Source organism: Phoxinus phoxinus, assembly GCF_949152265.1.
Source record: "Phoxinus phoxinus genome assembly, chromosome: 18".
NCBI classification, from domain to species: domain Eukaryota; kingdom Metazoa; phylum Chordata; class Actinopteri; order Cypriniformes; family Leuciscidae; genus Phoxinus; species Phoxinus phoxinus.
In genome coordinates, this window is record NC_136893.1 from 20,904,245 (window position 1) to 20,976,333 (window position 72,089).

At 40.1% G+C, this 72,089-nt stretch overlaps 1 protein-coding gene and 2 long non-coding RNA genes across 4 annotated transcripts; 2 read left to right on the forward strand and 1 right to left on the reverse strand.

Moving 5' to 3' along the window:
- Nucleotides 1-12,351: 12,351 nt before the first annotated feature.
- Nucleotides 12,352-58,631, reverse strand: LOC306986448 (papilin-like). 2 transcript variants are annotated; one of them, XM_079589676.1, is made up of 16 exons: nt 58,428-58,631; nt 55,888-56,037; nt 49,415-49,564; nt 47,843-48,013; nt 46,819-46,968; nt 46,396-46,545; nt 45,635-45,805; nt 44,619-44,768; nt 44,197-44,346; nt 43,618-43,770; nt 41,792-41,941; nt 18,334-18,504; nt 16,710-16,880; nt 15,821-15,970; nt 13,173-13,310; nt 12,352-12,504 (listed from the first exon to the last, which is right to left on the reverse strand). In XM_079589676.1, the coding sequence occupies exons 1-16, from the start codon at nt 58,507-58,509 to the stop codon at nt 12,500-12,502; spliced, it is 2,262 nt and encodes a 753-aa protein (XP_079445802.1). In that variant the 5' UTR covers nt 58,510-58,631; the 3' UTR covers nt 12,352-12,499. The 2 variants fall into 2 exon arrangements, with proteins under 2 accessions (XP_079445802.1, XP_079445803.1); XM_079589677.1 differs by lacking the exons at nt 49,415-49,564; nt 58,428-58,631 and having other exon boundaries at nt 55,888-55,981.
- Nucleotides 23,653-25,246, forward strand: LOC306986457. The gene is made up of 3 exons (XR_013794981.1): nt 23,653-23,905; nt 24,249-24,379; nt 25,217-25,246. It is a non-coding gene; the product is annotated as an uncharacterized lncRNA (long non-coding RNA).
- Nucleotides 33,090-34,010, forward strand: LOC306986458. Its single transcript, XR_013794982.1, has 2 exons — nt 33,090-33,438; nt 33,713-34,010. It is a non-coding gene; the product is annotated as an uncharacterized lncRNA (long non-coding RNA).
- Nucleotides 58,632-72,089: the final 13,458 nt, after the last annotated feature.

A 72,089-nucleotide genomic window follows, 5' to 3' on the forward strand; every position in this document is an offset into this window, starting at 1 on the left:
AGCAGCCTATGCTTGAATCTGGAAATAAAGCAAAATAACTGAGAAAAATTAGAAATAGTCCTCAGATGCCATGTCTTTAACTGATCTGACATTGATTCAAACTTAAACTGATAAATTAAAAGAAGATATTACTCAACTACTATTTAATAACTGACACATTTGAGCCAGTACCGTTTTGGGAATAGTTACAGCTAGTTGATTTCTTTGTACCGTTTTAGTTAATCAGGGAGTTACGTTGTTGTATGGGAAACGCTGCCTAGACTGTTAAATGGCAGGGCGGCTGTCCATCACCAAATCAGTTACTGTGCTGTTAATTCTGCCCATGTTACTTTTCCACTTATAGGATTAGATGATGGCATTGATGAGGGAAATATTAACACACCCATAATTTGGATATACTGAGCACCTTGGCTTATGAGCTAAAAAATTGGCGAATTAACAGCACCACTGTGAAGTTCCATCCATGGAGTAACTCACAGTTTGGTGTAAGATTACCATCTTAGCTCCCACCCGCCGAATCTTCATCATGAGGATGGCTAAAATACAGGGTTCTTCCCCATGACTCCATCCTACAGCATTTCGCTGTCTCATCTAAAATTTAGGCGTTCAAACTAGTTTATAATGACTAATATGTGTCCATCTAGTCTTACCTAACAATTAACCAAAAAAAGCGATGTCATACCTCATATGCAGTGATGAATGTAACTGGCTACATGTAGCCTAGAGTAAAATTTTGAGGCAATTTTACCATTACTTTATTTGAGCTTTTTTTATTTTATGCTAAATACTTATAATTTTATACTTTACTTCTAGTCCACTAGACAAATAGGCTACTAAATTTTTTTCTTCTTCACTGCATTGAGTGCATTCACTATGGCCAAGAGAGTTTGCTTTTGAACAAATTATTTGTTCTGACGTCTGTTCTGCTTTAAAATAACTAGATGTGAATAAATCGCAAGGTCCTGACTACTGCTCCGTTGTTTTTAAAATTAGGGGCTGATCTTATTTCTCACTCACTGATTGGTTGGTTGGTTGGTTGCTTTTTATTTGTACCCGTAGGTAAATTAAGTTCCAGAGAACAAGTTTAGGCTATTTCTCAGACATATAGACGATAACACCATGCATACAAACCGAACAAGACACTAAAATCACACTAAAACAATTTACTCCATCTTAATACTATTAATAAAATGAATCACTGCTGGAACAAAGCTGTTTAACTACTGGACCAAAAGCTTGAACAAAGATGTATTTGTTTAACCTTTCTTTATTAACTAACAAAATTCCACTGATCTGGAAGTCAGCATTTGTAGTTTGTCTGTCAAAAGGGGGCGATCCTTCTATAATGGACAATTATAGACCTATATCTAAACTTTGTATTCTCTCAAAACTTTTGTAAAAATTTGTTAGTGAGCAATTGACACGATATTTAAATAGTCATAATATTTTTTTATATTAACCAATCCGGATTCTGTAATACAGCCATTTTAAAAGTCTTGCTCGACATAGTGGAGTCCTTAGATGACAAGAAACACTGTGCTTGTGTTTTTATTGATTTATCAAAGGCCTTCGACACTGTGGATCATGATTTGTTATTAAAAAGGCTTCGATCAGTAGGACTATCAGAAAATGTAATCTTATGGTTCACTGCTTATTTAAAGGAAGTTATGGAAAGTATTCAGTCAGATCCACTGGAGGTGGTTAAGGGAGTACTTCAAGGATCTGTGTTAGGGCCGCTATTATTCAGCATATATATCAATTGTCTGGATTTTGAAATTGATAATAGAAGGTTTCGTTTTTATGCAGATGATGCTATTATTTATTGTTCAGCTTCCTCTAAGCAGCAATCTGTGGCTTTTTTACAATCTGCTTTTGATATCATCCAAAATAGGTTTTGTGCTTTGAAGCTGGTTTTAAAGGGAAAAAAACTAAATGCATGTTATTTTCAAACTCTAAAATTTCTTCTGAATTTAAAAAAAGGCACTGGTATTTGTTGATATATAAAGCTATATTGGGTTATCTACCCTCTTATCTGTGTTGTTGTTTTTTTAAATGGAAACAAAAAATTACTCATTACATTCTGAATCAAATTACAATCTGTATGTGCATTTTGCCAGAACCGAGCTTGGTAAGACCTCTTTTAAATATGCTGCAACCTCAGATTGGAATCTTCTCCACAATGAGATGAAGTTGGTGTCTTGTAGTCAATTTTAAAAATGTATTAAGTAATCTTCAGAGTAAATGAATGGTGTGTAAATGTATATATTTTTTTGTATATCGTAACTGATGTATAACTGTACATGCAAACTCAGCTGCCTATGTTGGCCAGGACACTCCTGTAAAAGAGATTTTAATCTCAGTGAGTCTTCTCTCCTTAAATAAATAAAGGTTGTTTTATAGTCTTTTATAGTCTACAGAACCCAGAGTGATACGCCCGGGATGGCTTCCCATGTCTGAAGTCTTTCGGACGGTAGTTCGGTAGGCAAGGTACTGACGACCGCGTTGTTGCGAAGAGGAAAAATGCTCTTTATTGACAGTGGGTGCGCTATCACAGTGGAAGTTTTCTTGGGTGCGAACAATGTGTGTGGGACGGGCCCAGCATTTACAGTTTGAACAGGGGGTTGGAAGGTAAACGCATGACTTCTTCGAGGTGGTCTGGCCTCGGCGGGACTTAGCCCTCTCTTCTTCTCTCCTGACCGATCAGGATGGCTTCTATGGCTCAGGGTCAGATGTTATCTTGGGACGGGGGCCCTGGTGCGTGGGGAAAAGGGTTGCGCTTTCGGAGCTCATGCAGGCTTTGACTTGGACTGAGGCTGAACGGGCGACGGGGCAAGCCTAAACACGTGTGTTGTGTGTGTGTTTGTGTGTATTTGTACACTTCTTTGTGAGGGGCACTTAAAGTGAAAGACTGTGACAACCAGCTATTTAATGTATGCACACTAGTTAAAAAGGCTTATAAATATGCCAAATGTTTCTATTTAATTCTTGTGTTTTGCACAGGTTTCTGTAAGGGTTATGTTTAGGAGTGGGTCTTGGTGTGTTGAAGGCTTGGTCTCGTTGAAGCGGGGGCCTGTTTGATCAAGTTGAAACCCTTGTCAGGCTGCTTTTAGTCATCCCATTCTCAGCTGAGGCTGAAAGGAGTTTAAGTGCTCTTAGGAGACTGAAAAAAAATGTCTCCGAAGAACGATGGCACAAGTGAGACTGTGTGCCTCTAATTTATTGCTGTGTGCCATGTCCAGCTGGACAAACTAGACAATATTTATGTGAAAAAAATATGCCAACAGTTAATTTATGTTAATGACAGGCGTAGATGTGTTTGGCTTCTTCAAATAGCAAGGAACAAGACAGTAGACACATTGCTATTGATTATTGCATTTAACTATGCACTATGATGCGTTGCACTATTGTGACGTCAGAAACACCAGCGATTTCAAACCTGGTTTTTAAAACTTTTGAGTCTTGTTTCACTGCAGTTTTAAGGAGAAAATACTCCGCATTGGTATTGACTTATGAATCTGCACATGGTTTGTCTTAAAGCACTTCAAAAACACCACATAGACATATAAACAACATTAAAAACTTGATTTTCACCACAGGTGGACTTTAATATATTATTCTATTCATTTCCTGAATCCTCAGCTTCCGGGGATCTCCCCACTAATTAAAAAATCAAACTTACACCCTTGGAAACAATGTGTGACATTTACTTCTGGGAAGGATGTCTCAATCCAGTATTTTTGCCGTAAAGACAGCACTGCCTTTCTTGGTGGTAAAAACTTTGACCCACATTAGGAGCTTATTAACTATGACTAAAACATCCTGATAACCCTTGCATTTTAGAAAGAGTCATACAATTACATTGCAATTCACAAAACTGTCCAAAGGGTGCAGGGTTTTCCAAACTTAATGGAATCGGTTGGCATATTAAGTTTTGACATCATGCATGTGTTAACTTCTGCATTTCTCTAAAAATCCTTATTATTTAAACATGAACACATTTAAAAACGCCTAAGTGTCCGACACACACTGTATATCTAGTGACTAGATAAGGAAGCAAGGTTTGGAGTGTATTATCCATTTGATCATTTAGATCAAATCCAAATCCACAGATTTTGCACTTTGGCTTTATCTGAGAGCTGTGAGTGAGGTGATTCAACGTGCAAATGACATGCCTGAGCAGTGAAGATAGTTAACGGACTTAAATTCAGTTTAGGTGGAGCATTGGGGCACGCCAACTGAAATTTTAGAGATCCTCCAAAAGAATTGGCAGTAGTCATGTGTACTCAGACTGGAGAGGCTAATAATTGAATTTTCACGTAGAATAACAGTGTTGCTAGACACTCTAAATAGGGTGAGCCTCAACCTCTGATAATTGCAGTATTATTCTAATTAAGTGTACATGGGAAACCATGGCATAATTATATAAGTTATACAAGTTGAAGGAAGTTAAGTTGGTCAGCTTATTGGTAAGGGAGGGTCATGACTTCTGGTTGGTTAGATAGCCTATAGTCTTACCTTAATTGTGTACAGATCTATGGAGACTAAATAGCATACTTTTAGAAATAAGCAACCATGGAGCGGCACCTAAAGGTATTAGTCAATTCACTCACAGGAAAAAGGAATAGTCTCTGAAGTACCTATATGTCATCATCCATTAAGTTACTCAGCAAAGTTTTGATTGTAGATTCAAAAGTTTTTTCCTGTAGAAGTAGTACTCATAATCGTTGTATGACACACGAAGGCCGGATAAAACATGCCAAAACGAACACCGTGTTTATACAGCAGGCCCTTCACATTGTTGAACGAGGCTCTCTTTTTAGCCACGGAAGCACAGAAGTCTTTATAGAATTTGATTCTATGCCCCTTGCGCGGAATCTCTTTCGCGGCCCTCGCCCCTGCACTTGAGCACAGCTTCCTTCTCAATATAACGGTGAAATCGCATTATAACCGAACGGGGATTTTGGCCTTAGTTTAGGTCTCAGGCTCCGATGGACTCTGTCAAGCTCTGGTGGGGCAGAAAGGACATCGCCTAGAACTTTGGCAAAATTAACATGATAGAAGCAATTGACGATTGGAGGGACTTCAGTGACGAATTCAGCAGCGTGGTTCACCAGTTATATTTTTCCTTAGTTTATCAAGTTCACTAATCAACTTGTCAGTCGTTAGCGGGGTTGTAAGTAATCCGCCATGTTGCTGCTGTCTGGGCCAAGATGAGACACCTTATAATTAGGGGTGTGACGAGATTTCTCGACGAGTGAAAAGCTGTCTCGCGATATCACCATGATTAGCATAGAATATGTCACCGCTACATTCACATTACATTACGGTGTATACAGCGGAATCGGCCGCCTCCACTGTCGTTTTGCTATTGTAAACGTCTACTCTGCTCATCCAGCATGAGTTGCAGTCGCACACAGACTGTGACAGTGCAGCAGGAATCAGTTCACTGATCGCGTTACGATGGCGGAGGATTTGTTGCGCAACAGAGAGTCGATCTGAGATGTCTTAGGGCGGTTCACACAGAACGTGTTTTTCCATTCCAGTGCGGTACTTTTCCATTGTTTTTCTATGTAAACGCGCTAGACGGATGTGTAAACTTGCGCTCGCGTCTTGCATCTTTTGCAGCGTCTCGCGCATGACACAGCATTCTAAAAACGCGGCGCTCAAGTTAAAATCAGTTCCCCCATTCTACTGCCAGCGTATCGCATTTTACAAAGCAAAAACGCATTCTGTGTGAATGGCCCCTTATCTTGTAAAACGCGCGCTCAGCACCGCCACTACGGAGTGAAAATGAAAGTAAAACACGATGCGCGCAAATTAGACTGCATACAATAGCCCGTCTCCCAATATCAAACCTAGGCTATCTCTGGACGTTGTAGTTGTGGCTGGTCTCTGTTTTGGTCTCTGTTTGCACTTTGAATACAGAGAGAGCAGTGGTGTAGTCTAGTTTTTTGTAGTGAGTAAGCAATGTGTTTTAAGTATACTTGGAATAGTTCCACTTTAGCACAAACAATTATATTTAATACAACTTTTAATACAAAGTTGAACAACTCAAATGCATTTAGCACCAAAATTAGTTAATCCATTTTGACAGACATTAAGTATACCAAATTATAGTGTGCCACAAATACATTTAGTTATAATAAAGTACATACGGATAAATTGCGCTTAAGTCAAAAACATTTTTTCATTAAGATATGTTTTACAGCCTGTAGTGCAAAACTCAGAGAAGGCCTCAGGTCACAGAGTGCACTATGTCTCAGAGTGCACTATGCCTCAGTAAAGTTGGGGGGCAAGTTGTAAAATAAAAAAAGTATTGACTGAGGTTGTTCTGCAGGCATCTCGGCTTTGTTGTCTTCACCGGCATCTGAAACTCCGTGACTTGAGTGATTTCTTATACTTTTACGGCATAAATTGGTGAGCACAGCCAGGAGATGGTAAGAGGTCGGAACCACAACAGGCAGATTGGCACAGGCTACACAAAACAACTGGTGCCAAAAATAAAGAAAGCAATTGGCCAGTCTTCTGTCGGTTAAGCCTGGGTAGTGGTAACTATTAAAAGCCCTCACCAATTTGGAACCTAAATTTAAAATTGAGAAATGGGGTTCCAGATCTCAAAATTGCACATGGGTATGAATGAATGGGTATGAATGAATGGGTATGAATGAATGATTGAGTGAAAGAGAGTATCGAGTAGGCTAATAACGTGTGTCAAGTAATTAAGAGTGTTGAGAAATCACTTAAGAGGTGTGTGGTACAAGTAATTAAGAGTGTTGAGAAATCACTTAAGAGGTGTGTGGTACAAGTAATTAAGAGTGTTGAGAAATCACTTTAGAGGCGTGTGGTACAAGTAATTAAGAGTGTTGAGAAATCACTTAAGAGGTGTGTGGTACAAGTAATTAAGAGTGTTGAGAAATCACTTAAGAGGCGTGTGGTACAAGTAATTAAGAGTGTTGAGAAATCACTGACTACATTTACAAGCTGTTCAAATTCGGGTTATGGTCGGGTTAAGGTCACTATTCGGGTTTCTGAAACATTCGGGATAACCCGTTTACATGCGTGAGCAGAGAGCGTTACTCCTGTATACATGGAATGTGTAATCAGTCGCCAATATCCCGATGTAAACGGCGACGCACGGTTAGCGTCTGGACGTACGGACAACATTAAGACGCAATATGCGTCATTTCCGATTCTTCTTCCTGTATCCAAAGACAACAACAACAGCAGCAGCAGGCGGATAATGAATAGTTTGGGGCAGATAGCGATAGTCTTTGTTTGCGCTTTGGCGCTGGTACTGATCCACCAGCAGCACTTGACACTACTGTGCCTCATGGTCTTTATTAATAGAAGGAGAGAAATTGAGCAAGAGATGGGAAATGTAGCTGGAGCTATGCCACACATATAAAGAAATTGGTCTCCTCCTCGCTCCAAAAGTGTGGTGCTGTGCTGCGTGTCGCCATGTTAACCTCGACTTGTTTACTTCCACTATACTGCACGCGGGTTTTTTTATGCGCCGTCTCTACTCAAAAGACCAAGATTCCTTGCGAATAGAACATGCGCTGAACACACATTTTGATGGGGATATGCCGAAACGCTAGCCTGGGAAAACCCAGACCACTCTCAGTTGTAACTGAGTAAGGGCCTGGCAAAGCTCCATAGACAATTCATTTCCACAGGGGCGTCACCAACGGACGTCGGATAGATCTAAAACCAATCAGAGCGATGAATGACATGACGTATGCAGAGCGACAAAGAAACATCTCGAGACTCTCAGCAATTCTCTGTTTGTGTTAACAAAAATGACCATTTTAAATCGCTTGAAACAAACGCGATAGCTGATTCGAACGAGTGATGTTGTGATGTTCCACGGCGGCATCCATCTTTGTAATGTACAAAATCTGCGTCACCGTCTCAGCTCTGTCGTCATCGTGTAAAGCCCGCCCCAACGTTTCTGATTGGTGCCGCGATTTCGACGGATTGGAAATGGGTTTCAATGGGCTCTTTGCTAGACCCACTTGCAGAGCAAATCTAAATTTGCCGGAAGTGGTCTGGGTTTTCCCAGGCTACCGAAACGCGTTTACAAGACCAAATATTCGGGTTAGTAAAGGGGTACCCCAGGTATAATATCCCGGTTTTTAAAAACCGGGATATGAGCATATCCCCGGTTTTGCCGGTGTTTACATGGCTGTGCGCGACCGGGTTATTGCTAATATTCCGGTTTTGAACGGGTTATTGGCTGCATGTAAACGTAGTCACTTAAGAGGAGTGTGGTACAAGTAATTAAGAGTGTTGAGAAATCACCTAAGAGGCGTGTGGTACAAGTAATTAAGAGTTTTAAGAATAATCCAAGAGGCGTGTGTTGTAAATAATTAAGAGTATTTAGAAATCATCTAAGAGGTGTCTGGTGCAAGTGATTAAGAGTAGCCTATTGAGAAATCCTCCAAGACGCGTGTGGCTCAACCCAGATAACAGGGAACATTCCCATAACTTTCACTAACGTTATGTAAACATTTTTTTCCTGAAATAATGTTTGTGGAAAGGTGTTTATATAGTTAAAATACATTCTCGAAACGTTGAGATAAAACGTTTTTAGAACAACGTTTTTAGTATGTCCTTGTGATGTTTTTTGTACTTGACTGATGTTCTCATAATGTTGAGTGAAAACATTCTTAGAACAACATTCCCAGATAACAAAAATATGTTCTTAGAATGTTTTGTTAAACATTCCCATTAAGTTATGAAAATTTTATTTCTGAATGTTTTCTGAACGTTCAAAACATCAGTTCCCTTTCGAGGAACTCACGGTGCGTTGAGAATCGACACAATGGGGAACGCCTTCAGCGTGATGCGTCTGAAGCCTGTATGGAACTAGTCCAATCTCGATATGTGTTGCTTGCGCCGTTGCATGTGACGGTGATGCGGAAGCTATAAAAGGACGCCGGATCACAACAACGTCAGCTTTCTGGTCTTCAGCAAGCGTTCTGTGTGACTGTTTGACTTATTTGGCGTTGTTTGTCAAATCACTCTCATATATATAAAGTAAATGGCAAAATTTTTAATTAAAATAAATAACAAAATATGTTTGTAACAATATGTACATAAGTTACTTGTCAGGTATTGTTAATAAAAACAAGCATTAGATGAATAGTTGCTGTTTAAACTGTTATGTTTCTTTCATCTGTTCCACCCCTGTGTTGCAACTTGCAATGAAATTGAAACAAAGCACAACTACTGTTCAAAGTAAATTTTTACTTAAATCATTCTATATTTGTACCGAAAAACACATGATACTAAGAGAACACATATGTGAGTTGTTGATCACAAAAAAATAATCTATCTGTAACCTTATCTTAGAATATGACGTTTATCTGAAAAGTGTTTCAACTGTCCCGGCTCTCCCCTAATACCTTTTGGCCTGCTGTATATGAGGGCCCAGTAGTGGTGGTTCAGGACCAGAGGGTTTTCCCCGATGGGGAACCCATTTTGCACGATCAAAGTAACGCGCAGATGCCTTCGTTCTTTGGTCATGTGGAAGAAACCATGGTTCCTGTCCCAAGGCCCTGTGTTGGGAGCACTGTGTCAGAGAAAAATAGTGACCACGGATGCGTCCCTCACAGGCTGGGGAGTGGTCATGGAGGGCAGCTACACCAGGGGTCCATTGAAGGACTACCATCTCTCGTGGCACATCAATTGCCTGGAGATGTTGCCAGTATTTCTGGCTTTCAGACATTTCCTTCCAGACCTTAGTGGGTATCATGTTCTAACAGACAATACGTCGGTGCTCTCATATATAACTCGACAGGAGGGCCTGAGATCACGCCCTCTATGCAGACTGGTGCACCAGGTTCTTCTGTGGTCCCAGGGCAAACTACTCTCAATCAGAGCAATGTTTATTTCCGGGGACAAAAATGTGGGGGCAAACATCCTGTCGAGGCAGGGGCTGAGGCCCGGGAATGGAGACTCCACCCCGAGACGGTGGAGTTGATATGGAGGAAGTTCGGTCAGGCGGAAGTGGATCTGTTCGCCTCTCACAAGAACACACACTGTGCGCTCTGGTTTTCCCTCACACTTGCAGCTCCTCTGGGACTAGATGCCATGGTGCAGGCGTGGCCGAGGCAACGCCTGTACACATTTCCCCCGATAGCTCTGCTCCCAGGGGTTCTAGAGAGGGTCCGGCGGCACGGGATCAGCTTGCTCCTAGTAGCCCGTACTGGCCGGCCCGAGTATGGTTTTCAGACATAATAGCTCTCCTAGCGGGCTCTCCGTGGCAAATCCCCATCAGGAGGGACCTTCTGTCTCAGGCCGGGGCACAATATATCACCCTCGACCGGAGCTGTGGGTCTGGCCCCTGAGGGGGACCAACTTGTAAATGCTGGCCTCTCAACTAAGGTTGTTGAGACCATCTGAAAATCTAGAGCCCCCTCCACGAGGAAACTGTATGCATTAAAATGGAATGTATTCACTTTATGGTGCAGAGAACATCAGTTGGACCCAGTTAACTACCCAGTGGCTTCAGTGCTGGAGTTCCTCCAGAGTCACTTCTCTGACGGGGTCTCGCCTTCCACGCTTAATGTCTATGTGGCGGCCATAGCTGCGTTCCTCACGCCTCTAGGGGTGGGCACTTTTGGGAGACAGACACAGAACACCATTTTGGGGTGTTTTCTTTTTCTATTGTGTTTTCCACATGTCTTGTTAGATTTGACTTGTGCCTAGTTGTATGTTTTAGTTTGGGTTCTTTTTTCCCCTTGTGGTGGGGTTGTATTTTTAGTTTAGAAAAAGTAATTTTTGCTCTTTATGATTCCATTGTTTGGACTGTGTACTTCCCTGAGACTCTTACAAAATGTTATGTTCTAGTAAAATGTGAATCTTAAAGCAAAGTCTTATGTTATTTTTGTAATTCAAATATTTAATGCAATTAGAAACTTTATATTCTGGAAAAATGTAAACGCTCTGGACAACTCTGTCAACACAGTTCCCTATTAGTCGCTCACTTTACACGTAGCGTCGACATTATTGGGATCACTTCAGGGAGTGTAAAAATTACTTTTTCTAAACCGAAAACACAACCTCACCACAAGGGAAAAAAGAACCCAAACTCAAACATACAACTAGACACAAATCAAAGCTAACAGTGATATGTACACATGGGACTGGTTTGACTCTATATTCAAATACCGAGGGAATTGGTTTCTAAAGTAGGGATAACCATACTGTAGCAGTTGTTATTTTTGTGTTGTGCCTTTTTTTTTTAGATCACTGATCACCAGTGTTGCAGATAAACAGAAGATCGATATATCTGTGGTTCTAAATCTAGTTGACTTGGATTCACTAGCATGTACCAGAAGTCCTGGTAAAAAAAAAAAGAAAAAAAAAAAAGGTAGGGAAGGGGTGCCTTTTTTATAATAGTCTTTAAAATGTATCCTGTTTTTGGCTAGCGATGGAGACTGTATATACACCCAGTATAGAGTAAGCAGGAAGAGGGTGTTATGTTTGTTATGTTGGCATGCCCCTTCCTGAAGTCATTAAATAAATATCTAACAAAATCATATTCATCAAGGAGTCTGCGGAATCAAGAAATATGAAAGAGAGGGGACACCTGTTTTTGTTTTGTGAGTCATGAGCAAAGATTCGATTTTTTTTGTGAGTATCAAAATCAAAGATAAGCCACCTTTGTTTTTTGTCGTTTTTTGATGGTCACAAGCAAAGATTGCTTATGTGAAAAAGTGGCTAAAGACATTTTTTTTCAGTGTTTTTAGAAAACCATAGTTTGCGGTCACGTAAACTTCTCAAAGGAACTGCGTGATTTAGGCATCTGTGATAAATATACATGGAAGAGCTTGATGTCAAGTCGTCTCAGTTTATGCCACCACTTTGAGAGCATGACCAAGTGTCACAGAATCTACAATCCAACTACTGAAAAATGGATGTCTAAGAATGTGGCAAGCATTTTCCACTTTCTGTAATGCAATGATATTCAAATATGTGTTGTTTTGAAGGACTGGTCTTTTTTCCTTGATTTTCATACATTGGGCCGTGGGCTAACCCTATAACGACCCCCAGACTGGTTGTTAATGAATTCAAATTCTGAAGCAGCTTCTTAACACTGGTTAACTATCCCATATTTAAAAAAAAAAAAAAAATAATAAAAAAAAAACCTGAACCCATATAGTGGTAGCAATGCTCCAAAGCACCTGACTTAAGTCAACCTGGCGTCGGCTTCTAGACACCTACAAATTTGTACTCTACAAGAAGTCTCTCTAGTATTCCAATTCAGCATTATCACTTGGGAATGAAAATAAGACCTCTAGTTTCTAGCCTGCGACGCAGTATTAATAGACAGACTCCAAACAATGCCTTTGAATATGCTTTAATCACAGCCATGACAACCTCATATCAAAATCACAGAGATTCCCACAGGCACAAATACAACAATTTAAATAGGACTGCCCATCTTGGGGACAGTATTCGGCACACACTGGATTCCCCTTCAGTAGGGCACCTAGCCTGTATGGATAGAGATTCAGATTTAGTCTGGCCATTTAGTGACATTCAGCCCCTTTCAGCAGGGCTCATTCAGCAAAAACACAAAGCATGAATAGCTAGTTTTACTTCCATTGTGAATTGCATTCCAAGTATTATAACTAATATATTATATCATTACATGCAAAGTGAGATATTTCACACCCTTGTTATAATTTTGATGATTATGGCTTACAGTTTATGAAAACCCCAAAATTATAACAAATAAAGGCTTGAAATCTCACTTTGTATGTAATGAGTATATAATATATTAGTTGAAATAAATAAACTTTTGCACAATCTTCACATTTTTTGAGTTTCACCTGTATATTCAACAGACCGAAATCAATTATTCCACTTGGTAAAAAAATTCTTTTTTTTTTTTTAATCCTATGGTTTAATATATTTATTATTTGCTTGGTCAGTGTCGTTGTGGGTTTTGGTGCTTTTGCTGTTGTAGGCTGTAAGGACCTTTCAAATAACTGAAATGGTTTTGTGAATTGATATGGACGTTCCTAATGTGGTCAAGACCCGCCTGGAACTACTTTAGCCGTGCATTTTCCTGAAAATAATTACACACCATTGGTTGATTACAACATAATCAACCAATCAGATTCAAGCATTCATCCCTATAATATACAATAATAAAATACCTGTATTTGGAGGCATACATTCATGTCCACATCCAGTGCTGCAGCATTTCTCATTGTTGGGACAGCCACCGTCATTGGCACACAACTCGTCACACTTTGGTTTTTTGTAATATCTGATTGGACACACTCCTGGCTTTGCTGTAATACAGACACATGACAGAGCCATATCACTGAATGCTGAATTCATTTCACTTTTTTTTTTTGGTTCTTTTGCTGTTGTTGCTGTAAGGACCTTTGAAATAACTGAAATCATTTGGTGAAGTCATATGGACATGTAATGTGGTCAAGATCTGCCTGGAACTACTTTAGCCGTGCGTTTCCCTGAAAATAACTGCACACCTTAGAATCTTTGTCAACCAATCAGATTCAAGCATTCAACGTAGTATAATAATACAATTTATAAAACTGTTAGTTCTAGTTCTTGATTCTTATTGGTTAATAACTATTCACAATAAAACGACTATTCACTCAACGGTTCTATGCATCACTACCCAACCCCCTAGCAACCACTCTTGTTGGTCCTCTCAGCCTCGACAGCAAACATGGGCTACTGCGGTTCTTTATCTGCTAATGCAGCATCTAGTGAGCAAATTAAATTACTTTACAATGAGGTCATATCATTATAATGTTCTGTTTTCATGACGTTTCGCAACTGTCAGCGCTCTCCACCCATGTGCTCTCTTTGCAGCACACAGCCTCAGGCTACGTTTACACGTGGACGGCTATTTTCATAAACAGACATTTCACCCCTCTTCGTTTTCAAAAATAACCCTGTGCACACGAACCCGTGTATATGCGGTCAAGAGCATGCCAAACCTGTAGGTGGCAGTGTAACGAGAAGCTCAAGGCCATGTTAGCCAACCAGAATCCCGAAAATAGTCACATACTGTGACGTCGACTGCCTAAAACTCCTTGTTTCTCAGTTTACATGCAAACGTGAAAACGGAGTTTTCCAAAATTTCCACTCTGGCCGGAGTTTTTAGAAAGAATCGTTTTCAGAGGAGAATTCTCCGTTTGCGTGTAAACGAGGAGCACAACCGAAGGGAAATGTCTCCGTTTTTCAAAATAACCATGTACGTGTAAACGGGGCCTCAGTGTCAAAATAAACAGCATGAGGCATCAGTGATAGTTTGTATTTTGCCTCTAGAGGCCGCTCTCGTACTGTATAATGACAGCGGACCCTTAGCTGCTCTAGACTCCCCCATAACTACTATCTGCATGGATTTTTGGCTGATAACCGAATGTTCCAACAATCAGCTATCGGTGCCGATAGCTACGTACGTACTGCATGCGCTGACCCCACTCTGATTTTTCGCAGCCTACCACTTCGTGGCTGAGTTGCTGTTGTTCCCAATTATTTCAACTTTCCACTTTGTTAGAATACCACTAACAGTTGACTGTGGAATATTTAGTAATGAGGAAATTTCACAAATGGACTAATTGCACAGGTGGCAACCTATCACGGTACAACACTTGAATTCACTGAGCTTCTGAGAGCGACCCATTCTTTCACAAATGTTTGTAGAAGAGTCTGCATGCCTAGTGCTTGATTTTATACAACTGTGGCCATGGGAGTGATTAGAACACTGGAATTCAATTATTTGGAGGGATGTCCCAATACTTTTGGCAATATACATGTCACTTATCATGGGTTTGTGTGAAGATGTTTTTCATTTCACTTACATTTTTTTTTTTTAAAGGGACACTTCACCCATTTGCATTAAGCTTTGTATTGTTAGAAAACAAGTCATATTATAATGGTCGTGTTTTTTCCTTTATTTTTCCCTGAGATGGGAGAAATAAGTATTTAAGCGTTTCACTTCCTGCTTATAAAGACGTAAAAATGGTAATTTTGCATCATAAGGAGGAAGTCACATTTCATTGAATAGTGTATGAGACTACCATGCAATAGTTCACCATTTTGAAAGAAATACAAACGAGGAGTAATTCAGTGATGAGTTCGCTAACTAACTTTAATATTTGTGTGAAATTAATTTCAAGCTCTGGTGGTTAGCTAGCTTTGTAGACGGAAGAGTGATTTCTCTGATAGGCGATTAGCTTATACGCACCGTTCTGGATTAGTGAGTGGCTTGCAGAGCTTTGCAATGTGGTGCATTGTGGGAGTTGTTGTCTTTCATACAAACACGCCCTAAAGTTACTTTCTGTCTTTTCTCGTCAAGAAGGCACCAAATTCAAAGATTATTTTACATTTCGACTACCGGTACATACATGACCCACTTTCAATAAAGATTAATGTTCCCACGGGTGAAATGCTCCTTTAAGCCTAATAAATGTTGAAATTGATAGCACTCAATTATACTGTAATGTTTAATGTCTATCATTAAAGTAAAAAAATAAATAAGAGACAATACCAATTTTAGTATCAGTAACCCTGGCCTTCAACCATAAAGATAACATTACAACAAAAAATTACTAAAACTGAAACTAAAATTAAAACCTTAAAAATCATTTGTTACTTATGAAAATATTTCAGTGTTACTTGAAATATAAAATGTTAACTAAAATTAAAATTTCTTATTAAACGTAAAAAGAAAAAAAAAGGGACCCAAAATTATTTCTTGCATACCCCCCTTAAACTCTTAATGGCACCCCTGCCCGTAGTATAATATAAATATAAAATATCATACCTATAACTGGAGCCATACAGTCAAGTCCATTACACATCGTGCTGCAGCATTTCTGATTGTTGGGACACTCACTGTCACTGGCACACGACTCTTTATCCTTCACTAAACACATTGTTCCATTGTTTGTGATTGGACACACTCCTGGCTTGGCTGTTATACACACATGACAGAAAAAAAGAATAAGAAAAAAAAAAAAAAGAGCCTAATAGATTGAAAAGAGGTAAATGTGACATTATAATGTGTTTGTGAAGATTGTTTTAAGTTCACTTAAATTAAAAGCGTTTTTTTTTAAAGCCTAATAAATGTTCAAATTGATAGATTGCAATTATACTGTAATGCTGAATGCCTATAATTAATGGCTAAAATTAGGGAAAAAAATCTATTTCATAGAGAAATCAGGAGCAGTATTGGTATCAGTGATGCCCTCCATCATAAAAAGATGCCATGAAATGAACAATAAAATATGTTATTTTGACATTAATTTTGAGATTAAACGTGAAATTACTACAATTTTAAAAATATATATAAAATAACTTGAATGCTAGGTGTAATTGAGCTTCAGAAAAGGTGCGATAAATAAATTATTTTTTTAATTGACACAACACAAAATGTATCCTGGCACACACTTCTGCTTCATATTTTGTGCTTGGACAAACTCCTGCTGTTATACAGACACATGACAGAGAAGCCATATCACTGAATGCTGAATGAATTTTTACTGTAAAAAATGTGAAAGTTGTACCTAAGCTAAATATTATTGTAATACGCTTTACTAGAAGGAACGTTTTCGGTCTGTCTACTTTAAAATGCCAGGTTTTATTTGTCGGTTTTGGTTCTTTTCCTGTAAGGACCTTTGAAATAAATGAAATGTGTAATGTGTGTGTCCTACCGTTTCTCACTCCGCAGGACTCCTCACACTCTTTCTGGCTGTTGAACTTGTTGCCATTTCCCTTGCAGCCTCCATATATGAAGGACACACACTTTCCCGCAGCAGAATCGAAGGCCCACATGGGCATGTATGCGTGACAAGGTCCAGCGTCCATAGGCAGTCTACAGGAAGCTAGAGGGACAAAAATACACTGTATTAGGATTACACCAAGATGAATTGTGTGCTGGGTCACTATGGGTCTCTCAGCTGGGCCGTAATCAATCTTTGGATCACACACACAAAAACATGGTCTCAAACACACACATATGTTGGTGCACCTATCATTATTAGGACTTTCCACAGGCGTAATAGTTTATATACTGTACAAACTGTATATTCTGTTCCCTAACGCTAAACCTACCCATCACAGAAAACTTTCTGCATTTTTAATAAAACATTGTTTAGGATGTTTAAGCCATTTTAATTACGAGGACTCAGGAAAGGTCCTCAGGAACCACTCTTTGAGCTTCTTTCTTTACGTGAAAGGTCCTGGAAAAATAACTTTATTACAGTACATAACTTAAATTGAAGTGAGACTAAATCTTAAAAACTGCCTTTTTTTATGTTGCCTAAATTCAAAATGATCCAAAAAAAAATAGCCTAGAGAGAGCAATAGAGTAAGGTTTAGCATACTTATTTGAACTGTAAAACATAGACCCTTCCCTCAGTTGTTTGAACTACAGTAAAAGATACAATTACCGGTACGCAGAGTATCAGATTTTTATTTATACCCATTACCACTAGACTAGTGAGATTAGTTTGTTTGACAGATACTTTACCAAAGCAATGGCGTGAAACACAACATTAAAGACCCCTTATGTTATGAAGTTTAAAGATATTTTCAGTTCATTATGAATATGGTGAGATTTGAGGCCTCAGTGAGAAGAGTTTGAATTATTAATGATCATCATAACTTCTAGAGCTGCACAATTTGGAAAAATTAATATAACTAATAGTAATAATTTTGATTATTATTTAGTATTGCTAAATAAAATAAATAAGAAATATTACTATTGCGATAACACTTTCAATATTACGGTCATTACTTGCTGTTATACAGACATGACAGGAAAAAAAAGAGCCCTGATATATTGGAGAACAGGTAAATGTGATGTGACATTTATTATAATGAGTCTGTGAAGATTGTTTTAAAGTTCACTTAAATTAGAAGTTGTTATATTTTTATATAACAAATAAATGTTAAAATTGATAGCTTTCAATAATACTGCAATGCTGAATGCCTATAATTAATTACTGCAATTAGGGAAAAAATATATTTCATAGAGACATCAGGAGCAGTATTGGTATCAGTGATGCCCTCTTTCATAAAAAGATGCCATTAAATAAAAATTTAAAATATCAGCTACTGTCTATGTTATTTCAACATTAATTTTGAGATTAAACGTGAAATTACAACAATTTTAAAAATATATAAAATAACTTGAATGCTAGGTGTAATTGAGCTTAATTACAAGTTGTACCTAGGCTAAATATTATTGGAATATATTTTACTAGAAATAACTATTTCGGACATGTTCATAATCCGTCCCTGTGTATTACCCCCAGTGTAATGTGTGTGTCCTACCGTTTCTCACTCCGCATGACTCCTCACACTCTTTCTGGCTGTTGAACTTGTTGCCATTTCCCTTGCAGCCTCCATATATGAAGGACACACACTTTCCCGCAGCAGAATCGAAGGCCCACATGGGCATGTATGCTTCACAAGGTCCAGCGTCCATAGGCAGTCTACAGGAAGCTAGAGGGACAAAATACACTGTATTAGGACTACACCAAGATGAATTGTGTGCTGAGTCACTATGGGTCTCTCAGCTGGGCCGTAATCAATCTTTGGATCACACACACAAAAACACGGTCTCAACACACATATGTTGGTGCACCTATCATTATTAGGACTTTGTTTAGCAGAAGGATAGCCTTTAATTAATTTACTAAAAGTAACAATACATATATTTTTGGTCTTAATACTTGTGTTGTATGGTAACCGTTTTATAAAAGCAATTTATAGACATATGTCAATTCATTTTAATGACAAAACCCTGAACAAGTTATACGCTAAAATAACTCCATGTTGTAATTGTTATTAAAAAGAGAAAATACAAAACATTTTGGGGGTGGAATTCAGATTGATGGCAAACAATTTTGGTAACTATTTTGTAACCATATTAATAATGATGTTCTTGCTTTACTATAAATCTTAGCTAATTTTGTTTTCCTTGTACGATGAAAAAAAAAATTGATAAAAAACAATTTCTACATTTACAAAAGTTCATCTTTCACTGGACACCTGTACTGTTACACTTCATGCAATACTATGAAGGTAAAAGTAGCAAAACTCGAGCACGTAGATGTGAATTTGAGAACTTGGGTAGACCAGAGACAGTTGTAACAGGGGACATAACACCTTGAATTCCTCCAATCAGAAACAACCTAGAGTGATGACACTCACTATGCTCATACCCAGTTAGTTTCCCTGCATTCTTACCAAAAAGGGAGCCACATTTGAAACTTCCTGATGTAGTTATCTACAAAAGGTTGTTTGAGGTAAAAAAAAAAAAAAAAAAAAAAAAAACCTGTTCTGATGTAGCCTACTTTTTATGCTGTTATAGATCAAATGTCTATGAATTCAAACAAGTATTATTAGAATCACTACTCTGTAAGCTAAAAATAGAAATAACAAGTGACAAATTAGCAGTCAAGCTAGCTCACATGAGATGAAAACATGGTTGGGGCAGTATAATTCCCCGTTAACCAGTAGGCTAACCAACCAGCAACCAATATTTTAAAAGCTAATCAAGCTAAAAAAAAAAAAAAAAACTGGAGTTGAAATGTTAAAATTTGCCCTCGCAGACAATCGTGACAAACCTGGATTCTGAATTTGCAGAATAAGCCTTTATTCTACGTTAGCCACATTACACATTTGTGACTACTTCTGCAGCTTCACATTCAGAACAGGTGTATTGTCTTCGAGTGCAAAATTTCAACTTTAAGATTTTTATTTTACAGGTTCACATTGGACCTGTGAGTGTTACTCGAACATAAACTTCAACATTGGGGCTGAAGATTGTGTCGGTGTACTGTTTACACCAGTCATTACTCCCATTTCTCCCTGATATTGCACACTTAATTCTGTCCGCCCGCACAAGCCAGAATCCTACCAACTCCAGAGCATATGGTTAAGTTGTAATATGACAATTTGTATATTTATATAACTTTATATGAATTATATAAACTGATGTACAAAGTTCATCTTTCTCCGGACGCCTGTAGCCAGTGGTGTAGTCTAGTTTTTTGTAGTGAGTATACTGTGACCCCAGCACCCCCCCCCCCCCCCCCCCCCCCGCCTAACCCGTCTCATACTAACCCGTCTCATCATCCCATAAGCACCACCACACTCACTAATGCATACAGTATGCAACGACATGTCATTGAGAGCATTATGAGACTAAGTGTTATCAACATGTCAATTTATAAGCAACTCAAGACTTTAACAGCCAATGACATTTACAGCTGAGGAGACTGGACTGATTTTCTACTGTTTAGTGTTAATCACCATTTAACTCAGCCAGTTAAGAGCTAGCCTACATTTAGCCTTAGATGTTATATGAATATGGTCCCTGAAATACAGGTTTTATCAGCTGACAATAAAATAAATAAAAATAAAACAATATAGTCACAAATACAAATTTACTTTTAGAAATGGTGCTTTTGAAAGAAAATTGTGTTATTGTTTTGGCAAGTTTACTGTTTAAATTAAAACATTTATAAAAACTTGTGTGATATTCCTTTTTAAAATAAGTTTTAATAGATTTCATCATTGTTATTATTTTACAGTAGATTTTACTGTGCAATTTCTTTCATAATTTCTTTGAGTTTATACCGAACTTTTATTTTGACAGGTTGTCGTAAAGACATTACAGTTTCTGTGTGTGTATGATACGAATGAATGACGATAGTTTTATCAAATGAAATGGTGAAATTCTCATGAAGTGACTCTCATAGCAGCTCTGTGATGAAGTTCATGTGTCATGTGTAGCTACATCATGTCCTCATAGCTACAGTGAAGCGCTGACACAAGCACGCGCTTGCTTCAGTGTGTGTGTGTAGTAGAGCACACATTGAGCGCTCATTCCCAGAGACGCGTTGAACAACTGCAGTCTCTTTTAGTTTTTAATATTCACGCGATTTGATCTGTGTCCATTGCAAACACAGACGCGGTGAATTTATGAATGAAAGTGTGAAAGTTCTGTCACAAAACGAAGTTGTTACGTATCCTCGCGCTTTTTTTAGTGGGTATACGGAAATACTTGGCATTTCCTAGTGGGTATACGGCGTATACCTGCGTATCACGTAGACTACACCACTGCCTGTAGCCTACATTCGTTCACGCATTTTTTCCGGCTGCGTATTGCGTAATGAAGTTAAAGAGAATCTGATCTCACCTGTGTTTGGTCCTGGAGCAGCTTCTGTTGAGCTCCAGCATCCAGAAAGACACAATAACACCGCGCAGTACACTCGAGCTGTCATCCTCTCCCCCCTGCGATCAATGAACTGCTGGAAAATCATACTTGTCTCAGGACGAGAGAGTATTTAAGTTAGCGCTCAACCAATGGCGTGAGTTTGGGGCGGGATCTGGTTTGGAGAACAATAGAACACGCCCGCCCGCACGTTTTTAAACGTTCCAATGAGGTCAGAGAGCTCAAACGGGTTTTTCAATTGCCTTGAATTAGTAAAATACTTTCCTCTACACAATAGTTTGATTTGGATTATACAATCCCACCGGACAGTCTTTTATGACGTGTTTGGGTTGACCAGTTTTCAATCCTAAACCTGAAACTAATCTCTTGTGCAATATTTCCCCCAAAGTAAACTACCGTAAATGGAAGCCCCTCATTTTTGCATGTCGTTTTTTAGAGGGCAAGGTTTCCCCCCAAGGAATTTTGAAAGAAAGAAAGTGTAGAAATGATTACACTTTACCTTTCCTCAGTGTAGGCTACAACCTTTCCTTTTACCTTTCCTCAGTGTACAAATTATTTTTTTGGCAGCAGTCATGCTATAGCCCTTGAATTTAAAGGGATACTTCACCACTGGAAAGATTATTAAATTGGGTCATGTATGTAGTAGAAATGTTTACTTATTTTAGAAGTTGGTGCCTTCTAGACTGAGAAAAGCCAGACATTTTATTTTTGGCTCATGATGTGGATGAAAGACAAAATTCCCAGACTTGCTTCGCTGCCCTATGAGGACGCCTACCGGTTACTGAGGCCTATCGAAAGAATTGGTTCAAATAGGCCATAGTACCCCAGAGTGCAGTCTGGACGATGGGGCGAGGCGACACTTTGGGGCGGGGTTACACGTGTCGCTCCGCCCACCCCCAATTTAATTGGCTTATTATACAGCAATCTTATTGGCCTAGATGATTCAAGCCTGAGCATGCGCATTCTTTATGTACTAGCCTATTTTTGTGAATGATTTTGTCCATATTAAAGAAATATTAAATGCTAACTCTAATCGTATATTATCGGTTTACCATGGTAATTTTAGTTAAGATCTATTGGCTAATGTTTTATTGTTAAGACACAGAATAGACAAAGTTTAAAAACGAACGCTTGGTGAAAGCACCTCAGTGTAGGCCTAACGTTAGAGTTGTTTTCATATTTCCATCAGGGTCGGTGGATCAGCTCAAACTCTGGATTTTACGCAAATTATGATAAATCTCTGTATTAAAGGAAAGATATCGGACAAATCCGAACGCAAGCAGCTGATTTTAAATTTTAAATGTACATTTTTTCAATTTAAAACACGACACGTGTTTTTGTTGATTTTTTTAAACGAGATTTGTTCTCCAATCAGGGGCGTAATTTGTGGGGGGGGGGGGGGGGGGTTGGGGGGGACATAACCCCCCCAATATTTAAATCTATGCATTACAACCCCCCCACAACCCCCCCAATATTTATACCATGATCACATGAAAACCCCCCCAATGTTCAAACCAAATCTACACCCTTGTCTCCAATGCTTGCATTTTTTGGCACAAAGTGAAAATAAAATGTTTAATGGCAAACTCATATTTCCATGTTGTTTACCTGTTAAAAATAGTTTCAAATATTAACACTGGCATAGGCTATAGCTGTAGTCTAAAAAAAAATCACCGCTGTAAATCTGTGCATATAGCCTAACAGTATAGCCTACTTCAAATAGTTACTTATTTATACCTACTTATTTAAATTGAGCACATAAATAATAATATTTGCTATAGATCGACATAATCTGTTTTAGTATAATTTTTTTTTTCACTTTTCAGCACTGCAGGTTTTTAAATTCCCATTGTACGCAAAAAAAAGCATAAATGAATGATGTAAAATGACGCAGCCCTGCATGACATGCGCAAAATATTGTCTACTCAGCCTAATAGGCTATCTCTCCTTGCAGTGCTAGTCATTTAATGCAGTCATGATCATTGCTCACTTAAAGTGCCAATGACTTATCTGCTGGGTAAATTAATAAATATAATTTAGCTAAATCTAAAACATCGTAAATCAGCAACATATTTCTTTATTTCGCCCAGCTCTAAAACTGCTCAATATTAATGCTTAGGCCTATTACTTTTTGTAAAGCTGCTATAAAATTATGTGAATTGAGCGCTATACAAAATGTTTTGACTTGACTTCACTTGATATAGACCTAGGTATCGTGGCCACGAATTAAGAATTCGTTCCCCAGATTTAGCAGCACGTATAGGCTATATTACACGGCAGTCTGCCTTTGAAGGGATTGTTTGTTGTACAGTAACTTCATTTAACTTATTAAGTCCATATTAAGTCGCCCCGCCCCAAAGTGTCGCCCCGCCCCATCGTCCAGACTGCACTCTGGGGTTACTCAACCTCCTGACCGCCGGGAGGGGTGGGTTTCGCTCCTCTGCTGCAGAGGCTGCTCCGGTCGCCTCTTGTTTCTCCATCGTCCGCGGCTGCGGCTCGCTGTGTTGCTGCTCGTGCGGGTGGCCACGAGCGTCGGATTCTCGCACCGGATTTCGGGATGTCCGGGATCACATTGTACTTCTTGACAGGCTGGAAAACTGAGTCAGGCTTTCTGGGATGGTCCGAAAATGGTTCAGATCATACTTAGGAGGGAGAGGTTAGGTAACCATAAGTCTGAGTGGACATCCATGACATGTGTCCCTCAGGGCTCAATTCTTGCGCCACTCCTGTTCAACTTGTATAGCCAAATAATGAGAAAGAACTAAATTGTTTGCCACAGACAACACCCAGATCTACTTAGCCCTATTGTCTAAAGAGTCTAACAGTTGGATGTGCCAAAAACATTTTTCAGTTTAAAAAAAGACAAAAAAAGTTCTCAAGGCATACCTTCACTCTGGGGTCAAACAACTAAAAATCAAGTCAGGAATCTTGTGTGATTTTGAATTGAATTGAAGAATTAGATGCTTTTTAGACAAGACAAACTTGTTCATGCTTTTATCATCAGCAGGGTGAACTATTGTAATGGACTCCTTACTGGCCTTCCCCAAAAGACCACAAGACAGCTGCAGCTCACACAGAACGCTGCTGCCAGGATTCTGACCAGAACCAGAAAATATGTATCACATCAGTCCTCAGGTCTGTACACTGGCTTTTAGTTACGTTTAGGATTGATTTTAAAGTATCATTACTTGTTTATAAATATCCATCTGTCCGTATACAAATATCCAATATACATCTGGAAATAATTGTGAAATTATTAGTGTCTAATAAGCCCATGAGGGCTGGGCACCATATGGTGTTTGACACTTAAATAAACAAATCAATCAATCAATCAAAAATATAAATACCTCAATAGCCTGGGACCTCAATACATTGCAGATATGCTCACTGAAAATAAACCGATCACTCAGTAATGATCTGTGATCGGTTTATTTTCAGTGAGCATATCTGCAATGTATCAAGTCAAGTCAATGGATTAAGTCAGCTAGAAATCCTTAGGTTCACTCAAATCATGGTGAGTCTGCTTTTAGCTATTATGCCAGCCGCAGCTGGAACCAGCTTCCAGATGAGATAAGATGTGCTCCAACAGTAGTCACATTTACATCCAGACTCAAAAAACACCTGCTTAGCTGTGTATTTGCTGAATGAGCACTGTGCTACTGTACAACAACATCACACACTGTGCTCATATTTTTAATTAAAGACCCCGGTGGTTTTAATATTCCTCCAAAGTTTTAGACAGGATCACAGACTAGGCTTAGATTTTTCTCCATAGTTACATTTGTCTCTTTTAAAGTTGAGAAGAGACCTCAACAACTTTATTGTGCACCAAGTGGAGTGCTTGAAAGGCACAAAAATAAAAAAACAATCCATAAATTCAGAGTTTAAAGCTACACTGTGTGATTTTTACCCCCATCTAGCGGTGAAAAGGTATATGACCATCCAGTGAATATTAGTTTCTGTTCCTCTCAGTTCCGATTTCGTTTTAACTCCTACGGTGGCCAATGTAGTCCAAGATTAACATGGCTTCCAGTTCGACCTCGTCCATGATTATTCCTTCAAGTGATGAGGTTACTTTAGAAAACTATTATAATTTGCAGTAATTTAATTTGTCAGTTAACATATAGGTTATGACATCTATGTAAAATGAATAATAGTTTTATGTTGAGCCTGAGTTAAGCCACTGCCCACCCACTACCCATTTTGACGCCCGGATGATGACCTCCATTGCCATTGTAAAGGCCATGGGTGAAATGGTGCATCCTGCCATGATGCTAACTTCCAAGGATTGCCAAGATGTGGTAAAATCAGCTGTGGTAAAGCAGAACTGCAGGTCTTGGAAGTAAATGATAAGTCATTCTGGACAAACTACTCAGCAGAGCCCTCCCGAGACCAGCAAAGGCAATTATTTTTTATTTATACTATTTTAATATAATATAGTTTATTATGATCACATTATAATATATATTATATTATAATGGCCAGGAATGGCCTTAAATCTCATGATGATTTAACATTGGAGTAGAAGAGGAAAGGGACCTGCAATGCAACTGGTCTCTTTGGATAAAATATTATGTCCAGTCCTTAGCATTGTTGCAAACTAGCAGGGCCCATAACATATGATTGTCATGAATCTGGTATTCTTCTCTTTTTCTCTCTTCTGGCCACACCCACACCCACACTACATTACCACACGCACCTTCACTCACTCTCAGCTGTTCCTAGATTCTACCAGCAATCACACTAATTCTCCCACACCTGTTCTCTCTTCCCTTCTGATTGTGTTTGCTACTTCTTGCTATCTCTTTTCCTGCTTCTTTGCCAGATTATTACGCGAATCACCATGCAAGGAGCTCTCTCTCTCTCTCTATTCACTTCATGTTCCTGTCCTGTCTGAGACTTATCGGGATCTGGTCTGTACTGGTAATACTCTGTGTTGTGTATGAATTACTCGCTCTATAATCTGCCCAGTTAACCTGCTGCTGAAGGCCGGCCAGCGCCTGTACTCCGCCTGCTCCCTACCTTTTCCTCCCTGAGAGACTTGAGGCTTGACGCTGCCAGAACCTGGGCTTTTCTGCTGTGCTCTGCTCTGTGTGTTTATCTCAAGGGATTTCTGTTATTTGCCTTATCGCCCAGATCTTCGGCTGTTTCTGTTCATCATATTTATAAGAATATTTCTGTTTATACCCTTTATCTCATTACATTTCCCTTGGTTCATTAAAGACATTGTTATTTTGCATTTCGCATTTGGGTCCTCTCTTACATTTTTATGACAATCATTAATGACAATACATGTATCTAAAGAGTTAGATCTGGAATGCAGGCATTTCTATCAATCAACCACACAATTCCCAGTCAGACCTGCATTATCGAGTGGGACAAAGCCTGTTCATCAAATGCACAGAGAATGATTGCAAAAGCTAAACTAGGGATTTTAAATCTCTGTTTCTGTGAAGCTCATTCTCTAATTGATCTGATTGAAACTTTAGGTTTGCATTAAAGTCGGCATGAAATCAAAATTGACCCTATTTACTTTGTTAGCGGATATTACTAGTCTTGTGGTGAACAATTAATCCGTGCAAGTTAATAGACAGAAAAAAATTGTTCTCTTACGAGAGGTTCTCTCGTACTGCGTACTGAAAGTACGCACCGGGTAAAGTCTCTTTGCTCGAGATATTGAAGCCAAAATTTATCCTTAAATTTGTATATATTGTAAACGCAGTGCAGCAGCAGTCAGACCTAGAGCGGGCTATCTAGCGCGCTCATTGGCTGCTCCGCGGCAACTGCTGCAGCCTACCACTGAGCCCCTGGCGTGACGTCACGCCCAATGAGGGCGCTTCGCGCCCTAACGCGTCAAAGCCCGCCAAAATGGGGGTGGCTTAGCGTATATAAGGGGAAGTCGGGCTGCTAAACACTTGATTTTAATCTCTTCAGCGACGCTCTATGCTACGCTGACCTCTGAGAGAAGCCGCCGCCGTCGAATCCAGCGACCAGCCAGCTTAGGACAGCGCCTGAGGAAGCCGGCCGTCTTCGCCACCTTCAGCCGTCCGTGCCAGGTACGCTATCCGGCGCCATATCCTTTTTATGTCTATGATATAATGTATTATCCTCTCCGTGCGTTCGCCGCTGCAACGCACGTGTCTAAAAGAGCACGAGGTGTTTGTTCAAAATGCCTCGTTTTTCCCGCTCAGCGACGGAGACCGCCATCTTCTGCACTCTCCGCCTGGGACAGGACCACGCAGCCCTCGCTCTGTCTTCGGGAGGCTGCGTTCACTGCGAGGAACTGCCAATGTCGACCCTGCGGGCTCGACTTGCCGCGTTCGACGCTGAAGATGTCACTCCGGCTGTCTCCGGCGGGCCGCGCAACAGAAGTGCCGCCCCTAGAGACCCCCTCCCCCCCCCCGACACGCAGCTGCCGGCCTCGGCCCTCACTGCTGTCGCCTCAGGGGATGAGGTGGATGGAGAACCATCGATGATGGCTGCTTTTGGGAATTCCCCCAGTGAAGAAGCGGTCGCAGCGCACTTCTGCCCGCCATCCGCGAGATGGCGCTCAAAGTCTGCCCTCCGGCTAAGGCCTGCAACGGACCTTCTTCGCAGCGACGACAGATCGCGCTCTGACAGCCGCCACAAGCCGCCTCCCCCCCGGGGACCCCGGCCCAAGATCGCGTTGAAACCTGAGCCGCGAGGTCCTCCTAGCAGCCGCACGGAGCGCCATCAAACCTACCCGCTCTGCCAGTCCCCTTAGCAAAGGCTACTGCAGTAGTGTATACCGCAGCCAACGAGCCAGTTGCTTAACCCGCTCGCCTGCACACAGACGCCGTTTCCACGGCGACCCAGATAAATCTCATAAAGAGTGTAATGTCTGTTTTTCCGGCTCACGCCGACGGTGTTTTCAAGTGTAGAAGATGTGCCCACGCCACTGTGTTCACCCTACACATAAGCACGATCCCCCCCGGTGTCCCTCACTGTCACAGAGCCCACTCACATGCCCACTCTGTTACACAGTTATTCCAGGTGACGAAAGCTTTAACAGTCGTGTTGTGAACGTAAGCCCTGTGACCGCTGACGAGCACTCACACTCACTGATAAATGCTGCAACCCCGGCGCCGCTCACGCGCCCCGCTGTTCTCGCCACAGAATGATTTCCGTACAAGCGATCGAATCATTGGGTGTGTAATGCAGCCGGCCGCCCTGTACAGACATCGAGAGCGCGCGCGCCTCGCTGATACCTCCGCTACAGTTTTTCGACCCCACGCAGTGCGGCGATCGGAACGCGGAGACCTTTGTTTACCGGCCGTGTTGTGAACGTAAGCCCTGTGACTGCTCACGACACGAGCACTCACACTTACTGATACACACTGTAAACCAACGCCGCTCACGCGCCCCGCTGTTCGCGCCACAAAATGTTCTCCGTCCAAAGCGGCCGAGTCATTGAATGTGAAACAGCCGGCCGCCCTATACAGACATCGAGAGCGCGCGCGCCTCGCTGATACCTCCGCTACAGTTTCTCGACCCCCGCGCAGTGCGGCGATCGGAACGCGGATACCATAACCGGCTGTGTTGTCAGCGTAAGCCATGTGAGCGCTCACGAGCACTCACACTAATGCTGCCTTCACGTGCTGTGGAAAATATGATATTTTCCACTTGTGAACTGGTATTTACCAGTGTGTTGTGTTCAAGTGCTTTTATGATATTTTCCACTTGTGAACTGGTATTAACATCTGCTCTGGGTAGGTAACACCAAACATAACTTTATTTTTAAAACTGACACTGAGTGTTAACGCATTATATTACAATTGTTAATGACACAACATTGTATAGGCTACAAAAACAATCCGCTAACAGTAGCAAAAAACGTTTAGTTGTGTACAATGCTTACCATTCACAACGCTTGCGTCGCTCTCCGCCATGTTGAAAAGGTCAAAGGTTATCTCATCTCGGCAACTCGTGCATCAAAATATTCTACGAGTTGCCCAGTGGAAAATACCACATGAGGGGGTGTTCATGTGCATTTTCCACGTCGGCTTTTGGTATTTACCATAATTACCATAGCACGTGAAGGCACCATTACTGATAAACACTGTAACCCCGGCGCCGCTCACGCGCCCCGCTGTTCTCGCCACATAATGTTCTCCGTCCAAGCGATCGAGTCATTACGCCGGGTTCACACCGCACGCAGGAGCGACGCGGAAGCGGCGCGGAACGGAGGCCGCTTCCTTTCGGCGCCCATGTTAACCTATGGTGTCGTTCACACCAGACGCGGAGCGCCGCGGCACGCCGCGGCCGGCCCGCGCCGTGAAGCGCCAGTTTCGGCGTCTGGTCTATGTTTTGCGCGAGCCGCGAGTGATCCGCGTCAATTTTCTAATTAAAATACTGCGAGAACACACAAACAAACAGGGAAACAGCGAGAGAGAGAGATGCAGAGTTGATAAGTGAAAATGGATGATGTCAAATTACTGGCACTGGGAAACAGGAAAATAGATTAAAAAAATTTGAAGAGAGGATGTATATTTCAACGGTATATCTACACTACTGTCTACCATATTCTCTCTCTGGCTGCGTGTGTGTCTCGACAACGGATTAATAAAAGATGTGTACAAACTTCTTGGTTACAGAAACATGGTGTATTCATTTTATGAGGTTATTTACTTAACCATGATGTAAAAAATAGCTCTGAATTAACAACAACTGAGCAGAAGCGCTTGTCGACCTCGGCGAAGAATACGCGTCTGGTGTGAACAGGCACGCGCCGGGCCGCGCGTGATTTTCCGTTCCGTGCCGCTCCCGCGTCCGGTGTGAACCCAGCGTTAGGTGTAATGCAGCCGGCTGCCGCTGTCAGCGAGCCGCCTTATTCAGACATCGAGAGCGCGCGCGCCTCGCTGAACGCTGATACCTCCGCTACAGTCTCTCGACCCCGCGCAGTGCGGCGATCGGAACGCGGATACCATTGTATAACCGGCTGTGTTGTGAACGTGAGCCCTGTGAGCGCTCACGCTTACTAACAAACACTGTACCCCCAACACCGCTCACCGCTGTTCGCGCCACAAATTGTTCTCCGTCCCTAGCGACTGAGTTACTGAATGTGAAACAGCAGGATGCTGCCGTCAGCGAGCAGCATTATTCAGCCAACGAGGGCGCGTGCGCCGCGCTGATACCTCCGTTTCAGTTTCTCGAGCTCGCGCAGAGCGGCGCTCAGAACACGGAGACCATTCTGCCCCTAGCTATGCGTGCGAAAGCATGGGAAGCGATCCGGGCGTGTCAGAATGGGTGCTGAACGTTGTAAAACAGGGCTATACACTGCAGTTCGCTCGCCGTCCCCCGCGCTTCCGAGCCCGTACAGTGACGAGCGTGAACCCAGAAGTAGCACACCTACTTAACTTCGTGCAGAAATAGCAAAACTGTTATGCAAGGGGGCAATAGAGCCGATCCTTCTATGAGCGAGTCAGGCTTTTACAGCCGTTATTTTCTCGTGCCCAAGAAGGACGGAGCGCTCAGACCTATATTAGATCTGAGACATTTGAACAAAGCTCTTATGAAAAGACCGTTCAAAATGATCACGACCAGACAAATCCTCGCGCAAATCGCCCGAGGGACTGGTTTATTTCTCTCGATCTGAAAGACGCGTACTTTCAGATTCAGATCATACCCCGTCACAGGCCATTCTTGAGATTCGCCTTCGACGGTCAGGTATATCAGTACACCGTCCTGCCGTTCAGCCTGTCTTTAGCACCCCGTACATTTACGAAGTGCATGGACGCGGCGCTCGCCCCCCTGAGGCGTCAGGCGTCAGGGGATGTGAATATTGAACTATTTGGACGACTGGCTGATTTTAGCACAGTCAGAGGCGGAACTCGTGTCTCACAGAGCTGTGCTCCAGTCATCTGGAAAACCTGGGTCTCACGGTCAATTGGACCAAGAGCTCACTGCTGCCCCGTCAGTCAGCTTCCTTTCTGGGAATACAGCTCGACTCGGTGGCAATGACGGCTCGCTTGTCAACACAGCGCGCGCGCCGTGTTCAGCGTCTGGCCGCGTCTTTCCAGAAAGACAAAGTGTTTCCCCTGAAAACGTTTCAGAGAATGCTGGGCTTTATGGCTTCAGCCGCAGCAGTGCTCCGGCTAGGTCTATTGCGTATGCGCCCCCTGCAACGATGGCTCAACGCTCGTGTACATCACCGAGCCTGGGCTTCCGGCGGTTTCCGAATCAGAGTGACTCAGAGCTGTGTTTCAGCTCTGCAGCCCTGGTTAGTGACCGACTGGTATCAGCGGGGAGTTACGATGGGAACTGTCTCGTACCGAAAAGTTATCTCGACGGACGCCTCCAACCTAGGTTGGGGCGGGATATTCGAGGGCAGACCGGTCTTTGGCCTATGGTCAGACACGGAGAAGCTCCTCCATATAAACTGTCTGGAGATGATAGCGGTCGAGCACACTGTGAAACACTTCCTCCCTTTTCTGCGGGGCCACCACGTACTGGTTCGAACGGACAACAGATCCAGGACCCTCTGCGATCTGGCGGAACACCTCCTCGTCTGGGCTCAGCACCACTTGCGCTCGCTCAGAGCCGCGCATGTGCCAGGACGCCTGAACGACGGACCGGACAGACTGTCCAGGAACAACATTCCCCTTGGGGAATGGTCCCTGCACCCTCAGTCAGTCCAGTTATTGTGGCACCGCTTTGGCATGGCGAAAGTCGACCTATTTGCGTCGACAGACAACGCCCATTGCCCAAGGTTCTTTCCGAAGAACGAGGACGCTCTGGCCCAGACATGGCCCAGATGCCCGTTATACGCGTTCCCTCCGGTCTCATTGTTACCACAAGTAATCAAGAGAATCAGGGAAATGCGTCACTCGGTGCTCCTCATAGCCCCCCGATGGGAGAATCAGACATGGTTCTCGGAGTTGGTGCGGCTGTCAGACTCAGCCCCATGGCCGATCCCGGTGAGGAAAGACCTCCTTTCCCAAGCCGGCGGATCGATTTGGCATCCTCATCCAGAACTATGGTCTCTGCATGCATGGATAATCAACGGGTACCCGTTGCTTTGCCAGAAGGGGTCGTGAACACGATCACGCAATCTAGAGCCCCCTCTACCAGGCGGCTTTATGCGTCTAAATGGTCGGTGTTTACTAAATGGTGCACGGGCAAGGGCCTACAGCCACAAACGTGCGGAGTTTCGTGGGTGCTTTGCTTTCTTCAAGAGATGTTGGACAGGGGCAGGTCCCCCTCCACACTCAAAGTATATGTCACGGCCATCGCAGCGTTCGCCTAGTCGACGCGCGGCCAGGCGATAGGAAGGAATGAGCTCATCATCCGCTTCCTTAGAGAACCTCTCGTAAGAGAACGTACTCGGTTACCTAACGTAACCTCGGTTCTCTCTAGAAGAGGGAACGAGTACTGCGTTCCCTGCCGTGTCGCGCAACGAGCTCATTTCGCTTCAAGCGATCAAAATCAAGTGTTTAGCAGCCCGACTTCCCCTTATATACGCTAAGCCACCCCCATTTTGACGGGCTTTGACGCGTAAGGGCGCGAAGCGCCCTCATTGGGCGTGACGTCACGCCAGGGGCTCAGTGGTAGGCTGCAGCAGTTGCCGCGGATCAGCCAATGAGCGCGCTAGATAGCCTGCTCTAGGTCTGACTGCTGCTGCACTGCGTTTACAATATATACAAATTTAAGGATAAATTTTGGCTTCAATATCTCGAGCAAAGAGACTTTACCCGGTGCGTACTTTCAGTACGCAGTACGAGAGAACCTCTTCTAGAGAGAACCGAGGTTACGTTAGGTAACCGAGTACGTTACGTCTCTAACGTGGATTTACATAAACCATAAACATCTTAAAGACGCTTATTTTAAACGTCTATTTACATCTGACAGGAACATCTTTTATAAGTATTGCAGAAGAGCACATCACAACATGAAATATACATCTGAGTGATATGTGTGCAATTATGTAGAACATATCTATAAAGTAACTAAACATAAGTTATCTATTTTATTTGTCCATTAGTACTGTTGATAAATTGAGGAACATGTATGTTGGATAAAAAGTTAAAACAACAACATGTAAATGTAGTGTTGAGCTCATAAATCACAGAGGTTATGGGAGTCTTGTCTGGATGTTACAATGAGAGATGAACAGATGTGGGTTTATCCAGTGGAGAGAGGCTCATGAAGCTGAAGGCTGTCATCAAAGGCTTTGAGTGAGTATACTACAGAAAATAATAATAATTTAAATATTAAGTTGTAGTTTATTTTAATTATTGTAATTTCAAACAGAGCTATTACAGCACCTTTCTGATTCTTGATTTCTGTGCATTTGCTGCACAGCTGTTGTGGTGGAGCAGGACCTGCAAGGAAAGATGATGGCGGCATTTGTGGAAAAAAAGCGTTCTTGTCTGCTAAATAATACTGAAATCAAATGACATTGTGCGGTTAAAACTACTGCTTTTGTGTTATGTTTGTGCATTTTTGTAGGATCTGAAATGTCAGCAGACTGGTGTGAGCACTGAGGATGAGGAGCACAGAGCTGAATCCTGGAGATCGTGCCATGGACGAGACCCTCCATCACTCCACCGGCGCTTATTGCCTCAGATTGTGAAGCACAACACATCACGCAACAACCTCCGGCACGGCTCACCTCTGGCGGTCCGCTGATTCATCAGAATAAAGCCGCAGAAGGGGAACCGCTGTGTTGAGATGGCAGTAGATGTGGTTCAGTGCCTGTAGCCTATATACATGATTGTAGTTTGAATAAAGCTTTGGTTCATGTGTTGACTTGCATTTGTTTATTGTGTGATGGTGACTTTCATTCATTTATTTACTCCTTTATTAATATTTATCATTGTTGTCAGTATATAAAATATCATTATTTAATTAATTGTTTGAATGAAAATGTAGATATGTTCACAATATACACATCTAGAGTGTATTCATGCATAGCTATGTCATATGACATACATTACATTTTTGTTTGTTTTATTGATTTTTCAGTAAAAAGTAATATAATTAAGTATCGGTCAGTATTTGTCACGGTAAGCCACTTTTGCTTGTGGATGAAAATGTTTGGATATAAAATAAAGAAATTAACAACTGTAAGGTTGGAAATAATCCAAGATTATTTCAATGCAACAAAGACACTGCTTTTCATTAAGACATTTCCAGCATAGCGGTGATATGGGCCTGTGGGCCGGAGGTTTGGGACAATGGCGACCCGAGACGTGATACTCAGATGGATTTCGCGAGCAAAGTTCTTTCCAGCAAAAATGGAATGCTAAAATCAACACAGAGGTTTGAACATCTAATCTTTCTTCCGCCGCTGTGGTAAGTTCAACTTTTTCTACCTTTTTAGAAGTGTTCAGAAAATGTTTGTTCTTTGTCTAGAAACACGCGTGAGGATGTGATTAGATTAGCAGCAGCACAGATGAAGAATGAAAATACTTGAATAGATTTTAAAGATCTCCTTGTTTGCCTAAGCAACAAGAAACGAAACCTAAAATTGGAATAACATCTTCCAAATAATGAATAACTTGACGAAGAACCGAAAAAAATAAAGCCTAAAAGTTTTAAAATCAGCCGCATGTCTTTACCATTGTTGTATTGGCTTGTAAACAAACCAGCAACACATGAAGAGAATGAGCAAACAACAGAAATAACAATCTAAGTTTGTAAACGATCGAAAAACGCGTGATTTTATAAATAAAAAGGCAGGTCGATGAATTGTTTATGAAAAGCAAAGAAAGTTTGGAAAAACAGGATGACATGATTTACACAGGCTAGAAATCAGATCTAGGCTAAGCTAAATGCTATTGTCCATGCTGCTTCCAAACGCTTAACCCTTTAATGCCTCTGGCCCACCGTTAGGCCCAAAACTACATTGAAAGCATTAATATCCTATACTAAACCTAAACTAATCTTGAAAAACTCTATATTAAATTTGAAAGCTTGAACTTTAACACAAATGAGATTAAAAAGCATGAAATAATTGTTAATTTTCAAATTTGTAACAAGAATGAATTTAAAAATCCTGAAACAACAAAACACTCATATTCAAAGTTCCACAGAACGTCGCGCATTAGGGTTCAGTAACTCTGAATCTTGAACAAAATTTATGCATTGTTACGTTTGAATTAATTCTAAATGACTCCGAGATTGTTTTTCCCAAATAAGATTGACGGATTCGTATGTTACCACAAGGCTGCTTCAGAGTTTAGCGACGGCTAAAAACTGATATCAGGAAGTTTGCAGGCTGCTTGGGTGGGAGGATGAGTATGTCCGTCTAGGACCAGTTAGAGGCTGGTCGATTAATCTAGCTTGGATACTTCCGATGACTTCTGTTCTAATTTAATGTTACTGTAAGTAAGTGCACGTGAACCATCACGGGCTTGGCCAATCCAAAGCCATTAAAGAAGAAGTAAAGTTAATCTACTGGCATCTTTAATGGTGGCCAAAACCTACTAAAGTAAAACCGTTGAATTAAGTTCCTGAAGGGCATCCTTGAGGGCTACTGAATGTATCTTTGATTGTTGCGTGTAGGGATTACGGCAAAATCCCAGATATGTAGCCATTGCCTCTGCTCCTGATCTTCAGGACTGAACGCTTGTGCCAGAGACCTACTGGGTAAGGACCTCAAAGCGACAGTTTCCTAATCTAAGCGGGTAAAATAATATTAAAGAGTCAAAAGAGAATAATTAAATATTAAAATAGTAATTTTGCCTTCACGTAGTTCTCAAAGAGACTAAAAATGAAAGAATAGGCATTTGAAATATAAAAAGAGAAACGGCGAACATATATATTTTGTCAGCCCGCCTGAACCAAATATCTTTTCATAATCAAATGTATTGACACGAGAACGTACAGAGCAAGGGCCGGATAAAAATAATCGCCTTTTGAAAAAACAAATACTTTGACAACAAAGTTGTTCCAGAGACCAGAAATAATATTATTTACCTTATATTATTTTAAATATAACATAATTGTATTATAACTCGAATTCTAATATACATTGTGTTATAATCGCCAAGCAGGGCATTAATTGGAAAAGTGTGACATCAGTCTTTAGAATTAGATTCTATTGGGATGTTAACCAGTGCCAAAAGGGCAGAGGATGTGCTTTTACGTTTGCAAATAAGTGTGGCACAGGTAACAGCCAAATAAAACTGAAATCTGATCAGAGAAGTAAAATTACGAGGTGGGTGTGAAATGCTAAACAGCAGACAGATACCACAGTTTCTTGCAGGTAAAAAAAAAATATCTGCACTAACAAAATGTGTGAATGACACCATAAATAGGCAACACCGATCCAGGTGAACAAATTCCTGCCCACAGATCTGATTGTAATGAGAGCAACTTAAAAACTCAGATGAATCCAGAAGATTTCCCCAGCAGAACTGGGATCTCTAATGCTCATGACACAAGCAGACTGAAGACTGAACCAAGAGCAGCTTTAGGTGTCACACATAGTCCTGAAACAGCAACAATTTAGACCTGGTCAATGAAACTCGGTTTCATGTGAAAACAGGAATTAAAAATTTGAAACTGTTGAAAATATCTGAATTAACTGTGGTTTTCTCTGCATTTGTTCCTGTCTCAGGTTTTAACACTGCAATTCCTCGGGGGACGGACGCCAAGACGGGCCGGACTCCACCTGCACCAAAGCAGCGGGATTGTAGAAAATAACCTGAGCTTAAAAAGATGGGTGAAATGACAACTCAAGAGGCCACTCACACCACACAGCAACACACTACTGCATAACTATGGCCTCCCAGTTAGAACTGGATCCAAATTTACAACACAATTGTCATATTTGATTCCACCCATCTCTTAGGCATGAACACTGAACACACACCTCCATTTACCGCTGAACACTATGCCATCTTTATCTTCTTATGTGTAGAGCCCAAAAAGTGACACTTCACTAATGATCTATTGTCCATCATCACACTGAACAGATTCAGACAGCTTCACACACATAGGATGGCAAAGCTGATCCCATGATGACCGTAAACATTACTGACTCATGGGAAAACACTATAACGTACACATTAATGGCTACAGTCACAAATTGATAATACAAATTCTAAAGCAAAGACAGACCTGCTATTAAAATTCAAAAATGTTTAACTGATTGTTATTGGTGTGGTTGGAAAATCATAGGGCCCATGATTTCTCAACAATGCCTCTAATAACAGACACATTATAAAAACAAACTAGATCTGAAGTGTGAAAGCTTCAATCAATTACAAAAAATTACAATTCAACCCTGTCATCGACTGTGACTTAGTCAGCAACACACACACACCCCCCCAAAAAACACACACACACACCCCAAAAAAACACACCAAACTGTCATATGACTAAACACACAAACACAAAAAAAACACACACTGTTACAAGGAATGAACGATCTCCATTCTTGTATTATGCCAAAGTCACTTCTTAAATCTGCATAGGTGGCTTACATTGGAAGATAACTGAACAAACAATGATTATTATATATGTATTTCTTCATGATTTTTGATTGAATATTATTATTGATATTACATGAAATATTGTTGCATACCTTGCATATTTGTATTTTGACCATTTGACCTACAACAATGTTTTTGGACATTGATTAAACTGAATCTCTGCGTTTGGGTTACACTAAATGTTTTACAGAAACTCTACATGAAATGAGGTTAAAAACCAGCATTTGTTGTTTTGTTGTGATGAAATTTATTTGAGTGTTTCCTGAAACAGTGTAAGAACTTGTTGATCTTCGTTTGTCCTCCCTTGACCGTGTTCCTAAATACTTAAGGGCTTTTTGCCAGAGACAAATTTGAATCTGACCATATCAACCCGTTGACCAATAACAAATGCCATGTGTCTACTTTTGCTGTTTGTTGTATTGGATGCTCTCTTAAATCACAGGATCACTGCTACTGAAGTTCATGTCCTGTGTCCTGGTTCAGAAAGACACAACTGCCAGATTGCTGTCCCACTCGTTTGCTCCCAGATTCAGTGCCTGTTCTTGTGGAGGTGTGACGGACGAATTGCACATCTATGAACGGCGAAAGACCATTTGATGGAGCCTCCTCATGCAGCAGCCCTGCATGGTGAACAAAGACTGAACACTGACAAACGGTTATTGCCACAAAGCCTGGACGAAAAGTCTGAAGATACAACTGCACACACCAGAAAGCATGTCTCTCTGCATTGTGCCACCTTTGAATTCCATCTGTATTGCCAATGGTGCCAAGCCGCGGACTGTAAGGTTGGAAATAATCCAAGATTATTTCAATGCAACAAAGACACTGCTTTTCATTAAGACATTTCCAGCATAGCGGTGATATGGGCCTGTGGGCCGGAGGTTTGGGACAATGGGGAAAATTGTGATGCTCTGATTGGTCAGTTTGAATATCTCACACCTAGGTGTTAAAATCACACGGTCGGGGAAGTGACAAAACAGGATGTAACGGTTGTTCTGTCTCTTGTCTTTGGATGCCAAGCTGGGGAGAGGGTCGCTCTCTCGCTCTCTCGCTCTCTCGCTCTCTCGCTCTCTCGCTCTCTCGCTCTCTCGCTCTCTCGCTCTCTCGCTCTCTCGCTCTCTCGCTCTCTCGCTCTCTCGCTCTCTCGCTGGTAACATTTATGCTGGGTACAAATGGTTTAAATTCTCATTACATCATGTTGTAACTATTTAAGTTTAAACATAACCTTATTGCACATTGAACTTATTTAATTCACGGAGTCAGATTAAAACGAGATAATTGCATATGAGAACGTGTCTTATTCAACCAAAATTCCTTTAAAACGCTGGAGAGACTTGAACATGCGCTTCCTTACCGGCTATTTGGAAACCGGAAATTGGGCCGAATAGCCGCCTTTTACACAACATTCAAGAGATGACAATTTTGGGATTTCGTAATAAAAATAAATAATATCGTTAAGGATAAAACGGTGGGTCACATAAGTAGGGTTAAATATAAGAACTTAAATCAACCCTAAATGTATTCTCAAAATAAATGGGCAGCAGTTTCTTTAAAAAGACCATAAAATGAGCAAGTTTAATCAATATCAAGATATTTACAGATAGATGAATTAAACGTGTCGTTCAAATCTTTTAAGTTGTTGCACTTGTGATAACGCGTCGTAGGTCACATGATAACGTCAACATGGCAGATGTCCGGTTCGCATTCATACTTAACGAGATTTGGCTATAAAGTACCTACTCTTTTAGCGCTCATTAAGTAAGTACTTATTTGAAATTAAGTACCTACTCATTGAGTATGCGGTTTGGAATGCAGCCCTAGTGTCTAGCCTGCAACAGTATTAATAGACAGAGTCCAAATAATGCCTTTGAATGTGCTTTAATCACGGCCATTACAACCTCATACAGAGAATCCCAACAGCACAAAGAATACAACAATTTATAGGATAGGTACATGGCTAAGGCAACATGACTTTTTCAACATTAAATTCTCCAATATGATTGATTCTACGCATGTGCAATTCAGCAACACATCCCTCCCCCCATGCATGACCAGGGGTGGTTAAGCAGCATTTCTGTCCGGCAGGGCACTGACCATCATGGGAACAGTATTCGGCACACATTGGATTCCCCTTCAGTAGGGCACCTAGGCTATATGGATAGAGATTCAGATTGGCCATTTAGTGACATTCAGCAAAAAACACAAAGCATGAAAAGCTAGTTTTACTTGCATTGTAATTTATAACTAATATATTATATACTCATGCAAAGTGAGATATTTCACGCCTTTGTTATAATTTTGATTATGGCTGACAATTTCTGAAAACCCCAAATTCAAAATTAGAATATTGTGAAAAGTTTTTCATAAGCCAATCAAAATTATAACACAAAGGCTTGAAATATCTCACTTTGCATGTAATGAGTCTATATAATATATTAGTTGACTTGGTTAACTAATAAGTTAACTTTTGCACAAGATTCAAATTTTTTGAGTTTCACCTGTATATTCAAAAGACCGAAATCAAATATTCCACTAATTAAAAAAAAAAAATAATTTGTTGTTTTTAATCCTATTGTTTAATATATTTATTTGCTTGGTCAGTGTCGTAGTGGGTTTTGGTGCTTTTGCTGTTGTAGGCTGTAAGGACCTTTCAAATAACTGAAATGGTTTCGTGAATTGATATGGACATGTTCCGAATGCGGTCAAGACCCGCCTGGAACTACTTTAGCCGTGCATTTTCCTGAAAATAATTACACACCTTACAACGTAATCAACCAATCAGATTCAAGCATTCATCCCTGTAATATACAATAATAAAATACCTGTATTTGGAGGCATACATTCATGTCCACATCCAGTGCTGCAGCATTTCTCATTGTTGGGACAGCCACCGTCATTGGCACACGACTCATCACACTTTGGTTTTTTGTAATATCTGATTGGACACACTCCTGGCTTTGCTGCTATACAGACACATGACAAGAGCCATATCACTGAATGCTGAATTAATTTTTCACAGGTTCTTTTTGGTTCTTTTGCTGTAAGGACCTTTGATATAACTGAAATCATTTGGTGAAGTCATATGGACATATTCGTAAGGCGGTCAAGATCTGCCTGGAACTACTTTAGCCGTGCGTTTCCCTGAAAATAACTGCACACCTTAAAACCTGTCAACCAAATGAAAAAAAAAAAAACGTTTTGTGCGTACGTTCTTTCCAGATTTAGACTTTACACACATTTGAGAAATTATCTTAGATCAAATGTAGAACGTTTAGTTTGCAACATTTTGGAAGCGGCAGATCTTAAAGTGACAGCAGCCTAAGAAACCAGTTGCTGGGACGTCGGCCATTAATGTTAATCAAAGAACAAAGGTAACAGATTAAGCCTTATTAAAGCTATTCTCTATTTCATTTATAATTTATGTAGTTAAGACTGTAAAATGTTTGACAACTTTATTCCAATTCTGTGTATATGTATATTTTAGACATGTAGGAAGGCCACGGCTGTCAAGATTGTTAAAAAAGTTAACTTAAATTAAAAGTTTAAGCCTAATAAATGTTGAAATTGTGGCTTTCAAAATTACTGTAATGTTAAATGTCTATTATTAAATGTATTAATATATAAAAACAGAGACATTACAAATATTAGTATCAGTGATCCTGGCCTTAATTCATAAAAAGTTGCCATTAAAACAAATATTTAAAATATACAATTTTTATGCCGTTTCTACAGTACATTAATTTGGTGCAACTGGGGATTTTTCTTTTCTTCTATTTTTGTATTGTAATCTCAATGTTCTTAATCGTGATTAATTACAGAAAAAAAGTGTGATTAGTTAATTTTTCTTTTGTAATGACTGACAGCACTAACATACATTAAGCCATTTATCTGCTAACCTCTGTAAACAAAGCAGCCTGTTTTTATAAAAACAGTCTAAAATAGCTCGAAAGATTTCTTTACCTTCACTAGATTTTGCCAATATACAAACTAGTTAGTTGCAATTTGAAACTTTTATGCTTCCATCTGAGGCCGTTTTGCCCGACGCCTAATTGTACGAGACCTGACGTTAAATATAATATAATAATACCTGTAACTGGAGCCATACACTGAAGTCCACATCCATTGCTGCAGCATTTCTCATTGTTGGAACAGTCACTGTCATTGACACACGACACGAAACTTATCAGGGCACACATTGCTGGTTTGTGTTTTCTTCCTGGACAAACTCCTGGGTTTTCTGTTATACAGACACATGACAAAGAAGCCATATCACTGAATGCTGAATATATTTTTTACTGGGGGTTTTTGGATCTTTTGCAGTCTGTAATAACTAAAATTTTCCCTGAAAACTACTGCACACCTTAGAATCTTCGGCAACCAATCAGATTTAAGCTTTCATCCCCGTGGTGAACTTGAAATATAAATGTTAACTATTATAAATGTTAATATAACGTTTAACAAAATTCTCTTGCATACCCCCCTTAAACATCTTATCAGGCCCCTGCCCGTAGTATATATAATATTATATACTACAATGTAATATAATATCTGTAACTGGAGCCATACAGTCAAGTCCATTACATATAGTGCTGCAGCATTTCTGATTGTTGGGACTCAGTCACACAACTCTTCACCCTTCACTAAACATTTTTCCATCGTCTGCGATTAGACACTCCTGGCAATGCAGACACATGACAGATTTTTGTTTTAGCCCCGATATGTTGACATATTTCTGTATGCACAAACTGACATCCCATACTTAATCCGTAAGGTTTAATATGGAGTTGGCCCACCCTTTGCAGCTATAACAGCTTCAACTCTTCTGGGAAGGCTTTCCACAAGGTGCGTTTATGGGAATTTGATCATTCTTCTAGAAGCGCATTTGTGATGTCAGGCACTGATGTTGGGTGAGAAGGCCTGGCTTGAAGTCTCCGCTCGAAATCATCCCGAAGGGGTTATATCGGGTAGAGGTCAGGACTCGGTGCAGGCCAGTCAAGTTCCTCCACACCAAACTGGCTCATCCATGTCTTTATGGACCGTGCTCTGTGCACTTGTGCGCAGTCATGTTGGAACAGGAAGGGGTCATTCCATGAAGCGCTCTATGCACGGTTCTTGAGCTAATCTGAAGGCCACAGTTCGGAGGTCTGTAGCTATTGACTGCAGAAAGTTGGAGACTTCTGCGCACTGTGAGCCTCAGCATGCGCTGACCCCACTCTGTTATAATACCACTAACACTGGAATATTTAGTAATGAGGAAATTTCACAAATGGCAACCTATCACGGTACCACACTTGAATTCACTGAGCTCCTGAGAGCGACCCATTTTTTCACAAATGTTTGTAGAAGAGTCTGCATGCTTAGGTGCTTGATTTTATACAACTGTGGCCATGGGAGTTATTAGAAAACTGGAATGCAAAGATTTGGAGGGATGTACCAATACTTTTGGCAATATGCATGTCATTTATTATAATGGGTTAATGGGAAGATTGTTTTAATTTCACACACACAAAAAAAAAATGTTTAAGCCTAATAAATGTTGAAATTGATAGCTTTCAATTACTCTGTAATGTTTAATGTCTATCATTAAAAGAATAATAATAATAATCATTCAGAGACTATACCAATTTTAGTATCAGTGATCCTGGCCTTCAATCATAAAATGACATTACAACAAAAATTTACTAAAACTGTAACTAAATTAAAACCTTAATCATTTACGTTGCTTAAAAAAAAAAAAAAAGTATTTCAATGTTACTTGAAATAATATAAATGTTAACTAATAAATTAAAATTTCATATTAAACGTAGAAAAAAAAAAAAAAAAAAAAAAAAAAAAACTGGAAGGGGCCCAAAATTATTTATTGCATACCCCCCTTAAACTCTTAATGGCACCCCTGCCCGTAGTATAAAATACCTGTAACTGGAGCCATACAGTCAAGTCCATTACACATAGTGCTGCAGCATTTCTGATTGTTGGGACACTCACTGTCACCGGCACACAACTCTTCACCCTTCACTAAACACATTATTGTTCCATTGTTTGTGATTGGACAAACTCCTGGCTTCACTGTTATACAGACACAAGACAAAGAAAACAATTAGCTCTGATATATTGAAGAGCACAGGTAAATGTGAAATTTATTATATTGTTTTAAGTTCACTTAAATTATAAATGGTTATATTTAAAGCCTAATGAATGTTAAAATTGATAGCTTTCAATTATACTGTAATGCTGAATGCCTATAACTAAAAAAACAATTAAAATCAATTTCATAGAGACATCAGGAGTAGTATTGATATCAGTGATGACCTTTCATAGAAGGATGCCATTAAAGAAATATTTGAAATATCATCCATTGTCTTTGTTGTTTCTACATTAATTTGGAGATTAAAAGTGAAATTACAGTATATAAAAGTACTTGAATGTCAGGTGCGATTAATTACCGTAGTTAATATTTTTTATCGATTGACCGCACATAATATAATACATTACCTGTAACTTGAGCCATACACTGAAGTCCACATCCATTGCTGCAGCATTTCTCATTGTTGGCACAGTCACTGTCATTGACACACGACACGAAACGTATCCGGGCACACACTGCTGCTTCATATTTTCTGCTTGGACACACTCCTGGCTTTGCTGTTATACAGACACATGACAGAAGCCAATCACTGAATGTCTTTTTCACTGGAGTTTTTGCTTCTGCTGTTGCTGTAAGGACCTTTGAAATAACTGAAATCGTTTGGCGAAGTGATATGAACATGCAACGCGGTAAAAACCTGCCTGGAACTACTTTAGCCGTGTGTTTCCCTGAAAATGCATTCAACTGGAGGAATTTCCAAACTTCTTTCTGGCATACCCTTAAAACTCTTAATGGCGCCCCTGCCCATAGTATACATATAATACAATACCTGTAACTGGAGCCGTACACTGACGTCCACCGCATTCAGTGCTGCAGCATTTCTCTTTTTTGGGACACTCACTGTCATCGGCACACAACTCTTCACCCTTCTTGATACACCTTACTTCAAAGTTTGTCCTTGGACACACTCCTGGCTTTACTGTTATATAAACATGACAGAAGAAAAAAAAAATGAAAAAGAAAAAAAGAGCCCTGATAGATTGAAGAGCACAGGTAAATGTGACATTTATTATAATGCGTTTTTGTGAAGACTTTTTTTAGTTCACTTAAATTATAAATTGTTATTTTTTAAAGCCTAATAAATGTTCAAATTGATAGATTTCAATTATACTGCAATGCTGAATGCCTATAATTAATGACTAATATTAGGGGGGGGGGGGGGGGGGGGTCTATTTCATAGAGACATCAGCAGCAGAATTGGTATCAGTGATGCCCTCTTTCATAAAAAGACGCCATTAAATTAACATTTAAAATATCAGCTACTGTCTATGTTATTCCGACATTAATTGAGATTAAACGTGAAAATATTACAATTTTAAAAATATATAAAATACCTTGAATGCTAGGTGTAATTGAGCTTAATTACAGAAAATGTGTGATAAATTAATTAGTAAAAAAAAAAAAAAAAAAAAAGACAACACAAAACGTATCCGGGCACACACTTCTACTTTATAGTTTGTGCTTGGACACACTCCTGGCTTTGCTGTTATACAGACATGACAGAGAAGCCATATCACTGAATGAATTTTCACTGTTAAAAAAAAAAAAAAAAGGGAAGTTTTGGAAGTTGTACCTAAGCTAAATATTATTGGAATACGTTTTACTAGAAATAACTATTTCAGTCTTTCTACTTTAAAATGTCATGTTTAATTTGTCGGTTTTGGTTCTTTTGCTCTTGTAGGCTGTAAGGATCTTTGAAATAACTGAACTCATTTGGCGAAGTGATATTGAAATGTTCGTAATCAGTCCCTGTGTATTACCCCCAGTGTAATGTGTGTGTCCTACCGTTTCTCACTCCGCATGACTCTTCACACTCTTTCTGGCTGTTGAACTTGTTGCCATTTCCCTTGCAGCCTCCATATATGAAGGACACACACTTTCCCGCAGCAGAATCGAAGGCCCACATGGGCATGCATGCTTCACAAGGTCCAGCGTCCATAGGCAGTCTACAGAAAGCTAGATGGACAAAACACACTATATGTTGGGACTACACCAAGATGAATTGTGTGCTGGGTCACTATGGGTCTCTCAGCTGGGCCGTAATCAATCTTTGGATCACACAAAAACACCGGTCTCAAAAACACACACGTTGGTGCACCTATCATTGTTTTAAAAAATTGTTTTAAAGTTCACTTAAATTACCAGTTATATATAAATAAATGTTAAAATTGATAGCTTTCAATTATACTGTAATGCTGAACACCTATAATAATTAATGACTACAATTAAGAAAAAAAAAAAACAGTTCATGAGTATATCAGTGATGCCCTTTCATAAAAAAAAGCCATTAAACAAATATTAGCTAAAAAAAAAAAAAAAAATTTCATAGAGACATCAGGAGTAGTATTGATATCAGTGATGCCCTCTTTCATAGAAGGATGCCATAAAATAAATATTTGAAATATCATCCATTGTCTTTGTTGTTTCTACATTAATTTGGAGATTAAAAGTGAAATTACAGTATATAAAAGTACTTGAATGTCGTGCAATTAATTACCGTAGTTAATATTTTTTATCGATTGACCGCACATAATATAATACATTACCTGTAACTGGAGCCATACACTGAAGTCCACATCCATTGCTGCAGCATTTCTCATTGTTGGCACAGTCACTGTCATTGACACACGACACGAAACGTATCAGGGCACACAGTCCTGCTTCATATTTTCTGCTTGGACACACTCCTGGCTTTGCTGTTATACAGACACATGACAGAAGCCAGATCACTGAATGTCTTTTTCACTGGAGTTTTTGCTTCTGCTGTTGCTGTAAGGACCTTTGAAATAACTGAAATCATTTGGCGAAGTGATATGAACATGCAACGCGGTAAAAACCTGCCTGGAACTACTTTAGCCGTGTGTTTCCCTGAAAATGCATTCAACTGGAGGAATTTCCAAACTTCTTTCTGGCATACCCTTAAAACTCTTAATGGCGCCCCTGCCCATAGTATACATATAATACAATACCTGTAACTGGAGCCGTACACTGACGTCCACCGCATTCAGTGCTGCAGCATTTCTCTTTTTTGGGACACTCACTGTCATCGGCACACAACTCTTCACCCTTCTTGATACACCTTACTTCAAAGTTTGTCCTTGGACACACTCCTGGCTTTACTGTTATATAAACATGACAGAAGAAAAAAAAAAAATGAAAAAGAAAAAAAGAGCCCTGATAGATTGAAGAGCACAGGTAAATGTGACATTTATAATGCGTTTTTGTGAAGACTTTTTTTAGTTCACTTAAATTATAAATTGTTATTTTTTAAAGCCTAATAAATGTTCAAATTGATAGATTTCAATTATACTGTAATGCTGAATGCCTATAATTAATGACTAATATTAGGGGGGGGGGGGGGGGGGTCTATTTCATAGAGACATCAGCAGCAGAATTGGTATCAGTGATGCCCTCTTTCATAAAAAGACGCCATTAAATTAACATTTAAAATATCAGCTACTGTCTATGTTATTCCGACATTAATTGAGATTAAACGTGAAAATATTACAATTTTAAAAATATATAAAATACCTTGAATGCTAGGTGTAATTGAGCTTAATTACAGAAAATGTGCGATAAATTAATTAGTAAAAAAAAAGAAAAGAAAAAAAAAGAGGCACAACACAAAACGTATCCGGGCACACTTCTACTTCATAGTTTGTGCTTGGACACACTCCTGGCTTTGCTGTTATACAGACATGACAGAGAAGCCATATCACTGAATGAATTTTCACTGTAAAAAAAAAAGAAAAAAAAAAGGTGGAAGTTTTGGAAGTTGTACCCAAGCTAAATATTATTGGAATACGTTTTACTAGAAAGAACTATTTCGGTCTTTCTACTTTAAAATGTCATGTTTAATTTGTCGGTTTTGGTTCTTTTGCTGTTGTAGGCTGTAAGGATCTTTGGAATAACTGAAATCATTTGGCGAAGTGATATTGATATGTTCGTAATCCGTCCCTGTTTATTACCCCCAGTGTAATGTGTGTGTCCTACCGTTTCTCACTCCGCATGACTCTTCACACTCTTTCTGGCTGTTGAACTTGTTGCCATTTCCCTTGCAGCCTCCATATATGAAGGACACACACTTTCCCGCAGCAGAATCGAAGGCCCACATGGGCATGTATGCTTCACAAGGTCCAGCGTCCATAGGCAGTCTACAGAAAGCTAGATGGACAAAACACACTATATGTTGGGACTACAGTACACCAAGATGAATTGTGTGCTGGGGCACTATGGGTCTCTCAGCTGGGCCGTAATCAATCTTTGGATCACACAAAAAAACACCGGTCTCAAAAACACACGTTGGTGCACCTATCATTATTAGGACTTTCCACAGGCGTAATGGTTTTTATACTGTACAAACTGTAGGCCTATATTCTGTTCCCTAACGCTAAACCTACTCATCACAGAAAACTTTCTGCATTTTTAATAAAACAATGTTTGTTTAAGCCATTTTAATTATGAGGACTCGGGAAAGGTCCTCAGGAACCACTCTTTGAGCTTCTTTACGTGAAAGGTATTGGAAAATAACTTCATTATTACAGTACAGCATAACTTAAATTGAGGTGAGACTACATTTTAAAACACTCCCTTATTTTTTTATGTTGCCTAAAAATCCAAAAAATTTGCTTAGAGAGAGCAATAAAAAAACAACATTAGCAATAAACTTATTTATTTGAACTGTAAAAACATACACCCTTCACTCTACAGTTGTTTGAACTACTGTAAAAGATGCAATTACGCAGAGTGTCCGATTTTAATACCCATTACCACTAGACTAGTGAGATTAGTTTGACAGATACTTTACCAAAGCAATGTCGTGAAACAACGTTAAAGACCTATGTTATGAAGTTTAAAGATATTTTCAGTTCATTATGAATATGGTGAAATTTGAGGCCTCAGTGAGAAGAGTTTGAATTGTTCATGATCATAACGTCTAGAGCTGCACAATTTTGTAAAATTAATATGACTGATAGTAATAATTACGATTATTATTTATTGCTAAATAAAATATTAACTAAAGAAATATTACTATTGCAATAACACTTTCAATATCACTGTCATTACTTGCTGTTATACAGACACATGACAGAGAAAGAAAAAAAAAAGAGCCCTGATATATTGAAGAGAACATTGTAAATGTGACATGAGTGTGAACATTTTTCAAAAGATTGTTTTAAAGTTCTTTAATTATCAGTTATATACAAATAAATGTTAAAAATGATAGCTTTCAATTATACTGTAATGCTGAACACCTATAATTATTAATGACTACAATTAAGAACAAAAAATACAGTTATACAGTATATCAGTGATGCCCTCTTTAATAAAAAAAGCCATTAAACAAATATTAGCTACTGTCTTTGTTGTTTCGACATTAATTTGGAGATTAAATGTGAAATTATAACAGTATAAAAATATATAAAAGAACTTGAATGTTATTTGCACTTACAGAAAATGTGCGATTAATTCATTAATTTTGTTTCGATTGACCGCATATAATATAATAAATAATATAACATTAATATATCATTTTAAAATAACAGAACATAATTAATATATTACCTGTAACTGGAGCCATACACTGAAGTCCACATCCATTGTTGCAGCATTTCTCATTGTTGGCACAGCCACTGTCATTGACACACGACACGAAACGTATCCGGGCACACATTGCTGCTGCATATCTTGTGCTTGGACACACTCCTGGGTTTGCTGTTATACAGACACATGACAGAGAAGCCATATCACTGAATGCTGAATGATTTTATTTTATTATTTTTTTACAGTAAAAATTTTGGAACTTGTACCTAGGCTAAATATTATTGGAATACGTTTTACTAGAAAGAACTACTTCGGTCTTTCTACTTTAAAGGGGCTATATGGAACTTTTTCCCCAAAATAAACGAAACAATAGCCTTTTTATTTTACCATTTATGACTCAAACATCTCCTGATGAGCATACTGACACCTTGTCTGCTCACAGTGGGTGCACCTATAAGCCTGTATCGTATTTTTCCTATTTTCTGGCGGGTCGGATTTTTCCCGCGCTGTCTGCGGACGTGACGTCAAGCGCGTTTATGTTAAACGTTTCAGATCACTCAGAACACTTCTCAAACAATATATGTATTTGACTGTTCTTACCTCTGTAAACATAATGTTGACCTGACCTCCTTGCAGCAGATGACTTGTGAAGTGTGCACGTACGAGCGAGCAGAAAGGAAGAGCAGTTCTGTTTTTTGGCCACAGGTGTCAGTCGCGAGTTTAAATTTCAGAAAAACACATATGAGTGACTGCGCATGCGTCGCGAGTGAGCGCTGTGTTTGTGTTTGAAGCTCCGTCGACTTGATTCATAAATCGTTGATTTTGTTCTTTACACTAATTTAGAAACGAGCATTTTCTATTTTTCCAGCGTGTGAACATATCTCCGATACTACTCTCTATAAAAAACAATCGGATTGCTTTGATATCGCTAGTTATATCCAACTTTCCGAACTTCCGTTACTATCTCTAACGATAGCCCGCTAGCATTGCTCGCGTGGCCTCGCCTATCGACCGTCTTATTTACACTCGAATCACTGAAATCGCTCTGTTTGTGTTGGAGTTTGTGTTTGTGCTTGTGCTTCGAATCGCTTGTTGTGTTTGAAGTTTGTGTTTGTGCTTGTGCTTCGAATCGCTTGTTGTGTTTGAAGTTTGTTTGTGCTTGTGCTTCGAATCGCTTGTTGTGTTTAAAGTTTGTGTTTGTGCTTGTGCTTCGAATCGCTTGTTGTGTTTGAAGTTTGTGTTTGTGCTTGTGCTTGTGCTTCGAATCGCTTGTTTGTGTTTGAAGTTTGTGTCTGTGGTCGAACCGCTTTGGTTGTGTTTGGAGTTTGTGTTCGAATCGCTTAACTGTTAACGTTAGTTTGTGAGCGTGTGAACATATCTCCGATACTACTCTCTATAAAAAACAATCGGATTGCTTTGATATCGCTAACGTTAGTTATATCCAACTTTCCGAACTTCCGTTACTATCTCTAACGATAGCCCGCTAGCATTGCACGCGTGGCCTCGCCTATCGACCGTATTATTTACACTCGAATCACTGAAATCGCTCTGTTTGTGTTTGAAGTTTGTGTCTGTGTTCGAACCGCTTTGGTTGTGTTTGGAGTTTGTGTTTCGAATCGCTTAACTGTTAGTTTGTGAGCATGTGAACATATCTCCGATACTAACGTTACTCTCTATAAAAAACAATCGGATTGCTTTGATATCGCTGGTTATATCCAACTTTCCGAACTTCCGTTACTATCTCTAACGTTAAGTTAGCCCGCTAGCATTTGCACGCGTGGTCTCGCCTATCGACCGTCTTATTTACACTCGAATCACTGGAAGGATACGGGTTCTATCCATGATTTCAGTCCTAAATTAGTAGTGATATTGGTAGCATCACTGCTAATTTATTGTTCATCTGTCATAATGGCGAATATATCGGATGTTTGTCTACCTCTGAGTGCAGGTGAGGACACGTTTGAGCTGCATTCGGTGCGGTTGGAGCTGGAGTCCGTGGAGAAGCAGATCCGTGATCTGCTGGGGAGGCAGGCCGAGCTGCGAGACCGACGATCAGCGCTTGAAGCATCACGCGCCGATGCTCACAAGTCAGTGGTTAGTAACTTTTCGACTCCGGCCTCCTCTACTCCGTGTATTTCTCTGCACAGGACCCGAGCACCCCTGGTTTCGTTTACCCCGACACCGACACAGCACCATGGACCCTGGATGCCACAGCGGAAGACACGAGCCAGGACCAGAGCAAGGACCTCTCCGCCCCTCCCGGTCTTCGAGATCTCCACCCGGAACCGCTTCTCCCCTCTTCGCGAGACGGAACGCGACGACGCTGTGATCATCGGCAGTTCCATGGTCCGGCATGTCCGCGCTACCTCAGGTAAAGGTATGGTGCGCACTCACTGCTTTCCTGGTGCTCGTGTTCTCGATGTCGCTGCGCAGGTCCCCGAGATCCTGAACGGTGACGAGCGCGTCGGAGCTGTCGTGCTGCACGCGGGGGTGAACGACATCAGGCTGCGGCAGACGGAGGTTCTGAAGAGGGACTACAGGAGCCTGATCGAGACGGTACGCAGAACATCGCCTGAAGCAAAGATCGTCGTGTCTGGACCGCTTCCCACGTACCGACAAGGACAAGAAAGGTTCAGTAGATTGTTTGCACTAAATGAATGGTTGATGTCATGGTGTAATGAACAGAGACTGCTCTTTGTAAATAATTGGAATCTGTTTTGGGAGCGACCTAGGCTCTACCGTGCTGATGGCCTGCACCCCAGCAGAATCGGAGCGGCTGTTCTGTCGGACAACATCTCCAAGACGTTACACACCATATGACTAGTAAGTCAAAGTCCAAATCACATTCTTTGCTGTCCCAAATTAATTGATATAAGTACCAGTGTAGAACATTATATAGAAACTGTGTCTATTCCTCGTTTAGTGAGGCCAAACAATAAATCTACTGCAGGATCTAAGAAAAATCTAATTGTGATTAAACCAGAAAATCTCAATATTAGTGAACAAAAACAATTTCTAAAGCTAGGTCTTCTAAACATTAGATCGCTTACACCTAAGGCGGTTATTGTAAATGAAATGGTCACTGATAATAGCTTTGATGTACTCTGCCTTACTGAAACCTGGCTTAAACCAAATGATTATTTCGGTCTTAATGAGTCCACTCCACCAGGATACGGTTATAAGCATGAGCCCCGTCTGATTGGTCGTGGCGGCGGTGTTGCAACAATCTATAGAGATATTCTTAATGTTACTCAGAAAACAGGCCACAGGTTTAATTCGTTTGAAGTACTTGTTCTAAATGTTACGCTCCTAGATGTAAGAAAGAAATCCCTATTATCTCTAGCCTTGGCTACCGTATATAGACCGCCAGGGCCTTATGCTGATTTCCTAAAAGAGTTTGCAGATTTTCTCTCAGATCTATTGGTCAATGCCGATAAGGCAATAATTGTTGGAGATTTCAACATACACGTTGATAACACAAATGATGCGTTAGGAGCTGCGTTTACAGATTTATTAAACTCCTTTGGGGTCAAGCAAAACGTTAGTGGTCCCACTCATCGTCTTAATCATACTCTAGATTTAATTATATCATATGGAACCGATCCAACCGATATAGATATTATACCGCAAAGTGATGATGTCACTGATCATTACATGGTAACTTGCATACTACGTACGGCTGAAATGTGTCATGTTGCGCCACGTTATCGACCAGGCAGAACAATCCTTCCAACCACTATAGATAGATTCTTGAATAGCTTACCTGATCTATCTCCGCTCCTCAGTGAACCCAAACAAACAGAGGAACTAGAGGAAATGACTAGCAGTATGAGCACCATTTTCTCTAGTACATTAGAAACTGTTGCACCAATTAGATTAAAAAAGGTTAGAGAGAAAACTAAAGCACCATGGTACAACAGTGCTACGCATGTTATCAAGAGAGAAACTCGTAACTTAGAGCGCAAATGGAAACAAACTAATTTAGAGGTCTTTAGAATCGCGTGGAAAGACAGTATGTCACGTTATAAAAAGGCTCTAAAAGCAGCCAGGGCTGAGCATCTCCGCAAACTAATAGAAAATAACCAAAACAATCCAAGGTTTTTATTTAACACCGTGGCTAGATTAACAAATAAACAGACATCACCTGAACAAAATATTCCGTTACATTTTAATAGTAATGATTTCATGAATTTCTTCACTGAGAAAATAGAAAGCATCAGAAACACAATTGTAAATGTACAATCTTTGACAGCGTCTTATGATTCAGCCTCAATTATCGCCCCTCAAGAACAACTACAGCGCTTTACAACTATAGGACAGGAAGAGCTAAATAAACTTATCACTGCATCTAAACCAACAACATGTTTATTAGATCCAATACCCACTAAACTAATGAAAGAAGTGTTACCTGTAGTGGAAGAGCCTCTTCTCAATATTATTAACTCGTCTCTATCTTTAGGACATGTTCCAAAAACATTCAAGCTGGCAGTTATAAAACCTCTTATTAAGAAACCACAATTAGATCCAAATAACCTAGCAAATTACAGACCCATTTCAAATCTTCCATTTATGTCTAAAATACTAGAAAAAGTTGTGTCCGCTCAATTGTGCTCTTTCTTGCAAGAAAACGATATCTATGAAAAGTTTCAGTCAGGATTCAGGCCACATCATAGCACAGAAACTGCGCTGGTTAAAATTACAAATGATTTACTTTTAGCTTCTGACCAAGGCTGTATCTCAATACTAGTTTTACTCGATCTTAGTGCTGCGTTTGACACTATAGATCATAAAATACTCTTAGATCGACTTCAAAATTACACTGGTGTTCAGGGACAGGCATTAAGCTGGTTTAGATCGTACCTATCAGACCGTTACCATTTTGTCCATTTAAATGGGGAAAAATCAAAGATAACGTCAGTAAATTATGGAGTGCCGCAGGGATCTGTATTAGGCCCCCTGCTATTCTCAATTTATATGCTGCCACTTGGTAATATTATAAGAAAACATGGAATAAGTTTCCACTGTTATGCTGATGACACTCAATTATATATTTCATCTAGACCAGATGATAACACTAAATTATCTAAAATGACAGAGTGTGTTAAAGATATAAAATATTGGATGACGTGTAATTTTCTTCTATTAAATTCAGATAAAACGGAGGTATTACTGATTGGTCCAAAAAACTGCCCACAAAACCTCTTACAATACAACCTTAATCTAGATGGACGTCCTGTTACTTTATCCTCTACAGTAAAAGACCTGGGTGTTATACTAGACCGCAAAATCATATTTCAAATGTCACAAGAACAGCCTTTTTCCACCTTAGAAACATTGCTAAGCTACGTAATATGCTATCAGTTTCTGATGCAGAAAAGTTAGTTCATGCATTCATGACCTCGAGACTAGATTACTGTAATGCTCTATTAGCTGGTTGTCCTGCATCCTCAGTAAACAAGCTACAGTTAGTCCAAAATGCAGCTGCTAGAGTTCTTACTAGGTCAAGAAAATATGATCATATAACACCAATTTTATCATCTCTACACTGGTTACCTATTAAGTTCCGTATCAATTACAAAGTATTGTTACTGACCTATAAAGCCCTAAATGGTTTAGCTCCTGTGTATTTAAGAGATCTTCTATCGCCATATATTCCATCGCGCTCTTTAAGATCGCTAAATTCGAGGCTTCTGGTCGTACCTAGGATATCTAAGTCCACTAAAGGAGGGAGGGCGTTTTCACATCTAGCTCCTAAACTCTGGAATAGCCTTCCTGATACTGTCCGAGGCTCAGACTCGCTCTCCCAGTTTAAAACTAGATTAAAGACGCATCTCTTTAGCCAAGCATTCACATGATGCATCTCATACCTTTTATACTACAGTTAAATCAGATCAAATGCATTCATATTAAGAACAGCAGCTACGCTAATTATTTCCCATCTGCCTTTTTTGTTGTTATCTCAGGACGCCTGTCCCGAGATAACTCAAATAGAGTTCGTCAGCTCCAGTTATGTATCCAGCCTCTCATGGAGACTTCAGATGCCCCAACGCCTGTGATGAGACGACTCGACGCCTGTGAAGAGACGACCCAACGCCGGCGATATGTTATGCCCTAAATTTCATGATTAACTAACTGTATTTTTGTATGTATATTTTTGAAATGCATTTTCTGTAAAGCTGCTTTGAAACAATGTGTATTGTGAAAAGCGCTATACAAAAAAAACTTGAATTGAATTGAATATGGCCTCTTTAAAATGTCTTTTTATTTGGTCGGTTTTGGTTATTTTGCTGTTGTAGGCTGAAAGGACCTTTGAAATAACTGAAATAATTTGGCGAAGTGATATTGAAATGTTCATAATGCGGTCAAGACCTGCCTGGAACTACTTTAGCCGTGCGTTTCCCTGAAAATAATTCCACACCTTAGAATATTTGTCAACCAATCAGATTCAAGCATTCAACAGCCCCGTAGAATAATATAATATAATATAAACATACCTGTAACTGGAGCCATACACTGAAGTCCACATCCATTGCTGCAGCATTTCTCATTGTTGGCACAGTCACTGTCATTGACACACGACATGAAACGTATCAGCTCACACATTGCTGCTTCATATGTTCTGCTTGGACACACTCCCGGCTTTGCTGTTATACAGACATGACACAGAAGCCATATCACTGAATGCTGAATGAATTTTTATTGTTTATTAAAAAAAAATGTTTGGGATTATTTTTATGCATTTTATACTGGGTTTTTTTGTTTTGTTCTTTTGCTGAAGTAGCAATGTATTGCTAGCCTGGTTCTACCAGACTCGTACATTTCATTTGTACAGAGAGTCTGGCCTCTCTCCATTGACAAGCGTTAACTTCCTTGTAGGCAGGTACTCTGTTGAAGTTTAAAACTATTGGATCTGCCCAGAGCCACTCAGGATCTGCCATAACCAATCGCTAATGTTTGGTCGTGACGCATGTCATGCGCCGGCCTTAAACACGTATCCGAATGATTAGAGGATTGTGTTTGGAATAAGATGTCGGTCAACGAGAGCTGCAGGTTTTGTTCTTTGAATTTAAGAACAATTACAAATTCTAAATGTATATTTGACACGGAGGACAGTGATAATGTATTCAGTCAACTGCCGAAGCTGGGTCTAATCAATACGGATTACAATACGCCGCTGCGCTTGGTTCGGATCTCCCGCAAATGCTGTGTAGCGATCAGTGATCGCATCTTTCTCCGCTGCCATTACTGAACTACAACTCAAACTAACGCACAACATCAACGTCAGTTCTCAGCCACTCCCTCTGTTCGCTGATTGGACCGGTGACATTTTTATTTCAGAAAACCAAAGAATACACCACAATCCCAGACCTAGTACTGAAGGAAAATTTAAATTGAGCGGAAGTACGTAGGAGGGCGGAGCCAGGTTAATGTATTACACCCATAGAGCTAGTCTTCAAGGGGGTAATCCATCCGCCAGAAACTGAAGCTTCCCCGGGCGCCGCCATTGGCTAGCGGACCCCCACCTGCTGTTAGCATTCCATTGACTCCCATTCATTTTGGCGTCACTTTGACAGCGAACAACTTTACATGTAAGGCGTTTAAAGACTCCATTTGACCATGGTTTATTTCTAAAGAAACACGAAAATTTATAAACGGCTCCATTACCTTGTATCTTACGTTATGGCCTAGTAGAAGCAGTTTTTATAAAAACAGGCTAACGATTGCATCATAACCACGCGACTGTCGCACAAGTCGAGAAATTACCGTATAGACATGCAGAGAAGCTCACAGGCAATCGGGGGGACGTGGAGGCATAAAGTCCGATAAAGTCAAGGGAGAAGCCCATAGAGAGTGATAAAATTGCTCCCGCTGCTAGCTCATGGACAGCGAACACTCGCGATCTCCGTCTCTGCGAGATTCGGAAGGGAATGATTCAGATTTCTCTCGGCACATGCAGCTACTAGAAGACCTACAGCTGTCAGACAGGTTGCTCACGTCACATCGAAGTCATCAAGCTCAGTTTTGAGTCTGCGCAGTTCGCCCAGCCATCAGGAAGTGAGTGCTTCTAATTGACTTCACTTTTCTCCGTTGAAACCTATGGGGTCGCTGTGTCCAGTTTATATACTGTCTATGCTAGTCTTTCACTGATCGTTTACAGCTTAACAGAAGTTACACCCATTATTCGCGCAAAGCACCATAGGAATATTGTGGAGGCTATAGTATTAGTTGTGTTCGGGTCATTTTTACCCAGAGAAGATTATTTTTTTCAGATTAATTAAATAATTAAAATATTAATTAGTTAAAATATTTTGTACAAAATGGCACAGAGTCACACTTGTTAGGGTTGGGTTAGCTAAACCTATTTCCAAAATATTTCATAAATAACACCTTTACGCAAAAAAAAAATTAGATGCCTACATTCATTTGGTTTGAATTATTCATACTACATTCATCCAATTTACACTCACAGCTCCAATGTGAAAACCTGTAAAATAAAAATCTGGGGTTGAGTGTTAAAATTTACCCTTGCAGACAATCGTCACAAACCTGTATTCTGAATTTGAAGTTGCAGAATAAAAGGCACATTAGCCACATTTTACACATTTTTGACAATTTGTCTGCAGCTTCAAATTCAGAACAGGTTTGTGACTATTGTCTACGTGCAAATTTCAACTTTAAGATTTTTATTTGACAGGTTCTCACATTGGAGCTGTGTTACTCGAACATAAAACTTCAAAATTGGGGCAGAAGATTGTGTCTTTGTGTACTGTTTACACCAGTCATTACATCACATATAGGCCTATACACCCGATTGCACACTTAATTCTGTCCGCCCGCACAAGCCAGAAGCCTACCAACTCCAGAGCATATGGTCAAGTTGTAATATGACAATTTTTATATTTATATAACGTTACATTAATTATTTAAACTGATGTACAGAGTTCATCTTTCTCCAGACGCCTTTAATGTTACATTCGTTCACACATTTCTTCCGGTTGCGTATTGAAGTTAAAGAACATGGATCTGATCTCACCTGTGTTTCGTCCAAGTGCTTCTGTTGAGCTCCAGCATCCAGAAAGACACAATAACACCGCACAGTACACTCGAGCTGTCATCCTCTCCACCTGCGATCACACAATGAACTATGGTGGAAAATCTTCTTACTTGTCAGGACGAGAGAGTATTTAAGTTAGCGCTCAACCAATGGCGTGAGTTTGGGGCGGGATCTGTTTTGGAGAATAATATAGAACACGCCCGCAAGTTTTAAAAAGTTCCAATCAATGAGGTCAGAGAGCTCAAACGGGTTTTTCAATTACCTCAAATTAGTCAAATACTTTCCTCTACACCAGTGGTTCCCAAACCTGTCTTGACGCACCCCCAACACTGCACGTTTTCTTTGTCTAATGAGCTGATGAGTTGAAGCAGGTGTGTTTGATTAGGGAGACAAAGAAACGTGCAGTGTTGGGGGTGCTTCAGGACAGGTTTGGGAACCACTGCTCTACACAATAGTTTAATTTGGATTATTCAATCCCACCGGACAGTCTTTTATGGCAGTGTTTGGGTTGACCAGTTTTCAATAAACCTAAAACTATCTCTTGCATGCGCAATGATAATTTTCTCCAAAGTAAACTAAATGGAAGCCCCTCGTTTTTGCATGTAGTTTTAGAGGGCAGTTTCCCCCCCAAGGAATTTTGAAAGAAGGAAAGTGTACAAATGATTACACTTTACCTTTCCTCAGTGTACAACCTTTCCTTTTACCTTTCATCGGTGTACAAATTATTATTAGCCTATTTTTTTTTGGCAGCAGTCATGCTAGCCCTTGAATTTAAAGGGATACTTCATCGCTGGAAAGATTAATGTGTATTTAAATTGGGTCATGCATGTAGTAGAAATGTGAACTTATTTTAGAAGTTGGTGCCTTCTAGACTGAGAAAAGCCAGAAAAATAATTTTTGGCTCATGTGGATGAATGACAACAACTCCCAGAATGCACTTGCTTCGGTGCCCTACGAGGCCACGCCTACCGGTTACAGAGGCCTGTATCGAAAGAATTGGTTCAAATAGGCTACTAGATTACTCGAAACTGAAAAGACGCCGGTTTATCTTTTGCCTTTTTTTTCTCCATCGTCCGCGGCTGTTCCTCGCTGTGTTGCGGCTCGTGCGGGTGGCTACGAGCGTCGGATTCTCACGCCGGATTTCGGGATGTCCGGGATTCGGCTTTTGGTTTCTGCGGTCGCCATTTATGTTTAACGTTACAACTTACATGTACGCATAGCATGCACGCCTTTTGTTTCAATCAGACTGAATTCATTCCGATTGGTGAATCTGAATAGTGTTTACATGAACGCTAAACAAGTGATTGATGTGCGTTTTTTTAGCATTGTGAAGCAGAATGCATGACCTACAAAGCTGGCACGTCAGTGTCAAATAGGCGACACCAACACTGAGTGGGGGCCCCAGGCGAAATTTATCAATGAGGCCCTTTTTATAATATGTTTTATATATAGCTATAGCTTATATACTATTTTTTTGTTAATCTTCTAGAGCTAGGCTAATTATTCAAAGTAGTCAAAACACAGAACATAGGCTAAGTTGTTTATGTTTTACAATAGTATGTGCTTATTTTTTTAATTAACGAAATGTCAATCTTTATAACAGAAGATAAAATATAACAATCTTCAAGAAACAGTAAATCTTCAAATGTGTAACGGATTGTCACCTTAAAAAGTGTCTTTTGTGGTGGAACAAGCAATGCTATATATATATAGCCTAGTTAGCATCTTAATTGAATCTTTGTTTTATTATTTTATTAGTTAATTAACTAATTGTTAACTCAACTAATTTAATGTAAAGAGCTGGATACTAGAATTACTTATTAAATAAATGTCAACTAACCTAAATGTAGGCTATTGATTAGAGTTGCCATAGACTAAAGTTTTTTTCTAGTCGTCAGTAGTCATTCATTTAAGCAATTAGTCGACTAATCTCACGTTTATATAAATTTCTGCTTAAATACTGGATGCATGGAGGAATATTGCCTATTCCGCGCTCAAGCGCATGCATAAATCTTGCCGCAAAAGCAGGCTAACGATAGCCTAATATGTCTGAAAAAATAACGAGGCATTTTTATTGTTTATTAATAAAAATATATATTTCTAAATCAGTGTTGGCTGCAAACATATCTCTATACATCTCCTCTGTAAAGTGGATGCGCCTTTAGAGAGAAATGCACCTTTCATATGGATTGCATTGCCTCATCAGCCGGTATTTGCTTTCTATTCTAATTTTTTCATTTAAAAGTGGACATTTCGAGCTTTATATAGAAATGGTTATCATGTCTGTGAGGCTAGTATAGCCTACACTGTGTTTCAGTTCATTTTTGAGACACGCTCCAGTTCACGCTACGGAGACCATGAAAGTGCGCCCTGTTTGTTTTATTTTATTTTACAAAAGCACAAAGTTTTCTGGTTATTGTGAGTTTACACAAATAAAAGTACTTGCGACTGGTGCATTATTCTTTTCTGTATGACCAGAAAAGATTGAGTATTTTTTGAGATGTTGCTGCGTCTTTCTATTAACATTTCTGATTGTTTAAATGATGTGGAAAGCAGGAGCCGAGTCCCGGACATTTTGGGCGATCTCGAGGTCTGGTCTGGTGCGCGGGTCCGATGCACGGATGGTGGGGGAGCGAGAGGCAGCCGGAGCAGCAGAGGAGCGAGACCTGCTTGGCGGTCGGGAGGAAGAGCCCGGGCAGTCCCGGCCGGACATGTCCGGGAAAAAGAGGACGTATAGGTCACCCCTACTACTCAGCTTTCTCCACAGAGCAAGTGCCTATTAGCTTAGCTTAAAAAACAAAGATGGCTGACACTGTTTGTACATTCTGTGAGTGAGATCCCACCCACTATGGGCGGGTTGAAAACATGCGGAACTAGCTCCTACTACTGACTGTAGTTTTTAGCCTCTGCCCAGGAAATACTCCTATGACGCAAAATTAGGATTTTTGCGTCATAGGAAGATTTTTTTCTAGACAAAAAATACATAAATCTCTCGTCTCAGTGGGAAATGATTTAAGGAAGCCTGGTAATTCGAAAATACTACAGGTTTTCTACTGATACAAAGCTTAATGCTAATCGGTGAAGTATCCCTTAAAGGTGCTGTATGGAGTTTTTCTACTAAAATGAATCCATTTTTTATTGCCTGTGTGTGAAGGGGTTGTAATCTCACAATAAAATGATTCACTTGGCGGGTTTTGCTATTACCTCTGAAAGCAAGTATTCCTATTTCTATGTGAAGTCTCCGGGTCGGATTTGCCGCGAAATCCAGTGACGTGACTGAGACCTGCATGCGCGCTCCCGAGCGTCTCGCCTCTCGCCTCGTCTACTGACTTTGCACTCAACAGCGACGACACTGCAACTTTATGACATGGAGTCTGCTAATACTAGGAAACGACTGGCACAACACAAACTCCAACTCAAACTCCACATAATAATAAAAAACAAAAGAAAGCACGCGCACGAGCACTGGCTTGTAAACGTATTGGTTGCAATCTGAAACATCACCGCTAGATGCCGCTGAAAACTCCATACAGCACCTTTAACCCTTTGTAAAAAATAAAAAAAAACTTTGTAAAGGGGTATATATATACAGTATATATATATAAAATACACCATAAATTGCTTTAAAACAGATTATTTTAAATATTAAAAGAGATTAAGATTCACAAACACAAATATTAAACACTTTTTATTTTGGGTACACTTAGGTACATTAAAACAACCCAACTCTGTATTTTTAAATGCATACAATGAATAGACATGATTTTGATACAAGATGAAACATTGATGCTGAAAATTGGACAAGTCAGAACAGTCGCACGCATTAAACAGGATCAGGTTATTTTATGTTTAAGATAAACAAACATAAAATCTCCCAGCATTAGCTGTAACTTGGAGGCTGCAAGCCTATGAACAGTGTAAGAAAACTAATACTGGCTTTTGGGTGATAGATAAATAAATATGGAAAAAATCGATTTGTGCCCTTTGAATATAAAATTAAAAAGTACATTTTTAGATAAAATTCTAAGTTTTTAGTAAAAAAAATAACAGTTTGTGTTTACGTAATAAATGTGCGTGTACTGTGTATAATTATTTTGTATATATAAATATACACACATGCTTGTATATATTTAAGAAATATTTCCATGTATATACTGTATATAGATTATATATAATTTATATTATATATAAATATAAATATGTTATATATAAATACTTTTTTTTCTTAAATATATACATGCACGTGTGTGTATTTAGGTAGGCCTATACAAAATAATTATACACAGTACACGCACATTTATTATGTAAACACAAACTTTTATTTTGGATGCGATTAATCGCGATCAATCGTTTCACAGCCCTATCATAAATGTATGGAAATATATTTTGTTTCCGTAAGGGATGCCTCACTTCTTTCTTTTCCAAACTCCCTGAAAACTGCAGTTGTTAAGCCCCTCCTGAAAAAGAGCAATCTGGATAACGTCATATTGAGCAACGACAGACCAAATCTCAAATCTTCCTTTCATAGGTAAGATCATTGAAAAAGTATTTTTCAATCAGCTGAACAAATACTTAAGCTTGAATGGATACTTTTACAATTTTCAATCTGGTTCCAACCACATCACAGCACGGCTCATAAAGATAAAAAACATTATATTATTATTATTATTATGATATTTGCCTCAATAAAGATACAGGCAAAATATCAGTGCTGGTACTACTCGACCTCAGTGCTGCATTTGACACTGTCGATCACAACGTACTTCTTGGCAGGCTGGAAAACTGAGTCAGGCTTTCTGGGATGGTCCGAAAATGGTTCAGATCATACTTAGGAGGGAGAGGTTAGGTAACCATAAGTCTGAGTGGACATCCATGACATGTGTCCCTCAAGGCTCAATTCTTGCCCCATTCCTGTTCAACCTGTATATGCTCCCACTGAGCCAAATAATGAGAAAGAACCAAATTGCTTGCCACAGACAACACCCAGATCTACTTAGCCCTATTGTCTAAAGAATACAGCCACATTGTCTCCCTGTGCAAATGCATTGGTGAAATTAACAGTTGGATGTGCCAAAACATTTTTCAGTAAAAAAAAAAAAAGAGACAAAACTGAAGTGATTGTGTTTGGAAACAAAGATGAAGTTCTCAAGGCATACCTTCACTCTGGGGTCAAACAACTAAAAATCAAGTCAGGAATCTTGTGTGATTTTGAATTGAATTGAATAATTAGATGCTTTGTTTTTAGACAAGGCAAACTTGTTTTTATCATCAGCAGGGTGAACTATTGTAATGGACTCCATCATCATCATCAATCGACTACAGACAGGGTAGGTTTGCAGTCGGTCACCAATTTTCTCCATTCCCTTCGATCTTTGGCCACTTCCCTCAGTTTATTTGCTGTAGCTGGTACGCCCTTGTTAATGAGCTCACCGATGTATTGGTGGTACAGTTTATGTGGTCTTCCTCTGCCTCTTTTGCCGTGCCGTTCTTGTGGTGCATACAAAACACATTTGTTTATTAAAGGGCACCTATTATGACATTTAAAATGTTCCTAATGTTGTTTAGGGAGTCCCCAACAACAGTTTTACGTGCATGCAATGTCAAACTTTTGTTTTCGTATAATATGCATTTATTTTTACCTGATTTGCTCACCGACTCCCAAATGATTCGTTCAACGACTCATTTTTCCAAACCCCTCCTTTGCGCGACGCTAATCTGCGATTGGTCAGATGACCCAGCAGTGTTTACAGAGATAATACTTATTGTTTAACACGGAGTACAATGATGCTTTTATCAATTAAATCGTGTTATAATAATGATTATAGTCCACTGCTTTGTAGTTTGTAGTAAAAAACTAAAAATAAGATAAAGAATTTAATGTTATGTTAGCAAGCATAGCCCAGAGTTCATATTGTAAAAGCACAATCAGTCTTTGTTTGCGTAAGCCCGATGCATAAACATAACGTTTTTACAAAAAAATAAAAAGCAGTTACATTACTACGAGGTATTACTCTATTCTTTAAGACAACTCCGAAAACAACGACAAACACTTCACATATATCAATACAATTGTCATTGAAGACCTAGAAGCTAAACGGTGCTTACACAACAAACAAAATAATTATTAAGCATGCTACATAAAACATAAAAGCAACAATTATTAATAACACTTACAGGTTGTGATACGGAGGAGGAAGCTGATGCAAATACACTTAGAAATTAACCTTCCTTCAATATCAGCCGGCTCGCGAATCCAAGTTTGAGTGCATTTAAAAAGCAATCGTCTTCAAAATGGCGCGAACAAGGCACAAGGCTCGGACTTTACTTCTGTGGTATAGTTGTATACATGAATTGTAGCCACTTAGTCTTCAAATGCTCCTCCTTGGGCAGATGAAAAAAGTTGGCTTTTGAGTCGCACTTCAGAACACAGCGTCTCGTCGCCATGATGTTTTCCCTGGCCTTGGAGCGCAATAAGTGTCACAGGTTGACCTAGTCGGTTTCTTTTTTTTCTTTTGTTGCCTAATTAGTAGAGACATTAGGGCCTTGTGTGCAGTGTATCATGTGTGATGGTGTTTACTGTGTGCATGAACATATTTGCACTCTGAATTGTAGTGATTATTCACTGTGTGTGTGTGTGACGGACTGAAAATATTACAGTGAAAGATAAAAGTATTGAGTAATAAGAGGTACCTCAAAATTCTTTCTTTTTTTCTTCTCTCTTTCTTTAGTTCAAGTATTTAAAAGAGTCTAAAAAGTTAGTCTAATGTTTTCATGGATTAAGTGTATTCTGAAAGAGGCCTGTAGGTGGCGCATGGCACTAGAGTGATGAGGAATGACGTTCTGGTCAAAGGGCAAAGTCATTAAAAGAAAGCGCCAGAACGCTGCAGACACTAATGTGTGTTTTCTCATCATTTTATACAGGTATGTAAAATGTTTTGTATGGATCAATATCGATCATTAGTGATAATTGAGACATTCATAAATACATTTAGACTCTGTTTGTTCAGTTTAACTGATTGTGAGTGTTCAAAATGATTATTTTATTTGTGATTCCGTCGATGTAAGCTCCAGCTGAGTAAACAGTCCAAATTCACGATGCTTGTAGAAAACGTGATTTGTAAGTGGGAGATTTGAAACAATTGTACAACAACAACTATATTGCCTGTGTAATTTTTATAGATTTTCCAGGCTGAGCTGTATAATGTGTTGTATTGTGTTTACTCACACCATTTCGTTTATGTGGAAAAGTGAAATTCAAGATGACGTTTTACTCTAAAAATATACACTTGTAAGTGTTAAAACAGCATCGGGTGAGACTGTTGATCATTATTAGTTGATTTATTTCATCTAAGTTTTTCTATTTGTTTCATAGAAGTTATTCTGACTTCTCTTTGTTTAGAACTGCAATATATATAAAATAGATAAAGCAAAACTTGAGAGTGTTGAGTGAAAACACAGTGTGATGGTACAAGACAAGACACATGTAAAGTTGTATCTACAGTAGATGTTTATTGAAGTTGTTTAAAAGTGTAATATCGAAGAGAAATGGTCAAATATATTACATTAACTGACTTAATGGACATACATTTAAATGCTGTGAATTGAATTATGTATGCATGACCTGTTTTGAGTTATATTTACCTGTTACCTGAAAAGGTTTGAAAAAAAGTCATTAAAAGAAAGCGCCAGAACGCTGCAGACACTAATGTGTGTTTTCTCATCATTTTATACAGTTACTTTATCTCATCCTTCCCTGTTTGAGACCGGTAACATTTTGGGGGCTCGTCCGGGATCAGGATCTTGGTATCAGCTTCGAGACTGATGACGTGGGAGACCAGTGTGACTGTCTGGATTGAGCTACAAGGAATGCTGTGAGTTTTGTTCACCTTGTGAGTGCAAGTCTTCTGGGTTCCAGTAAAGATGGCGTCTTCAGCTCCTCTTCGTGCGTTGCTATGGGATATCCAAAAACAGCTTCATCTGCTGAGTGAAGAACAGCTGTATAGTCTTGCTTTGTCACTGGAAGATGAAAGAGGCTTGGAGGTTCCTAAAGTGACTGGTACCAATGAACCTGAACTTTTTGAATTCATTGTGGATTACATGAAAAGTGATCAGCTTAGAACGCTTGAAGATGAAGGTATGTCTTGTTTGCTAATCATCAAAGACAAGATTGATGAACTAAAATCCAGCAAGGAGAGTGAATCAGACATGGACACTGCAAACAATGGTAAAGATGTTAGTGGTGGGTCATCAATGACAGAACAGGTATCTGGGTTGGTTAAACTGACTGATGTTGCTGCTTTGTTGCCCCGCAGATATTTCAAAATGCATGGTGGTGTAATTTCAGATGCTAGTTCAGACATGAGTTACAACAGTGTATGCAAACAAATTGATGAGGGTTTGAAAGAAAAATTCTCTGAATCTGAAATCATACGCACAGTGTTAAGAATGATCAAACCCGGTAACTTTAAAGACATGTTGACCAACAAAGATGATCTGACTGTTGCAGAACTGAAACGGTTCTTAAAGTCGCATATGAGAGAACGAAGTAGCACTGAATTGTTTCAGGAGCTTAGCAATGCTAAGCAGCAAGATAAAGAAAGCCCACATCAGTTTGTCTATAGACTAATGGGGTTGAAACAAAAAATTATCTCGGCATCACAACATAGTGGATCAGAGTTTAGCTATGACAAAAGACTAGTGCAGGGAGTGTTTCTGCATACACTGTATCAGGGGCTAAATGAGAAAAATGGTAATATCAGATTGGACATTAAGCCTTACATCTCTGACTTGACAGTGACTGATGACTTCATCTTAGAGCAGGTTACTAAATCAGCTAATGAGGAAGCAGAGAGACAGAAGCGCCTAAGCACGGTACATAAACACAAACTCCTGACTGTTAGTTCCTCCCAGTCCCAAGAGGATACTGAGAAAAGCTATGACACATTGCAAAAGAGAGTAGAAGGAGAAGCTAGAGCAAATCGCACTGCCTTAATGGAACTGACAGCTCAGGTTTCTGCTCTCACTAAAAACCTTGAAAAGATGATGAGACCCTCTGCTGCAATTGAAAGCCAAACTGCCGCACCATTAATGAATGTTAAAGTTTCAGACAAACCTGAAAGCAAGCGTAGATGTGACAACTGCATCCAGCAAGGAAACCAGGACTGCTGCCATTGCTTCCGCTGCGGCCAGGCAGGACACAGAGCAGTTGGTTGCTTAAAGAAGGGAACGAAGGTGGGAAACGGAAGACGGTCACTGGTACGGGACAACCAGTGACCCCATCAAGCTGTCCGTCCCATGTAAAGGTAAACAGTGCGCCTACACACCATCCTGAAAATTTCAGTTGGAAAAATCGTCAGTCACCAAAAAAACAAGCAGCACAACTGATTGGCAGAAAATGTATGCTGTCATGTTGGTTAAATGGGGTTCTTACTGAAATGCTGTTGGATACAGGGGCTCAAGTAAGCATGGTAGGAAAGACATGGGTAGAAAAGTTCCTTCCTAATGTGCCTATCAAGCCTATAGAAGACTTACTTTCCGACCATCAGCTTTACATTACTGCTGCCAATGGCTGTGTGATTCCATTTGTTGGATGGATTGAAGTACTCTTTGAACTCAAAAGTAGTGGATCTGGAACCTTTTCCATTCATGTACCAATGCTAGTAAGCGACTGCTGTAATGACAATCCACTTCTGGGTTTTAATGTCATTGAAGAATTGATCAGAGGAAGCAGTGACCGGCCAAACAGCACGGAAAATCTAACCATTCTGCTGAGTAAAGCTATGAATGTAAGACAGAGCATAGCTAACAATATTGTCAATGTTGTCGTTCAATTAGCAGATGCAGAGGAAATGTTGGACAGTTGTGTGGTAAAAGTAGGAAAAAAAGGACTCACAGTTAAAAGAGGCGAACTTTGCGAAGTCAAATGCAGAATTAGAGGTAAGCCTGAAGGAGGAGTCATGCCGTTCGAACCACTTCCAGAATGGCCAGCCCAAGATGGCCTTGAACTATTTCCTACTGTGGTTGATGTGCCAAATGGTGTGTCTAAAGTAGTGAAGATTCCTGTCCTGAATTCCACTCAACATGACATTTACCTCCCTGCAAGGACAGTGTTGGGTACTATCACTCCGGTTTTTGAAGTCCTACCCCTCATTCCATGTAGTGGTGCTGGAACAGGAAACAACCAGGAGGAAAGTGAGGTTTATGTTAATCAGTTGAGCCAACTGGATAAGGGAAGTCAGTTACCTGTCAACAAAACAATTAAATGGCACCCACCTGTTGATTTAGAACACCTTTCGAAACCAGAGCAGGAGATAGTTAGACGAATGCTTTACGACGAATCCGATGTCTTTGCTCACGATGATGGGGATATAGGATGCATTCCAAATCTGAAGTTGAAGATAAATTTAAAAAATGACACTCCAGTTCAGAAATGCTACAATTCCATTCCAAAACCCCTATACAAGGAAGTTAAAGAGTATGTACAAAACCTCCTCGACCGTGGCTGGATTAAGAAATCTTCCTCTGCGTACTCCTCACCAGTGGTTTGTGTCCGGAAGAAGGACAGTAGCTTACGGCTATGTGTTGACTTTCGAGAGTTGAACCGGAAGACTATTCCAGATAGACACCCACTACCGAGGATACAAGATTTGCTGGACAGTCTAGGAGGATTCACATGGTTCTCCATTCTTGACCAAGGGAGTGCATATCATCAAGGATTTGTGGATGAGGAGTCAAGGCAGATGACGGCATTTAGCACTCCCTGGGGACTCTATGAGTGGAAGCGTATCCCTTTTGGATTAACTAATGCTCCAGCAGCCTTCCAGAGGTGTATGGAGAGTGTTTTAGAGGGCATAAGAGACAAATGCTGTTCTCCTTACCTGGATGATGTGCTTTGCTATTCAAAAACCTTTCACGAGCATGTCGAAGACCTTAGGCAAGTGCTCTGCCGAATGCGTGAGTATGGTATCAAACTCCGACCAAAGAAATGTGAACTCTTCAAGACGCAGGTCAGATACCTTGGTCGGATGGTGTCAAGAGAAGGCATTGAGATTGACCCGAAGGATCTTGAGGCTGTATTGCAATTGAAAAAGAAAGAACCAAAAACAGTGGGGGAAGTTAGAACTCTATTAGGGTTTCTAAGTTACTACAGATCCTTCATCCAGGATTTCTCAAGAATAGCGAAGCCACTGTATGAGCTCCTGCAGAACCCCAAGGGAAAGACTGTTGTGAAAGTAGCAAAGACCAGCCAAAGTAAACAGAAGGTGAGGAAGGAGACCAAAGCACAAATGCCATCGAGAACCCCTATCCAGTGGACATCTGAACATCGGGCCATTGTGTCAAAATTCATAGAGATGCTTATCAATCCACCAATTCTGGCATACCCTGATTTTGACTTGCCTTTCGTGTTGCACACCGATGCATCAAATGAGGGCTTAGGTGCTGTACTTTACCAGCGACAAGCCGGCAAACTTCGTGTTATCGGATTTGGCTCAAGAACATTGACTCCAGCAGAGCGCAGTTACCATTTACATTCAGGTAAACTGGAGTTTTTAGCTCTCAAGTGGGCAATCTGTGATAAATTCAGGGATTACTTGTACTATGCCCCAACATTTACAGTGTACACAGACAATAATCCATTGACTTATGTCTTGAGTACCGCCAGATTAAATGCTGTGGGTCATCGCTGGGTCGGTGAGTTGTCCGATTTCCATTTCGATATAAAGTACAGACCAGGTAAACAGAATGCAGACGCAGATACACTTTCACGATTTCCAGTAGACATCACAGACCACCTGAGTGATTACACGGAGACTGTGCCATCTGAGGTTGTGTCAGCCATGTGGCAAGGGAGTAAAGCTGTCGTTGAAGAAGAGGTACCGTGGGTGGCTTCACTGACTCTTTACTCAGCAAGTGATGGGGAAGAGGAAATGTTGAAAGGGCAAATGGTATCCCCAATAGCCCAGGAGGATATCAGAGCTTCACAACAGGATGACATAAGTATCAAGGAAGTGATCAAGCTTAAGGAAAGTAGCTGGATCCCAAATAGCAAAGAAAAAAATGTCATGACCAGAGGAACCAGACGTTTGGTTCAGGAGTGGAACAAGCTAGTAGTGGAGGAAGGAATTCTGTACCGACACTCTGGTAATCGGAAACAGCTAGTCCTACCTGAAAAACTGAAGCCATTGGTCTTGAAGAACCTCCACGACAACATGGGCCACATTGGTGCTGATAAGGTAACCCATTTAGCACGTGATAGATATTACTGGCCTTTCATGCAGAAGGAAATTGATGATTATGTGATCAAAAAGTGCAACTGTATCAAACAGAAGCGTCCGAATGTTCCTGAGAGAGCGCCCATGGGTTCGATCACCACCAGTTCACCCTTCGAATTGGTTTCCATTGATTATCTGCATTTGGAGCCAAGCAGAGGAGGGTACGAATACATACTCGTCCTTGTGGATCATTTCACGCGCTTTGCACAGGCATATCCAACAAAGAATAAATCAGGAAAAACGGCAGCAGAGAAAATCTTTCAGGATTTCATACCACGCTTCGGATATCCAGAGAGACTACACCATGATCAAGGACGGGAGTTCGAAAATAATTTGTTACAGACACTGCAACAACTGGCAGGGATTTCTCATTCAAGGACTACCCCTTACCACCCACAGGGTAACCCAGTTGAAAGGCTAAACCGTACCTTGTTACAAATGCTTCGCACTCTGGAGGAAGAGAAAAAGGCTGATTGGAAAGAACACCTTCCACATCTGGTTCATGTGTATAATTCTACCAGACACGAAGCCACTGGATACTCACCGTTCTTTTTACTGTATGGGAGGTCCCCCAGGTTGCCAATTGATCTGATGCTTAACCCCCTGGGGTCGGCAATCACGCCGGCGTGATTTGCGCGTTTTTTTTCACATAGCAGCTGAATAAACTTAAAATACTCCGTCATTTGTGGTCATACAGACTTAATAAAAATGAAAAAAGAATCTGTGAGATGTCTACTTTTGTATGTGTCCACTTACAATCAAAACAAAACGTTGTGCTTTTGTAAAATAAAGAAATTAAACAGGGTGTGCTTTCTGCCTCTCCGTCTCGTGAACTTTTTTTTCTTGAGCACGTCTCTAAACATTTAAAATACTCAGCGAATACTTGTCACACATTTGTGAGCTCTATATATTTATAATCATTTAAGTGTGTAGTTTTAAATTATCTGATTCAAAACGAAAACAAATATTCTCCGTTTAAGTAATTTGTATAAAACCAACAAGATATTCAGTTTCTCTAACCCTTCCTCATTAGTTTTAATGTGACCACACCCACACGCGCAAAACATATAGAGATGCAAATCGTCCATGTGTCGCGCGAACGCCCCCATTACCTCAACAACAAAGCGGCAAACTTTATCAGTCCTCTTCAGTCGTCGAGTTTGGAAGACATGCTGTGAGATTATTGGGTTTACATCTGAAGAAGAAGATCGCGATTTGAAGACAAGAACGATTTTAAGGTAAGAAATAATCCTGAATTATATTAGTTAGTGTTATTGTTGCATAAACTTCATATTGCCATTGAACTGTTGCTCGATGCTTCAGTGAATGTCCCCTGCACGCGCTGTGAGAGTTTGAAAACGCAGTCGCG

Bases quoted from the DNA above. Each gene is read 5' to 3' on its own strand.
- LOC306986448 (XM_079589676.1), bottom strand. From the start codon at position 58,509: ATGACAGCTCGAGTGTACTGTGCGGTGTTATTGTGTCTTTCTGGATGC. The intron at 48,014-49,414 runs GTAATATATTAA...TTGTCCATCTAG, and splicing joins GTGTATGGCTCCAGTTACAG to CTTTCTGTAGACTGCCTATG. The intron at 43,771-44,196 runs GTAATGTATTAT...TCTGTATAACAG, and splicing joins GTGTATGGCTCAAGTTACAG to TGAAGCCAGGAGTTTGTCCA.